At 38.7% G+C, this 72,089-nt stretch overlaps 4 protein-coding genes across 4 annotated transcripts in view; all 4 read right to left on the reverse strand.

The window, feature by feature from the left end:
- Nucleotides 1–6,088: 6,088 nt before the first annotated feature.
- LOC105948120 (extracellular calcium-sensing receptor) lies at nt 6,089–12,934 on the reverse strand. The gene is made up of 5 exons (XM_031891766.1): nt 12,677–12,934; nt 10,857–11,699; nt 8,722–8,949; nt 7,874–7,997; nt 6,089–7,008 (listed from the first exon to the last, which is right to left on the reverse strand). Exons 1-5 carry the CDS (start codon nt 12,932–12,934, stop codon nt 6,089–6,091), a joined length of 2,373 nt encoding a protein of 790 aa, XP_031747626.1.
- Nucleotides 12,935–28,330: 15,396 nt separating this feature from the next.
- LOC100485385 (extracellular calcium-sensing receptor) lies at nt 28,331–42,772 on the reverse strand. Its single transcript, XM_031891767.1, has 7 exons — nt 42,725–42,772; nt 42,524–42,564; nt 38,760–39,051; nt 37,029–37,871; nt 32,366–32,593; nt 30,520–30,643; nt 28,331–29,264 (listed from the first exon to the last, which is right to left on the reverse strand). The coding sequence occupies exons 1-7, from the start codon at nt 42,770–42,772 to the stop codon at nt 28,345–28,347; spliced, it is 2,496 nt and encodes an 831-aa protein (XP_031747627.1). The 3' UTR covers nt 28,331–28,344.
- Nucleotides 42,773–48,012: 5,240 nt separating this feature from the next.
- LOC100485533 (extracellular calcium-sensing receptor) lies at nt 48,013–54,409 on the reverse strand. The gene is made up of 4 exons (XM_031891768.1): nt 53,819–54,409; nt 51,538–51,765; nt 50,312–50,435; nt 48,013–49,068 (listed from the first exon to the last, which is right to left on the reverse strand). The coding sequence occupies exons 1-4, from the start codon at nt 54,407–54,409 to the stop codon at nt 48,149–48,151; spliced, it is 1,863 nt and encodes a 620-aa protein (XP_031747628.1). The 3' UTR covers nt 48,013–48,148.
- Nucleotides 54,410–70,356: 15,947 nt separating this feature from the next.
- LOC100485683 (extracellular calcium-sensing receptor-like) overlaps nt 70,357–72,089 on the reverse strand; it is a 16,381-nt gene continuing 14,648 nt past the window's right edge. The window contains exon 5 of the mRNA XM_031891769.1: nt 70,357–71,378. Coding sequence (XP_031747629.1) covers nt 70,459–71,378 — 920 coding nt within the window. The 3' untranslated portion in view covers nt 70,357–70,458. The remainder of the gene's footprint in view (nt 71,379–72,089) is intronic.

A 72,089-nucleotide genomic window follows, 5' to 3' on the forward strand; every position in this document is an offset into this window, starting at 1 on the left:
TAGACACTGTTTTTTCTGCTATCAGGCCATTTGTCCTCTGGGCACTTGACACATTCACTGTCATCTAGACCAGAGGAAATATATTACAGATAAAATGAGGGAAGTGAAGGGAAGCAGTTATGATATTGTATTCAACATTTTTGCTGCAGCATAAAGGGGTAAAGCCTTTCTTAGTATTTTAAAGGGATAAAGCCTTTCTTAGTAATTTAAACACAAAACAAAAACTGTAGTACCGTGTTAGCCAGTGTCATATAGGTATCATTTCTACAATACTCTTGTAATTGTGTTTTGTTGTTTTTTTTTAATATTATTAGTAATTTGAAGGGATACTATCCTTGAAACCATGACTAAACTCATTTCCAGTAAAATGTCTAGTCATTTATCAATAAATCTGAATTGAAAAAGCAGGAGTGAAAAAAGACGTGAACAAAATGCAAAAACTGCCACTTTTTAGTATTGTTGCACAAATGAAAGCATCAAAAACCCTGAAAACTACTAAAACCACAAAGCAAAGAAAGATCTTCCAGTTAAAAGGACACCGCCTGCCCTTCCAGCAGGTCACTAACTAAAAGCCCACTTTAAAAAGCACCCGGAAAAAGATAAAGTCAAAATGCTGGACTATTCTGCATTGGGCAGCTATGAATCCAGATCTAAATTCCATTGAACACTTGTGGAGAGTCCTGAAAGTTGCAGTTGAGAGAAAGTACTGGGCAGATTTATCAACATTTGGATTTTTTGTGCTTTTTAACCATGACTAAACTAATGTCTACAAAAACCATGAATGTCTAGTCATTTATTAAAAGATCTGAACTGAAAAAGCAAAAACAAAAAAGGATGCAGAAAAAAACAAAAACTGCAACTTTTTTTTTTATATGAAAACCTCAAGAACCACAAAGCAAAGAAAGATCTTCCAGCTGTAAATAGGACACCTGCCATAGACTTCTACATGATCTCAACAGCTTTTAGATGGGGTATTTTTTCTTTTGGATTTATCACAGTTTTGTCATATAATAAAAACATGTTTTTTTCCCAAAAATTGTACAAAATCATATTGTGATGCCAAAAATACTTTGCCCTTGAAAGCATTCTTTGATAAGCACAATCATTTGCCAGTTGGCTTCCTACACAAACAGTGGTGGAAAATCACATTGGAGGGTGTTTACATCAGCTTAAAGCATGTGCAATTGTGTTTTGGACCAGGAAGTGTGTTTTTTAGTACATACTCATGCAGCAGTCTGAAACATACAAAAAAAATTCTTACATGGATGTGCCCTCCGTTCCATAAAATCTTGTCAGCCAAATATTAAGTTCTTGGCCTTTGGGAGAGCCGGCATCAAAACTACCAATGTGGACAAACTGATTAGTTCCATTAGGAAACAATTGCCAGTTCAGGATATCCACATAAACAGGAACATCTCCATTCTCATCAATACATATTTGTTCCCCTGCCTTGTTATTGAAGACAAGACATTTGAATTTGAAGTCAAATAGTTGTCCAGTTGTTCTCCAAATGAAGTTTATAGGATAAGTTGTTTGACTGCAAATCATGTAACAATCTATTAGGCCCTCACGCACTTTAGGTCAGTGATCCCCAACCAGTGGCTCAGGGGCAACATGTTGCTCCCCAACCCCCTGGATGTTGCTCTCAGTGCCCCCAAACCAGGGAGTTATTTTTGAATTCCTGGCTTGGGAGCAAGTTTTGGTTGAATAAACACAAGATTTCCTACCAAATAAAGCCCCCTGTAAGCTGATAGTGTACACAGAGGCCCCTAATAGCCAATCTTAGCCCTTATTTGGAACCTCCATGAGCTTTTATGGTGCTTGTGTTGCTCTCCAAGACTTTTTACATTTGACTGTGGCTCACGTGTAAGAAAGGTTGGGGACCCCTGCTTTAGGTTGTGGAAGACTACACTATACATACCACTTGCCTTAACAGTTATATACTAACTACTTAAACAATCTTGTGTTGAGGTTACCCGCTACTGTAAAAGAATCTTTATTCAGTTGCAATAGGACAGTAAATCTCAAAGCAAAAATCATGTGCACAGGACTCACCCCATTTTACAAGCTACAAAAAAACAATGAAAGTGTGTTTAGTACACTAAATAAAACTAAATAAACTAAAAACCCTAAATAAAACATTCAATTACTGTATTAAAAGTCACACCACTGATCCAATTAAAAAGACTTAAAATTGAAACTGCTGCCAATCTTACAGCTTTAAGGCTACACTCACCAAACTTGAATCATAGTCATGGGGTCTTCCTGAATAAATAGGTGAATTGTGATTGGCAGTTGGTGAGTGTGCTCCCTTTTTCTAACCTTGAGCCAAAGTATCCAGTGACAAACTTCAAAGTTTGGGCACCCTGGCATAAATAATGTGAGAATGACAGCATTTTAAATTTGAACCAATAAAATGCAATGTATGAAATCTGATTGCCTGTCAGTGGCCCAACCCACTTTTCCTATTTTTGAACGGCAGTCCCCCAGTGACCAACTTTGCAAAGTTTAGGGACTGACAGCATTTTACATTTCATCGTCCACTTTTTCTAACTTTGAACTGCAAATACCCAGCGACTAACTCTGCAAAGTTTAACAATCCTAGAGTTGCTATTTGGGCAAAAAAGCACAGAAATTCCATTTGAAATTGCACTTATGTAAATGAGCCCTAATATATAATATAATTAGCTTTAAAATGACTACAGGGCCCATTAATTTTTTCAAAAAAAAAAATCGTATTTTAAGTTATAGAGCTTTTCGTAATGACCACGATAATATTGTTAAAATGACACAATTTTCGCGGTTTGCATTAACTTCCACAAAAATAAGTTGTATTTTTCGCAAAGACTATGACCATTTCGGAATTCATTCAAGCTTTGGTATCGTGACTATCTTTGTCCAGGTTGGAGCTGCAGAGTGCCATTGAGCCCTATGGGAGACTTTCCTTGGGCCAGGTTGGAGCTGCAGAGTGCCATTGAGTCCTATGGGAGGCTTTCCTTGGGCCGGGTTGGCGCTGCAGAGTGCCATTGAGCCCTATGGGAGACTTTCCTTGGGCCGGGTTGGAGCTGCAGAGTGCCATTGAGCCCTATGGGAGACTTTCCTTGGGCCGGGTTGGCGCTGCAGAGTGCCATTGAGCCCTATGGGAGACTTTCCTTGGGCCGGGTTGGAGCTGCAGAGTGCCATTGAGCCCTATGGGAGACTTCCCTTGGGCCTGGTTGGAGCTGCAGAATGCCATTGAGCCCTATGGGAGACTTTCCTTGGGCCGGGTTAGAGCTGCAGAGTGCTATTGAGCCCTATGGGAGACTTTCCTTGGGCCGGGTTGGAGCTGCAGAGTGCCATTGAGCCCTATGGAAGACTTTCCTTGGGCCGGGTTGGAGCTGCAGAGTGCCATTGAGCCCTATGGGAGACTTTCCTTGGGCCGGGTTGGAGCTGCAGAGTGCCATTGAGCCCTATGGGAGACTTTCCTTGGGCCAGGTTGGCACTGCAGAGTGCCATTGAGTCCTATGGGAGACTTTCCTTTGGCCAGGTTGGAGCTGCAGAGTGCCATTGAGCCCTATGGGAGACTTTCCTTGGGCCAGGTTGGATCTGTAGAGTGCCATTGAGTCCTATGGGAGACTTTCCTTGGGCCAGGTTGGAGCTGCAGAGTGCCATTGAGCCCTATGGGTGACTTTCCTTGGACCAGGTTTGATCTGTAGAGTGCCATTGAGTCCTATGGGAGACTTTCCTTGGGCCGGGTTGGAGCTGCAGAGTGCCATTGAGCCCTATGGGAGACTTTCCTTGGACCAGGTTTGATCTGTAGAGTGCCATTGAGTCCTATGGGAGACTTTCCTTGGGCCGGGTTGGAGCTGCAGAGTGCCATTGAGCCCTATGGGAGACTTTACTTGGGCCGGGTTGGAGATGCAGAGTGCCATTGAGCCCTATGGGAGACTTTCCTTGGGCCGGGTTGGAGCTGCAGAGTGCCATTGAGCCCTATGGGAGACTTTCCTTGGGCCGGGTTGGAGCTGCAGAGTGCCATTGAGCCCTATGGGAGACTTTCCTTGGGCCGGGTTGGAGCTGCAGAGTGCCATTGAGCCCTATGGGAGACTTTCCTTGGGCCGGGTTGGAGCTGCAGAGTGCCATTGAGTCCTATGGGAGGCTTCCAAAATCATACATTGAAGCTTCAAAGCCAGAAAGGTTTTCACACCGTTTACGATCATTCAGACGACCAAGAAATGAATTTTCACTCAATTTTCACACAATTATTGTGGTTACTCATAATAAAAAAAACACAAGTACAAGAATATTGTAGAAATGATATTTGGCTAACAAGGTACTACAGTTTTTGTTTTGTGGTTACTCAGAATTTTTTCCAATCATGCTTTTAACTAGCGAAAATTAGTTCTTTAATGAATGGCCCCCTAAGTATCCTTTGACCTAAAACTGTGGTATATGCATTTATTTTTCCTTGAAATGGTGTCCCCTATACAGTATATTGTTTTATACTTTCCCTTGTATTGAATGAATGGGATTTCTGTTTACTTAATTAGTGCTGGATGTTTTTCAGTTACTAAATATATCAGATTCTTAAAAAAACTTCCTAAACTTGTATTTCAAATGCTCTGCTAATTAATCCTGTGAGTAAATCAGCTTTTGGGCATAATTGCATATATATTTCTTGTTTTGTTAGGATGTAGAAAAAAAAAGAACAGAACAGTAACTGGTTTGAACATTTTATTACATTACCTCAGTGTATTCTGTTTTTTGCAAAACACCCCATAGACAATATATAATATTTCATCCTCATGTTTCAGATACATGGTACATTCCAAAGATGAAGCAGGAGAACACTCTAAAGCAGAAGAGTTCAAATTCACAGAATGAATGCCCCAGGAGGTGGCCCCCCTAATTCTGTGGCAGTAAGGCCTTTCCATACACAAACCTGGTGTGAAGCAATTGGATGTGGCTGAGGACGGGAATGCTAAATATTGGTTGGATCAATTAGTATATGTAATTCTAATAGAATGCAGATGAGTTAGTGTCCCACATCACTACAAAGAAAAACACAATGGAGACCCTGCTGGATTTTTAAAGTAGATAGTTTGCAACCAAAAGGGTTTACTATTGATTAGGATCTAGCTGATTTTTAAAACACTTTTAAGATAACTTTAAAACATCCCATTATTTCAACTTGTTCTATGAAACTCTTTGTATCTATTGAATCAGTGGCATATATTTGTAGAGAAGTGTTCTTTTGATTGTCAGGTGTTCCAAATTGTTTTTTTTTTTTTTTTACTGTTTACTAGGGTAATAGAGATATTGTCTACCTTAGAAGATAGTCCAGTTATGGATCGTGCCAAAGCCAATGGAATATGGGATTTTTTTGCTTCACTGGCACTTTAAAATTCGAATGGAAAAGAGGTTTGGAATACAAGGAAATGCAGTGATGTATGTATTTGGCTGCTAGCAATGATGTAACATCAAAGGTCCAATAGAGAATATCCATAGGTGATGATGTCATTTTAGTAAACCATCTTGTTAGTGTATTAAAGAGCATGTGGGACTAAATACATTATTATCTCCTGAGGAAACGTGGCAATCCATGAGAAAAACATGGAGGGCTTTTTATGCTTAGGGTACTACCCTTTGTACAATCCTGTTACTGACATTTGTTTTGTGAGTATCCCCTTTTGTTTTGTTTTTTTTTTTCAAATATTAAAATTATACTAAACTGTTTGGCGTGTCTCTCTATAGCAAATATATTTGCACATGCAGAAGATTGATTGTCATGGCCATTGTGTTTGGCTTTGATTCCTTGGGCATCTGGTGAGGAGGAGATCCTGCTTTTGAAAGGATACCATCACCTGCAGTCTGGCACCTTCATTTTGTATTTTTACGAAAATGAATTTGGCAGTAGCACTTGCACTTTATTTTGTTCTAAATGTGTATATAAAACATTATATAGAACCTGGTATTTTTGCGCTTCCCCACAGATATTTTTCTTGGTCTTTGGATTCAGCAGAGTGAATTTGATAATGGTGGAGCTGCAATCAATTGTCTTATACAACAATTACAGCGCTGAATGAACTTTTCTTCTGATGATTTACGATACCTATTGAATCCATTGCTTTCTAGCATTTCTTCCTGTGATGTACTGTCTGCTGTTCATTTCTGGGTGCAGTAATATTGTATAACATTTTGGGGAAAAGATGCAAAAAAGACACCCAGCACTTGAAGAGAGAATGGCAAAGATTTCTACTGCCACTGTCTGTTTCCCCTTGGTACTGAGATAAGCAGGTATAAATGTCACCCAAACACTGGCAAATACCAACATACTGAATGTAATGAACTTGGTCTCATTAAATGTGTCAGGGAGCTTCCTAGCCATAAAAGCAACAAATAAACTAATTGAAGCTAAGAGACCCATGTACCCCAAGACACAAGCAAATAACTCCCTGGACCCCTCATTGCAATCAATCACTATTATTCCTATTTCTGCTGCCATATTGAACTCTGCAAATGGAGCGTCTGTGGTCAGCCAAATTATGCATAGAATTACCTGAATCATTGTGCACACTGGGACAATATAAATGGGTATTCGTAGTCCCACTAGTTTCTTTAGTTTACTGTCTGGATTTGTAGCACTAAATATCATTATGACAGTGATAGTCTTTGCTAGTATGGTAGAAACGCAAAGTGAAAAGATGACAGCAAACATGACCTGGCGTATCATGCACATTATCCGGTTGGGTCTGCCAATGAATGCCAAGGAACACATGAAGCCAAACATGAGGGAGATGAGAAGTAGGTAACTGAGATCTCTGTTATTTGCCTTCACTATGGGGGTATTTCTTTTGATTATAAACAGGCAGAACACTGAAAATGTAAGGAGACAAAACAAGACTGAAATACAAGCTAAAGCGGAGCCCAGAGCTTCTTCATAAGAAAGGAACTGAATGAGCTTTGGTAGGCACTCTTCTTTTCTGCTATCAGGCCATTTGTCTTCTGGGCACTTGAGACATTTACTGTCATCTAGAATAACAGAAACAATGTGATACAGAGAGAAGAAGGAACCATACAAATGCCCCAGGAGGTGGGCCTCCTCGTTATATGGCAGAAAGGCCTTTCCATACACAAACCTGGTGTGAAGCAATTGGAGCTGTAGACAGGAATGCTTAATATTGGTTGGATTCTGCACCATATGTACATGATTGCAATCTGAATCACACTGTGTGCAATAAGTATAAGTACAATGGATTTTGCACTACATATATGTGACATATATGCTGATCAGATGTTTCTGTCTAAAAGTGACTAAAAGTATTCAATTGCATTCTTCAAATATTGCATTCATTACTGACTTTGTTCAAACTGTTGGCACAACCTATAATGTGGCTTAAATCTGCATTAGAATGTGTGCGAGTTAAGCCTACACACAACAGGGACTACATGCTGCCTCTAGAAGTACTTAAAGACACATTTTGAATCTGCATGTTTTTATTTGCAGCATGTTTGTTTATTGTTAAGTTACAGGGTCTGACATTGCTACCAAGTACAAAGCAAGTGGTAAATTACAGTATCACATAACACATTTGGGCCATCGAGAAAACAACTCCTTCATAAAGTATTTAAGTCGTAGGAGGTAATGGCATCTGTATTATCCATATTTAAACAAAGATTACATTTTTCTTTTAAAAGAAATTATGTCTAAAACTGTAGTTAAAGCTAAGGAAATGAATGTGCCACTGAGGGCATCATTAGTAAGGCACCCTGTTCTGTTTATTTAGACAGAAGAAGAATGGTAGTATTTAGATTAAATAAGAAGAAAGAATTTAACTGCATATTTTTCTCAACCTTAATATCTATTATCCAATAACTAAATGCTAATGTTACAAACCATTTGGGTTGAGAATCTCTCCTTCAGAACATGGCAGACAATCAAAGCAGCAGACCTTTTGCCCTTGAATTGCAGCTCTTCTGTAGCCTTTGGGACATGGATGACTGCAAACCGAAACTGGGATCTATGAAGAAATTTTAATAATGTATTTGACAGCCTGGGTATGATTCCATTCCATTTTTTACAGACTATGAAGTATAACGACTCCTATGAAATGGATTGTCGTTTCATATATAATTGAATGGCTGCTTGGGACTGCTTGATATTGCAGCCTCAATGGGGTTAATGGGTCACAAGCAAGTGTCACATGATCTGTTAAGATATTTAATAACTAAATTGTTCACTTGTGTGTATTGTACCTGAAGAAGGGGTTACCCCCCCCCCCGAAAGCCTGCGCCATTTGTTTCTGCAAATTAATGAGTTAAAGGCATTGCTGGCATATTGGTGTGCTTCTTCCCCTTTGCAAAGATATATGAATCCATTCCAACTAATAAATAAATGGTAAATAAAAAGTTTATGAAAACAAATTAAATCTGCCCAATTCAATTAAATTTCATAATCAGCATTTGGTCTACAGGCAGGATTGGCTTGTGGCCTGATAACACTGCTCTCTGCCATCACTAAGGGGCCCATTTACTAATTTTGTCATTTTTAATTTCCTCAAATTGTATTTTTTACCAATAAAAATCATGTATTGTACTAATTACTGTAAACCACTAAGAAATGTTTTATTTATTAAACATAAAAAACATGATAAAACTAATTCAAAACTTTACAGCTGTGGAGGTTGTGCAGAAGTCAATGGGAGCTGTCTGAGGCAAATTGTATTAGGGTCCAATAAAACTTACTTGGCTGTGTCCTCCATTCCATAAAATCTTGTTTAGCTGAATACTGAGCCCCTCGCCATTTAGAGAGCCGGAATCAAAACTTCCAATAGAGACATACTGATTACTTCCATTAGGGAACAGCTGCCAGTTCAAAATCTCCACAGACTGAGGGACATCCCCATTCTCATCAAAATATATTCTTTTCCCTGCTGTGTTGTTGAAGTCTACCTTTCTGAGGTAATGAAGCAGCTAGGAGAAAAGATGGCACTATTTGTATAATTTGTTTTCAAAGAATAAGAATGCTGGAATACAGAATCATTGCAGAGAGGGCTGTATTAAAGGAAGCTCAAAGCCACATATTTTTGTTATTATTTTTTGCAGTCCTACAAGGTGATGGACTTTGTGTGTCTGCAAGGTTTACAAATATTGAGGGAGGTTTTTAGGAGGGGTCTTGGATTCCTTTTGAGGGGGAGGAGCAACTTATGAGCAGCTGGGGAATTCCTCTGGGTATTAAGGTAGAAGCTAGTCAAGAAGGTAAATTAAAGAAGAATGTCAGGGCCATATGTAACCCTCCCTTCCAAACCTCAGCCCCCCCCCAGGAGTTGTCCCCAAAAATGAAAAAGATACGTTTTGGCTTATTCACCACCTGTCCCATCCACAGGGCAGGTCAGTGGAAGTCAGGATAGACAAGCTTATCTCATGGTTTATCACAAGAAAATTCATGTATAAGATTCAATTCAAAGGAAAAAAAGTTCTCAAAACTAAGTTTCCATTTTTCCCCATAGATTTGCAATAGACTTTCCCCACAATAAGCTTTGAAATACATTTTCTGAATTAAATTGCATTGCAAATTAAATCTTGTCCGTGAGTTTTCACATGATTAATCTTTTTCTCATAAAATTTAATCTGGTTCAATGCATTATAAGGTCCTATCATGAGTGCAGTTGTGGTAGCGAGAACAGGCAAACTGTAGACTTTTACTATGGTCACATTTAAAAACTCTTCGAATTTATAATGCAATTCAAAACCTTTGTTAATTGGTGAGCAACATAAGGCTGATGCCACACGTGGCGTTTTTACGCTGCGTATTTTCTAATTCTCTCGGCGGCTGAAAAACACATGATATCATCATCCATAGAAATAACTTAAAAAGACTCAAAGCAAACCACACAATGCGTAAATAGAAAACACCTTAGCACGGATTTTTCAAGCGTTTGCCGAAATACGCCAGTATTTGCACAGCAAGCTATTCCTATGTATACACAAAGGCAGCTGCCAGACCTAGCGGAAATTCACACTATTTCGCACTATTAGCACCATGGAAATGGGATTTGCTACATCACCAGTACTAGGCTGAAAAACGCCATGGCCAGGGGCTGTGTGGCTTGTGCGGCATTTTTTAGGCTGAGAAAATACTCAATGTATAAACGCCACGTGTGGCATCAGCCTAAAGACTTATGTCAGGTTGGCTAATGGTCACAAAATAAGTAGCCAATGGCACTATTATGTTAAAGCTGACTTTCTCATATACCAGACAAAACTGTTCCTAAGACTATGTATTTAATCTCCTGTGATCTGTTTAAAAACAGTCATTAATATTTATGTAATATAAATGGAACTGGTGTGTTTTACATGATGATGACATCAAATGGACTGTAACTGCAGGCACATTCAACATTACAAAGGGGTTGTGTTGACTTTTAGTATGATGTAGTAATATTCGGAGACAATTTTTTATTATTTGTGGTTTATTAATTATTTAACTTTTTGTTCAGCATCTTTCCAGTTTTTTATTACCAACTGTGCACTGCTATTTAAACATCTCCACTTTCTTGACATCCAAAATATCCCATGCATGTAACAGTTTTATGGGGATAGATGCCTTAAATATACCCAACAACATGGAAAGTTCTGTATTAAGCTACTTCATAATTACATTAAATTGAATGCATTTTCTAGATATTTGCACATAAATAGTAGAACAGTTCCACTACACATACATTGAAGGAAGAGAATAAAGGAACATCTAATGAAGTCATAATATCCTGTAACAATATATACAGGGGCTTTTTGTCACTGGCTTTAATGAAACATTCCTATGAAATGAATGAATGCAGCTCCCTCACACAACTTAATCTGTGCATTATATACAGTACCTGCCAAGGCCGGTGGTTATAAATATCAGCACAAGATCCATTCTTGAAAGGCCCTTTCCCTGGGACACAGTTCTTCATCTGGTGCAAAGCATGAGCTACTGCAAAGACTGCATTATGTGTTCTATATGAATATATAAAGTTATAGACATCATATATATTGGGATCAATACTGTCCAGTCTCTCCTCTCCTGTGCACCAAACAATGTCTTCTTTAAGCAGTGCTGGAGATGTATTATTGACTGCATCATTTCCTGGCCAAATACAGTGAAAAACAGTCTCCCAAAATGACTTCATGTAAGGATCATCTGGGAATCTGGATGGATGGATGCTATAAAGGAACTCCTTAAAGCCTGGAATTTTTCCCTTTTGAGCCGCTAATCCAAGGCTCCCATTTAAGGTTGTTAAAATGTCAGTCCTAGGGAAGTCAGAGGTAATGGACCAGCTTGATGTTCCCACCCACAATTTGTCAGTGATATTGTGAAAAGAAGCCTGTTCCATTAAAGGGACAAGGTTTTCTATGGTACAAAATAAAATGATCACTGTTGCTCTGGATCTCTTGACAACATCAATGATACGGTAGACAGACTCCATGGAGCTGATTATAGGAAGTGTCTCTTGAAATGCAATGCATCCACCATTCTTCTCTATTTCTCTAATTGCAATTTGAGAACCTAATATTCCCAAGTCATTATTTGAGGATATAACACCCACCCAGGTCCAGTTAAAATACTTAACCAACTGAGCAATGGCAAACCATTCACATTCAATATTATTTATTGTCCTGAAGAAGGATGGGAAATGAATTTTATTGCTCAATAAAGGCAGCAAAGAAGCATAGCTAATCTGTTGAAAAATAACAGTAAGAAAAACAGATATAACTCAACTCTATCATTCTGTGGAAAGTTATATATCTGAAATTACTGCATTGGTTACATAATTACACTTGTACTGGGCTGTAAAAAAAGACACTTGCCCTTCCATTTTAGCCCTAAAGGGAATACCCAACACTGCTAATCCAAAGAAAGATTTTGCCAACAATGCCTCTAGTGCAGGAACATAAAGTTATAAGAGGACTCCTTGTTAGCAATCAGGTATTTTTTCTAGATCATCTGATCTGGGTAATATAATAAAAGAGACAATTTTTCCCAGGTGCAGTAACTCTTAGCAACCAAAAGGCATTTGTCTTTAAAGAGATGCTAATGGTATGTGCTGATTGGTTGCAGTAGGTGACAAAAATGTTCTCGAACCAACAAATCTTTTTTTTTAGTTGTAATATTGGTGTGTAGTCGCCATCTCAGTGCATTGTGCCTGAGTCTGAGCTTTCAGAAGGAGCCAGCACTACACATTAGAACTGCTTTCAGGTAACCTATTGTTTCTCCTACTCCCATGTAACTGGCGGAGTCCCAAGTCGGACTTGGATTTCTTACTATTGAGTGCTATTCTGATACCTACTGGGAGCTGCTATTTTGCTCCCTTCCCATTGTTCTGCTGATCGGCTGCTGGGAGGGGTGTGATATCCCTCCATCTTGCAGCTCAGCTGTAAAGTGTGACTGAAGTTTATTAGAGCACAAGTTATGTGACTGTAGCTTCCTGGTAAATGAAGAAAATGGCTAGCTCCATGTGAAATTTAAAAATGAAATATAAAATATCTGTTTACATTTTTGAAAAATGGATTTTGATACAGGATTCTGCTGGAGAAGGTCTATTAACTGATGTGTTCTGAAAAAAAGTTGTTTTCCCATGACAATATTCCTAAATGGTTTTTATTCTAACTATAATCACAGAGAGTGTGTTAACATTACTACATAGGGGTAATGTACCTGCGGATATCTGTACAATCCCAAGATCCTTGCTAGGGGCTCTGAGGCCTTAGAGGGCATGTCGCCAACAATAGCCAGTGCCATAAGATCCTTGTTGCAGTGAAAGTTTGGCACTCCATTTTCTTTCCCTGATAAAATCCATTTTGCTCCTCTTAGTGACCGTATCTCATTATAACAGGAATCATAGAGGTGGAAGCCCAGTGTTATATTGGGTAAAAGATCATTTGATTCATTAATTTCCATGATTGCAAACACCATTGCGAGTAGGAAGCGATAAAATCTGATTTGAAATCTAAAAAAATAAAAGAAAGTACACAGTAATGGTCTATGAAGGGTTTAGAGTTGCACTGTAAAACAAAGCTGCTGCACCCTATCAGAAGCCGGTTGCTAGGCTGCTGTAATGAGGTGGAAGATCGCATAAAACTCACTGATATACTGTGGGAATGATTTTCTGTCAAGAGAAGTGAGCTTCGATCTGGGAAATAGCACTTATACTGTAATGTCACCCACTGTGACCTACAGCACTTATATTTGCCTATTTGTGTCTGTAAGTTACCCTCCCATATAGATTGTAAGCTCTACAGGGCAGGGACCTCCATCCTCTTGTGTCTTTGACTCTTAACTTATTGCAACTGTATCTTGTATTTATTTCTATTTATTGTTATACTTTGTATTTATCTATTATCTTATTAACACCCTGTTTGTATTAATGTATTCTAGTGTACAGCGCTGCATACATAAGTAGCGCTTTATAAATAAAAATATACATACATACATACATACATACATACAATTAAAAGTAAGAACCTGTAACACAGAGCTTTTTGGATACTGGGGTTTGGAGATGGAATGGATTCTATATCTGTATGTATATGTTAAACCAGATATTATACTGAAAACAATGACACAGGTGGACGTACCTGCTGCACTGAAGAGGTTGGGGACGTTCCCTATAGGTTATTACAGGATAAGTCACTTCAACATGAATAGAAAAGAGGCCTCCCAGTGTGATATCTCCAGGGAGAGAATAGCCACTGACTTCTTCAGTAACCAGTCTGCACCCTTCTAATAATGTTTCACATCCGCCATCTTTGTACCATAAAAGTATTAGCAACAGATGGCAAAGCATAATGGTAATTAGAGGCAAATCCATTCTATTTATTGGCCTGTTGTTTGGAAAGGAAAAAAAAACAGAGTCTATATTATAGTGAAAATACACTTGCTGTAAATGCATTCAGTGGAGTGGATATCAGACTGTTCTCCTCTGTGCTGTAAAATACAGTTTCTATTTATGCATTTATATATTTCCTACTGAGTAATAAAGAGTATTTAGGACTTATGGAATTGCACTATATGAACATGGGATGTGGCTGGCTACAAGGTAACTACAAATGCAGCCAACGGGCTGATGTGGGATGTACAGAAGGCAAAGTTAGATGCAGAGTGCTGAATGTAACAACAATTGTAAATGTACCAAAGTTTTCAAGTTTTTCAAATATGCTGGCCTCGAGAAAAAAAACCTCATTATTGTGAAAAAAGTGGAAACAAATTTTAATTTGTGCCTTGTTTTTACATAGGCCATTTCTGCATAAATATCTAATGTACAGTGTAAATATAGGGAGCGGATGGAAACAGATAAACATTTGTGTATGAAGCCTCCAAGCCACTGAAGTGTAAATTGACATACATACTATTATAATAGGATGCAGCACAGCTTTCATATACAGTTATAGGGTTGTTTTCATGGAAATTAATTACGCAGAAAGCTCTGAATTACTGGAAGGTAGAGATAAGCTATTTTTTCTATTTGCTACGAAATTCTGCATTTTGCATTGACGATTTTTTTCTATAAAACTGCTGCACAAATTCACCCCACTGAAAAATTTGCTAAGAAAAAAGTCACGGTCATGTCAAAAATGTCACGGTAATGTTAAAATAAAAATACATTTTGATGCAGTTTAATGAAAAAAAAATTGCAGATAGCAATATATGGAATTTTTCCGCAAATTCATATCTGGTGAAAAAATTTGCTCATTAATAAAAGTATCCTATTTTAAAGAATTTATAGTGTTTTTTTGTAATTAACAATTTTTGTTAATTCAGCGTTGACCATTATTCCTGTAGTTACAGACCTATAGGGAAACATGAGATACATTTGTGTTGCCTTGTAGTGAGCCCGTAGCCCCACACACGGTGCCTGTACATGCCAAGTGGCAACACTATTTTGAACACAGAAAATCTCTTATACAGAAGATACAGTGATTATGATTTATGAACAAATCTGTTGTAAAGATTCTTATGAGACAGAACTTCTTACCTCATGAGAAGGAGGTTTTGCTGCGGCAAAGTTGTCCGGTTATTGATGCATGATAGAAATGCTCAAATACATTGGGCAAATGCAGAGATAAGTTTATATACTCTATGGTTACTGGTCTAGAAAATGATTATTATTAAAATTAATTAGCAGGTATATGGTTTAATTATAAGATAATGCTAGTTACAGGTTAATAAGGAGTATAGCGTGATTGCAACGTTTCTTTGGGAATTAATTTAAATGAACAAGTGGAAAACAGTTGCGGCATGCATTTTATGATTAAGGGGAGGCTGAAGCATAAATGACATCAGCATATTTGAAGTTCATGTTCCATGCTTTTGTTTATTGTTTGTCTTCAGTTCATAATCTTTTAATTACAATCTAATTTCTTTATTACACTTTTTTATTATTCATTAGAGTTTCACTTTTGCCCTACTCATCCAGTAAAATTCTACAGACCTCACTCTTTTATTGGAGTGGGGTAAGGTTTAGCTGTATGTACTTCCACAATATAAGTCCAACAAACAAGTCCATTTTTTAATCCTGAAGTTATCCATCCAATTCAGCAAAAAGTTCCATCCAAAAACCCATGACGTGAGCGACGTCGGATCTTGACCCGCTTTTCTCCCAACCTTAAACCTTTTTCCTCTTTTACTTACCAACCCCAATAAACACACGGACACCAATTCTTGGGATAAAAATGGCCGCAGAACATTTATTAACAACAATCAAAAGTTTTAATTTAAAACATATCATAAAGAACAAATAATATACAAAATATCTCATGAACACAAAACAAATGTTTGTATAACAAACAACCAACTTTGAATAAACATACACCATAACAAGCCAAATAACTGCGCAGCACAACTGGCACTGCCAGCTGCCCTTCCAGCCCGGAACCCCCTACCCAACAAAACTCACCTCCTGATCCACTTACTTACCCCTGAGGTTCCAGGCATGCCAGCTCCAAACAATTATCAAAACTCCCTTCCTAACCCAACCATTGTTTTCCCGCAACTCAATCACTCCGCAAACACCACTCGTTGCCTCCACCTCTATAGGGAGGGAGGGTGGGCGTTTTACCATGCTGCCTAAAATGGATGAGGAGCGGGAACGGTTCCAGTTATTTATACCCCAATACAAAGCAACCAATCACAAATAAAATGTGAGTGGCTATGTCTGCCCTATGGCTACGTCATGCCCCTGCTTCCCTACGTTTCCCTACGGGTCATTGGGCTACTGGAACTACCAGAAGGTCTTCCTAAAGAAAAACATACCTAAATATATAGGCTTCCACCTTATCATATTTAATTAAGTTTATGCTTTGCTTATGTAGCTGCCTTTTAAGAGAGTAGCAAAGAACAATCATACCATATGTAGCCTCATTTCTAACTACGGCAGCAAAAAGTAGAAATTGTCTGCAGAAAACAATAAGTTATGTGCAAGATCATTAGAAGCATTTTACATTCCATGATTCATTAAGTCCATATGGGACCAGGCTATTTAGTTTTTTGATCCAAAATGCCTCCCATTGTAATAACACTTTGTTCACATCCCCCTGCCGGGTATTTAATCACCTCCTGCACTCCATCTCAGTTGAGACTGGTTATGCCTAGCCATATAAAAATGACAAGAGACTGCAGTGTCTGTAGCAGTTTTTTCTTTATAGTTTCTCCCTCTCTCTAGTTTTATTTTCCTGTAGCTGTTGTCTAGGTATAGCCAGCACATCTTTCATTGTTTTTGAAAGGCTTTTGGGGTTATATCCCTTCTCTTTGTACCTTCTTTTGGTGTAAGGTTTAGCTGTATGTTAAGCTACTGTAGGGAACCATAGATTAAATGGCCCCTATAGCTTTAAATCCATACTGGACAGATGGGAATGTACCTAAGTAAGTTCATTAACATATGTGTGCTAATGGATAGCAGGTATAGTGACCACTTCCTGCCTCACTTTGGTATAGTGTTGGGAAAGGAGTGGCACTTCCTCTTTGCTTCCACCTGAGGAACAGGGTGGATGTTGCTGTGAGCCTGTGGCACAGGCCTAGTTATAGTGGGAGAACAGGGCCCCCATGAATGAAGCATTAGATAGTGGCAGGTGTATCTCCCCTTATAGTAGTATAGAGCTAGAAAGAGCAGTTCTGAGCCCCTACATAGGACTGATAGTTTTGGAGGTAACTCTCCCAGGCCATTTTGCCGGTAGTGTAGGGATCCCAGTGAATAGGGAATCAGGAGAGAGATTGCCTGTACAGTGGTACAGGTCCCTGAGAAGCTGTATTGTGAGTGTAACCCTGTGGGTGTTATTTTTTTGTAAAGCAGCAAGAGACATGTAGTTTCACAACACCCTCACCTTCCTCTTTCACTTAGAGAAGGCCCATTCTGGGTGAGAGAGTACAGTGTAACCCATGTTCTACTGATACTAGTCCGGGAAGGCAGCTATTGAGCTGAAATAGAGGTTACACTACTGTAAACCTTTCTTAGCACACTTCTGCATACATTGGATTACACTCACTTTTTTGGACTGTGCTTGTTTCAGTAGGCTGAATTCCCTTTACTTACAGTACATGTGTATTGGGGAACTGGGATTTACAACACAGTGCCTCTAGCTAGTGGGCAATGAGGTGAGAGTAAATATTGTGAAAGTGAGGTTGTTATTTTAGGTAACAAGTTGCCTACAAATAGGCTTATAAGTCAGACTCCAACCATTTACCATTCTTTAATAACACATTTCTTGGTGACATTTGTCCAGCCCGTTAATTGGAAAACCCACATGTATATTCCCAAAATAAACAGATTGGAACTGAATTAGATCCAAAATGTGTGTATATAATGAGATATATAATGAGACGGGGCAGAACAGCCCTATTGGGTTTATTTAATGGTTAAATGATTCCCTTTTCTCTGTAATAATAAAACAGTACCTTGTAATTGATCCCAAATAAGATATAATTACCCCTTATTGGGGGCAGAACAGCCCTATTGGGTTTATTTCATGGTTAAATGATTCCCTTTTCTCTGTAATAATAAAACAGTACCTGTACTTGATCCCAACTAAGATATAATTACCCCTTATTGGGGGCAGAACAGCCCTATTGGGTTTATTTCATGGTTAAATGATTCCCTTTTCTCTGTAATAATAAAACAGTACCTGTACTTGATCCCAAATAAGATATAATTACCCCTTATTGGGGGCAGAACAGCCCTATTGGGTTTATTTCATGGTTAAATGATTCCCTTTTCTCTGTAATAATAAAACAGTACCTGTACTTGATCCCAACTAAGATATAATTACCCCTTATTGGGGGCAGAACAGTCCTATTGGGTTTATTTAATGGTTAAATGATTCCCTTTTCTCTGTAATAATAAAACAGTACCTGTACTTGATCCCAAATAAGATATAATTACCCCTTATTGGGGGCAGAACAGCCCTATTGGGTTTATTTCATGGTTAAATGATTCCCTTTTCTCTGTAATAATAAAACAGTACCTGTACTTGATCCCAACTAAGATATAATTACCCCTTATTGGGGGCAGAACAGTCCTATTGGGTTTATTTAATGGTTAAATGATTCCCTTTTCTCTGTAATAATAAAACAGTACCTGTACTTGATCCCAAATAAGATATAATTACCCCTTATTGGGGGCAGAACAGCCCTATTGGGTTTATTTCATGGTTAAATGATTCCCTTTTCTCTGTAATAATAAAACAGTACCTGTACTTGATCCCAACTAAGATATAATTACCCCTTATTGGAGCCAAAATAATCCTATTGGGTTTGTTTAATGTTTGAATGATTTCTTAGTGGGTTAGGTTATATAAATCCAGATTACAGAAAGATTGCTTATCCAGAAAGCCCCAGGTCCTGAGCATTCTGGATAACAGGTCCCATACCTGTATCACCTTTTCTGGGACCAAGTGTCACCTTTTCCATTCCAAAAAATGTCAGTCTTTATTAAACCTCTAATTTATATTACTCACTTTGCACTGCTATTTAAATATGACCATTAGCCTCATGCAGTCCTGTGCACATGATGTAGGTTTTGGGAGGTACCATTTAAATGCAGTTGTTTCAAATATGAAGGCTAGTGATGAGCAGATTTGTTTTGCAGGCATGGATTTGCAGCAAAATTCCACATTTCGCCTTGGGCAATTTTTTTTCCGTGAAACTGCAGCAAAAATTTGCTGCAAAAAAATTCACTGCAACAAAAAAGTTGGCAAAACAAAAATGTTGCAGAGACATGTTTGTGGCCCCTTCCATGCCCTTTATCAAGTGTACATATACAGGTATAGGACCTGTTATCCAGAATGCTCGGGACCAAGGGTATTCCGGATAAGGGTTCTTTCCGTAATTTGGATCTCCATACCTTAAGTCTACTAAAGAATCAATAAAACATTAATTAAACCCTATGGGATTGTTTTGCATCCAATAAGGATTATTTATATCTTAGTTGGGATCAATTACAAGGTACTGTTTTATTACTACAAAGAAAAAGGAAATCAGTTTTTAAAATTCTGAATTATTTGATTAAAATGGAGTCTATGGGAGATGGGCATTCCGTAATTTTGAGCTTTCTGGATAACGGGTTTCCGGATAAGGGATCCCATACCTGTACAAGCCGTTAGTGAAATTTAAAGAGACAAACCCACCCCCATCTACTGACCAATAGAATAGAAGCTTCAATAGTCCACCTCTTAGCTTTCTGGTGTGTGCAGTATAGATAATTTTAGTTCATAGTCCAACAATTTGCATCTGTATTTCATTCACCAAGGTGATAATATATATAAGTGCACGAATGTTCACGATTTTAAGTTCATGAAAAAAGTCTAAAAAGCTCATTATCCTTGTGTACCAATATTAATCACAATGATTAAAAGCAAATAGTTAGGAACTGCACAACAGTGTGCCTACCTATGAACACCAGGTGGTACAGCAAGCTCAGTTACTACAATTTTCCTGAGGCATACTTACTTCCATAGATAATCTTACAGTATATGCAGCTTCATTATGTTTTATTTTATTCAGTGAGTATTCCCTAGTTTCTACATTTAAATTTATGAATCACCAGGTTAGTACTTTACATCTACATTTACCTTACCAGTAGTATGAAGATCAAGGTGTGTAGCCAGTGTCGGACTGGCCCACCAGGATACCAGGTAAACTCCCGGTGGGCCCAGGTGTCAGTGGGCCCCCGCTCACCCAACCATTTGCTTTGTATGCCTTCCCCATGGCCATTACTCAAATCTATGAGAAGGAACAGAAGAAATGGAGGAAAGGATAGGTAATAGTATGTAAAAAGAAGTAATAAAGAGACTAAAGAAAGTGAGTGAATAGAGAAGGGGAGAGTGGGCCTAAGGTCTAAGGTTTTCTGGTGGGCCCTTGACACTGTGGGGCGTATTTATTATGCTGTGTAAAACTAATTCGCTGAAAAAATGGAGTAAAAAGCTGTGTAAAATAAATGGAAAAAATCGCCTTCTGAACGCCTAATATTACGCTGGATATTACGCCGTTATTTTCCATAAGTTCCGGTGGAATAAAAAACGTGTAAAAAAATTACGCCGATTTTACGCCGGTTTTACACGGCAATGTAAACTACAGCTCTCTGTATACTAAAACTATAGCTCTCTGTATACTCCAACTATAGCTCTCTGTATACTCCAACTATAACTCTCTGTATACTCCAACTATAACTCTCTCTGTATACTCCAACTATAGCTCTCTGTATACTCCAACTATAGCTCTCTGTATACTCCAACTATAGCTCTCTCTGTATACTCCAACTATAACTCTCTCTGTATACTCCAACTATAGCTCTCTGCATACTCCAACTATAGCTCTCTGCATACTCCAACTATAACTCTCTCTGTATACTCCAACTATAGCTCTCTGCATACTCCAACTATAACTCTCTCTGTATACTCCAACTATAACTCTCTCTGTATACTCCAACTATAGCTCTCTGCATACTCCAACTATAACTCTCTCTGTATACTCCAACTATAACTCTCTCTGTATACTCCAACTATAGCTCTCTGCATACTCCAACTATAACTCTCTCTGTATACTCCAACTATAGCTCTCTGTATACTCCAACTATAACTCTCTCTGTATACTCCAACTATAGCTCTCTGTATACTCCAACTATAGCTCTCTGTATACTCCAACTATAACTCTCTCTGTATACTCCAACTATAACTCTCTCTGTATACTCCAACTATAGCTCTCTGTATACTCCAACTATAGCTCTCTGTATACTCCAACTATAACTATACTATATTTTGCGATTTTTTCAGAAATTATCGCGACTTTTTCGTTACCAATGCGATTTTTGCGAAAAAACGCGAGTTTTTCGTAGCCATTCCGAAAGTTGCGCAAAATCTGGCGATTTTTTCGTAGTGTTAAAACTTGCGCGAAAAGTCGCGATTTTTTCATAGAGTTAAAACTTGCGCGAAACATTGCGCCTTTTAAGTTTCAACGCTACGAAAAAGGCGCGACTTTTCGCGCAAGTTTTAACGCTACGAAAAAATCGCCAGATTTTGCGCAACTTTCGGAATGGCTACGAAAAACTCGCGTTTTTTCGCGCAAGTCGTAATGGCTACGAAAAACTCGCGTTTTTTCGCGCAAATCGTATTGGTAACGAAAAAGTCGCGATAATTTCCGAAAAGTCGCAAAGATGCCGAAAAAATCGCAAAAAATACGAAAAAGTCGCAAAATGTTCGTTTTCCAATCGGAATTTTTCTAATTCGGATTCGAATTCGTGTCTTAGTAAATCAGCCCCATAGTGTAGCTAATTCATACTTCTGTACCTACACGTAAACAGATTACATTGTTCCCAGATAGGAAAGCCCTGAAGCTATAAGCACATGGGCTGCAACTGTGATTAGGTGAGAAGGAAAGAGTTAAGGCAGGAACTGGGCTGGGGGCGGAGTAAGAGAGGGAAGTGATGTCAGAAGCACTCACTTCCTTATCTTCTGAGCTGGTAGAAACATGAGGCAGAGCTCTCTCTGTAATATAATGTTATTAGCTGCAGTATATACACACACTAACTCCTCACTATACTGCTGGCTTTGGCTGCTTGTAGTCTCTTGCTGTATATGAGCTGTTTTACAGCATTTAATCCCTCTGTAGTCACTCAGGCAGCATGGAAATCAGCCTGGGCCCAAAGTGTATCCTCTCTATTATATAGGAATCCAGGCTGTGATACTATGAATCAGAGTATACAGAGAGAGTTATAGTTGGAGTATACAGAGAGAGTTATAGTTGGAGTATACAGAGAGAGTTATAGTTGGAGTATACAGAGAGAGCTATAGTTGGAGTATACAGAGAGAGCTATAGTTGGAGTATACAGAGAGAGCTATAGTTGGAGTATACAGAGAGAGCTATAGTTAGAGTATACAGAGCGAGTTATAGTTGGAGTATACAGAGCGAGTTATAGTTGGAGTATACAGAGAGAGCTATAGTTGGAGTATACAGAGCGAGTTATAGTTGGAGTATACAGAGCGAGTTATAGTTGGATATACAGAGAGAGTTATAGTTGGAGTATACAGAGAGGGTTATAGTTGGAGTATACAGAGCTGTAGTTGGAGTATACGGAGAGAGCTATAGTTGGAGTATACAGAGAGCTATAGTTGGAGTATACAGAGAGAGTTATAGTTGGAGTATACAGAGAGAGCTATAGTTGGAGTATACAGAGAGAGTTATAGTTGGAGTATACAGAGAGGGTTATAGTTGGAGTATACAGAGAGTTATAGTTGGAGTATACAGAGAGTTATAGTTGGAGTATACAGAGAGCTGTAGTTGGAGTATACAGAGAGAGTTATAGTTGGAGTATACAGAGCTGTAGTTGGAGTATACAGAGAGAGTTATAGTTGGAGTATACAGAGCTGTAGTTGGAGTATACAGAGAGAGCTATAGTTGGAGTATACAGAGCTGTAGTTGGAGTATACAGAGAGAGCTATAGTTGGAGTATACAGAGAGAGTTATAGTTGGAGTATACAGAGAGAGCTATAGTTGGAGTATACAGAGCTGTAGTTGGAGTATACAGAGAGAGCTATAGTTGGAGTATACAGAGAGAGTTATAGTTGGAGTATACAGAGCTGTAGTTGGAGTATACAGAGAGCTATAGTTGGAGTATACAGAGAGAGTTATAGTTGGAGTATACAGAGAGAGCTATAGTTGGAGTATACAGAGAGAGTTATAGTTGGAGTATACAGAGAGGGTTATAGTTGGAGTATACAGAGAGTTATAGTTGGAGTATACAGAGAGTTATAGTTGGAGTATACAGAGAGCTGTAGTTGGAGTATACAGAGAGAGTTATAGTTGGAGTATACAGAGCTGTAGTTGGAGTATACAGAGAGAGTTATAGTTGGAGTATACAGAGCTGTAGTTGGAGTATACAGAGAGAGCTATAGTTGGAGTATACAGAGCTGTAGTTGGAGTATACAGAGAGAGCTATAGTTGGAGTATACAGAGAGAGTTATAGTTGGAGTATACAGAGAGAGCTATAGTTGGAGTATACAGAGCTGTAGTTGGAGTATACAGAGAGAGCTATAGTTGGAGTATACAGAGAGAGTTATAGTTGGAGTATACAGAGCTGTAGTTGGAGTATACAGAGAGCTATAGTTGGAGTATACAGAGAGAGTTATAGTTGGAGTATACAGAGCTGTAGTTGGAGTATACAGAGAGCTATAGTTGGAGTATACAGAGAGAGTTATAGTTGGAGTATACAGAGAGAGCTATAGTTGGAGTATACAGAGAGAGTTATAGTTGGAGTATACAGAGAGGGTTATAGTTGGAGTATACAGAGAGTTATAGTTGGAGTATACAGAGAGTTATAGTTGGAGTATACAGAGAGCTGTAGTTGGAGTATACAGAGAGAGTTATAGTTGGAGTATACAGAGCTGTAGTTGGAGTATACAGAGAGAGTTATAGTTGGAGTATACAGAGCTGTAGTTGGAGTATACAGAGAGAGCTATAGTTGGAGTATACAGAGCTGTAGTTGGAGTATACAGAGAGAGCTATAGTTGGAGTATACAGAGAGAGTTATAGTTGGAGTATACAGAGAGAGCTATAGTTGGAGTATACAGAGCTGTAGTTGGAGTATACAGAGAGAGCTATAGTTGGAGTATACAGAGAGAGTTATAGTTGGAGTATACAGAGCTGTAGTTGGAGTATACAGAGAGCTATAGTTGGAGTATACAGAGAGAGTTATAGTTGGAGTATACAGAGAGAGCTATAGTTGGAGTATACAGAGAGAGTTATAGTTGGAGTATACAGAGAGGGTTATAGTTGGAGTATACAGAGAGTTATAGTTGGAGTATACAGAGAGTTATAGTTGGAGTATACAGAGAGCGCTGTAGTTGGAGTATACAGAGAGAGCTGTAGTTGGAGTATACAGAGAGAGCTATAGTTGGAGTATGCCGTATGTAGAGAGCTATAGTTGGAGTATGCAGAGAGAGCTGTGAGACTATGCTTGCCTATTGCATAGTATATCCATAGATATACAGTAGTTGCTTGATCAAGCAGCCTGATTCTGACCTCACATTTTAAGTCCCTAAATCTTTATAGATCATTTTGTCCATACAGAGCTTCTAGGCTGGCTATATACAGTATGTACTGGGACAACATTTCAGCTGCAGACTCCTTTTCATTTGTTCAGTGTGCCTAGGGCAGAAGTAGTTTTACTGTGTTTATATATAGGTATATAGAGTGATTACAGTACAGCTGCCCCTGTTATATCCTATAGAGGCTGCAGACTCCTTTTCATTTGTTCAGTGTGCCTAGGGCAGAAGTAGTTTTACTGTGTTTATATATAGGTATATTGAGGGATTACAGTTGCCCCTGTAAGTGTATCAGGGAGAGCTTGCTCACAGTAGCTTCAACTTTAACAGCAGTTTACATGGCTCATATTCTATTTGGGGCAAATGTAGCTTTTCCTTGATTTATCCAGGTGTTTAGGGGGCTGTGCTGCCACTGTGGGTGGAACCTACATACAGTAGGTGCAAGAGCCATATAAGCTAAAATATTGCAGGAGTAATGCCAGCACACACAGGGGTTCATACACATGTATATAAAATTATATTTATTGAGAAAAAAAGGAGCAAAATAAACATAGCAAGCCTGAGGCTACGGACCCTGCATATATAATGTTACCCATAATAGAATAAGGTAACATAGTACGGCTAACACGTTCAGAGACTACATCGAAAGTAAAGCTAATGCATAGCTTAAAGTGTTAAAGTTATCACAAAATGTATATGAATGCTTTTAAACTTAGGGTTAGTGCTTGCCCTTTTTTTAAGTTTACTTAAAAAGCTTGAGTTACATGGGGGGGCAAACAAGGACTATAGGTGCAAACAAGTGAGAAACGAATAGCCCCATTCCAGTCACGACAAGTCTATCAGTTACAATATTTCTTTCTGTGGCTAGTTGTCACTACAGTGGCCATAATATTAAAGCCCAACACTAATGATTTTAACAGGAGCGTGTTAATTAACCTCAAGAAAACTGTAGTATGTTGTTCTGACCCCGAAGTGGGCGGCTGCAGTGTGGTGGTCTAACCCCCAAGATGAGTGGGTGCAGTGTGGTGGTCTAACTCCAAGGAGGGTGGCCGCAGTGTGGTGGTCTAACCCCAAGGTGGTTGGCCGCAGTATGGTGGTCTAACCCCAAGGTGGGTGGCCACAGTGTGGTGGTCTAACCCCAAGGTGGGTGGCCACAGTGTGGTGGTCTAACCCTAAGGTGGTTGGCCACAGTGTGGTGGCCTAACCTTAAGGTGGGTGGTCGCAGTGTGGTGGTATAACCCCAAGGTGGGTTGTCATAGTGTGGTGGTCTAACCCCAAGATGGGTGGCCGCAGTGTGGTGGTCTAACCCCAAGGTGGGTGGCCACAGTATGGTGGTCTAACCCTAAGGTGGTTGGCCACAGTGTGGTGGCCTAACCTTAAGGTGGGTGGTCGCAGTGTGGTGGTCTAACCCCAAGGTGGGTGGCCACAACATTTCCTTAATGGCTACGATGATAGCAGCATGTCAGGCCAGGTAAACTTACCCTCTGAGCTGGGGGGGTTGTGTACAGAGTGCACAAGGAAGCAGCATGGCAAAGCAGCTGGTTGACATTACCCTCTATACGTGGTTTTCTGAGCTAGGCACCTGTGGCTGGAAGCAGCATGGCAAAGTGGTTGGTTGACCTTAGCCTCTATGCTTGGCCCTCTAAACTAGGCACCTGCGGCTGGAGGGAGGTCTCTACATAGTCGATGGACTGCTAAGGAAACAGCATGGAAAAGTGGTTGGTTGACCGCTTGGCCCTCTAAACTAGGCTCCTGTGGCTGGAGGGAGGTTGACCTTACCCACCATGCTTTGCCCTCTGAACTAGGCACCTGCAGCTGGAGGGAGGTTGACCTTACCCTCTTGGCTTTGCCCTGAACTGGGCATGTGCATCTGGAAGGACATCTCTACAAAGTGAATGGGCAGCATGGCAAAATGGTTGGTTGACCTTTTCCTCTATGCTGTGCCATTTGAGCTAGGCACCTGCGGCTGGAGGGAAGTCTCTAAAGAGTGCATGGGCTGCTAAGGAAGCAGCATAACAAGGTGGTTGTCACGTAATACGGTAGTCTGATGAATACTAGCCTCTCCTGCGCTTCCCACTGGACCCAAACACTGGATGTGGAAACAGTAATAGCAGAATGAAGAATAGCAGAAGTGCTGAAGTAGCAATGAGCAAGAAAATAAGTCTCTTGTTCCGAAGAATAGTCAGGAACAAAGCCGAGTCAGATGTCCAAGGATCATCAGAAGTACAGGAATGCTCAGAGTCGATTGCAGGCAACAAACACTTCGCAAAGTGTCTAGGCCAAAAGCGTCCTTAAATCCATAGGCGCATAAGCGCATAGTCAGTGTGCATCTAATTGCGTGCCCGTGTGCAGCGTGCATGTAATCGCATGCTCATACGTGGCGTGCGTAAAGTCACTCGCGGCGTTCTTCTGTCTGCGCGACCGCGCCGCCACATACCTGCGCCGGAACGGCGAACTCGCATAGCACAAGGTGAGTGCGCCTGGAACTGACAGTGGTTGAGTGACTTTACCCTCTGAGCTGGGCATGTCCAGCTGAGGCCCTTCAGAGCAGAAGTTGACTTGCATTCCATTATTAGTAAAAGAACTGTAAGTTTATTATCCAGGATAAAATCAAATGCCTTTAGGGCTCTGGCACACGGGGAGATTAGTTGCCCGCGGCAAAACTCCCTGTTTGCGGGCGACTAATCTCCCCGAGTTGCCTTCCCCTGCCATCCCACCGGCGAACATGTAAGTCGTATAATAAAGTCTGTATAATCACCCTAGTTTACCACATAGGAGTAAATGGTAATTTGTTGCAAGATAATGCTACCATTCTCTAGCAAGAAAATAAGAAAAAAATCCTGACCAATTTAGGATGGTAGTTGCTTAGGTGTTTTTGTACTCATCCAGTTCTCTAACATTGAACTGTTTGGTTTGGTTTGGCATGGCTGGTAACCTAGTGGTAAGTCTGCCTTGCTTTAACTTGTCCAACCAATATACAGCCACAGGAAGGTGGCTGGATTTACTGTCAGTACACATGGTCACTGATTATTTTAGATGTATTTCAATAAAGGAATCTATTTATGTTTTTGCACATAATGTTAAGAATATTTTACCCAAGCTAATGCCTGCATACATATAATGTTAAAAACATTTTATCAGGCTAATGCCCAGTTTTATTCTATCCTGGGGTACAGTATGTTTGTTACATAGAAAACATTTTGGTGTATTTTAATTTGCCTGTGGTATATGTATTTTTTTACATTTAAATGATGTAATATGACCCTTATTTTATACGTTCCTTTGTATTGAATGAATTGGCTTTCTCTTTACTTTTAATTAGTGCTGGGTGTTTTTCATTTACTAAATATATACACTTCTTAATAAAATTTCCTAACCTTGTATCTCAAATGCTCTGCTATTTAATCCTGTGAGTAAATCAGCTTTTGGGCATAATTTCATATATAGTTCTTATTTTTTGTTACAATGTAGTATAAAATAAAAGAACACAAAAGTAATTGGTTTGAACATTTTATTACATTACCCCAGTGTATCCTGTTTTTTGCAAAACATCCCATAGATAATATATAATATTGCATCCTTATGTTTCAGATACATGGTACATTCCAAAGATGAAGCAGGAGAATACTCTAAAGTAGAAGAGTTAAAAACAAATGACTGCTTTTTAAATTTAAACTGAATATGTTGGTATCTGTGCTCATATATAATGTAAAGTGTAAAGTAAATGTTTCAGAATCCATAATTTGGGGTATTAATTAGTATATATGATTCTAATAAATTGCAGATAAGTTCAGATGCCTATTGTATCCCTTGGTTTCTAGCATTTCTCCCTGTGATGTACTGTCTGCTGTTCATTTCTGGGTGCAGTAATATTGTATAACATTTTGGGGAAAAGATGCAGAAGAGACACCCAGTGCTTGAAGAAAGAATGGCAAAGATTTCTACTGCCACTATCTGTTTCCCCTTGGTACTGAGATAAGCAGGTATAAATGTCACCCAAACTGTGGCAAATACCAACATACTGAATGTAATGAACTTGGTCTCATTAAATGTGTCAGGGAGCTTCCTAGCCAGAAAGGCAACAAATAAACTAACGGAAGCTAAGAGACCCATGTACCCCAAGACACAAGCAAATAACACCCTGGACCCCTCATTGCACTCAATCACTATTATTCCTATTTCTGCTGCCATATTGTACTCTGCAAATGGAGCGTCTGTGGTCAGCCAAACTATGCATAGAATTATCTGAACCATGGTACACACTGGGACAATATAAATGGGTATTCTTAGTACCACTAGTTTCTTTAGTTTACTGTCTGGATTTGTAGCACTAAATATCATTATGACAGTGATAGTCTTTGCTAGTATGGTAGAAACGCAAAGTGAAAAAATGACAGCAAACATGACCTGGCGTATCATGCACATTATCCGGTTGGGTCTGCCAATGAATGCCAAGGGACACATAAAGCCAAACATGAGGGAGATGAGAAGTAGGTAACTGAGATCTCTGTTATTTGCCTTCACTATAGGGGTCTCTCTTTTGATTATAAACAGGCAGAACACTGAAAATGTAAGGAGACAAAACAAGACTGAAATACAAGCTAAAGCAGAGCCCAGAGTCTCATCATAAGAAAGGAACTGAATGAGCTTTGGTAGGCACTCTTCTTTTCTGCTATCAGGCCATTTGTCTTCTGGGCACTTGAGACATTCACTGTCATCTAGAACAACAGAAACAATGTTATACAGAGAGAAGAAGGCACAGTACAAATGGTGGAGAAGGTGGGCCCCCTCATTCTGTGGCAGAAAGGCCTTTCCATACATGAACCTGGTGTGAAGCGATTGGATGTGACTGTGGACAGGAATGCTTAATATTCTGCACCATATGTACATGAGGAATCACTGCGTGTGCAATAAGTAAAAGTACAATGGATTTTTCACTGCATATATGTGACTGAAAATTGCAACGCTGATCAGATGTTAGTGTATTCAATTGGGTGCTTTACATATTGCATGTGCTACTGACTTTGTTTAAACTATTGGCACGACCTATAATGTGACTTAAATCTGCATTAGCCTACACACAACAGTGACTACATGCTGCCTCTAGAAGTACTTAAAGACACGCTTTGAATATAGTATGTGCTACTGATCTTTGTTCTGTCCTCTCATTATAACATATGTTCATTTAATTCTTGGATCACAGTAGTATATCATTGAAAGCCTATATTAATTAGGAAGCACAGCAAATCTTAACCACTTGCCTGACCACTTGATGATATTTGGATTACACATATTTGGATCTGCATTCATTCAACCATCACCAGGATCATTGAATTTAACTCCAATAGAATCAAAGCTTGGCCTTACTACTAACTACACTTGATATATTATGATCACATTACTTTATCATGTTATTATGATGATGTCATGCTCATAGAGTGATATTATAATGGTAATATGTTTATAGAGCAGTACGTTTATTACTTAACATATTGTATACACGTTTCAGTAATGAGGGGCCCTCCTTTTGATGGTTGCATTGTTATTTTTATGGGTTAGGGATTTTTAAACATGCTAGCAATATATACATGGAAATATAAATGCTTTTTTTTTTTTGCTTATATCTGGGTGTGATCTATTGTCTTTGGTGGGGTTAAGTTCCTTAAATGTGTTGTTGAAACAGAGAACAGAAGCTACAGTCATACATTGTTCTGTATAATGTATGTAACCTGTCATAGTAGTAGATAGATAAATAACCCAGAGCATATTTCCATTTTTCAGAATGTTTTTATATGGGGATATATTGAGTCGTCTCCATATGGACAAGGCTTTGTGTTTCTGCATTACAGTTCTGTTTATTTAGACAGAAGAATGGTAGTATTTAGATAAAATAAGAAGAATGGATTGAACTGTATATTTTTTTCCTCAACCTTAATATCTATTATCCAATAACTAAATGCTAATGTTACAAACCATTTGGGTTGAGAATCTCTCCTTCAGAACATGGCAGGCAATCAAAGCAGCAGATCTTCTGCCCCTGAATTGCAGCTCTTCTGTAGCCTTTGGGGCATGGGTCACTGCAAACCGAACTCGGGACCTATGAAGAAATTATAATAATTATGTATTTGAGAGCCTCATTTCCAACTGATAAATAAATGGTAAATACAAAATTTATGAAAAAAAATTAAATCTGCCCAATTCAATTAAATTTGAGTCTTTGGCCTACAGGCAGGATTGGCTTGTGGCCTGATAACACTGCTCTCTGCCATCACTAAGGCGCCCATTTACTAACGTTTGTCATTTTTTCATTCCCTCAAATTGTATTTTTTAGCAATAAAAATCATGGATTGTACTAATTAAACCATAAAGAAATTAGTTATTAAATGTAAAAGCCACGACAAAACACTAATACAAAATATTAAAATGAGAAGGTTGATAAATGGGCTGTCTTTAAAGTGATACTGACGGTAAAAACTATTTTTCAACATATTAATGTACATTAAAAGTCACCTATAGGTCTTGTTTTACAAATGTGACTGTCTCTTTACAGCCTGTCATTTATATCTCCTAATGCTAACGGCCTACTGCAGCAGAAATATGGCAGCCCCCTCATAGAGGAACATGAGGGATCAGATAGGTATTATAAAAGCATTGGAAATTCATAAATAAGTCAAAATGGTTGAGGAGACCACCTCATACGCATGCATTTAGACCAAAGGGATTCTGGACAAATTCCTTAAAACTCCTAAAAGAAATCCCATTTACATGGGTTTATCCTATAGGCTAAAGCTCACCCACTGGGTTTTTGAAGCAAAAGCCAGGATAATAGCTGATCAGAGTCCCAACTACAGACCAGTTTCACCTTCTTTGGTGTTCATCAGTGTAGTGCAGGTGTTTCTGATCAGCTTAGGTAGAGCCAGGACTGGTTATTCACGAACAAGTCAAACGGGTTAAGGAGACTGCCTCATACGTATGCAAATAGACCAAAGGGATTCTGGGAACAAATTCCTTAAGGTTCCTAAAAAAACCCATTTACATGGGTTTATCCTATAGGCTAAAGCTCACCCACTGGAATTTGTTCCCAGAATCCCTTTGGTCAAAAAACATTGGACAAATACTTTTAAGGCAAAATAATAAATAGCATGCAAAGACAATGTTATGATAGATGTAAAAATTAAAATGCAATAAACCTGATGCTGATTTCATTCACTTACTTTGGAACTGCCCAGACATCCAGAGATTTTGGCAACAAGTCATGCAGTTCCTAGCAGATGAACTCTCCTTACCTCAAGTTCTAAACCCAATTATATGCCTTTTGGGCCTGGTAGACTCCCTTCTACCAAAGACAGCCTCCAGATCACTATGCAAAAAAAAACTGTGGCCCTACACTGGATGGGTCCCCTGCCACCTACTTTAAATAAATGGATAAAGTTGATTAACTCACAACTGGAAATCTACAGGTTAACATATCTAGCCAGAGGATGCCCACTAAAGTTTGAGAAGATTTGAAACCCATGTTTGGAGTCTCCAGCAACATCTCTCTAAAGCACCATAATACGCTCTCCATTCCCTACTCCCCCATCTTTCCTCCCTCCTTCTTACTTTCCTCTTTCTATCATTTCCCTTGTTTATAAGAAAATTATAAGAAAACATAGTTCTCTACTTCCTTTGCTGTTGCCTAACTACACATCTGACCTTTACCTAATGGATTTTATGCTAAAAGGTTTTTGATGCAGCAAACACTGCCATCCCATAAATGATAATATTGGCAACCCTTTGATGCCACTTGCATGATTTACCAAAGTCCAATAAAACTTACTTGGCTGTGTCCTCCATTCCATAAAATCTTGTTTAGCTGAATACTGAGCCCCTCGCCATTTAGAGAGCCGAAATCAAAACTACCAATAGAGACATACTGATTACTTCCATTAGGGAACAGCTGCCAGTTCAAAATCTCCACAGACTGAGGGACATCCCCATTCTCATCAAAATATATTCTTTTTCCTGCTGTGTTGTTGAAGTCTACCTTTCTGAGGTAATGAAGCAGCTAGGAGAAAAGATGGCACTATTTGCATAATTTGTTTTCAAACAGTAAAAATTATGGAATACAGAATCATTGCAGAGAGAAAGTTGCATTAAAGGAAGCTCAAAGCCACTTTTTTTGTTTGCTCTTATTTATAGCAATCCTACACGGTGATGAACTTTGTGTGTCTGCAAGATTTACAAATGTAGCCACTGTTATACCAATTATCTTAAGAGACCTCAAATATGTTCCTTCCCCTACTGCAATTTATAAGGGTATTGCTAATCAGTGAGAACAGGGCTCTGACTATAGTGAAAACATTAGGACACGGTGCCCCACTACCTTCATTATTTTCCATTTGTAGCAAAGGGAGGCTGGCTGGAATCCAGTGGGGGACATCACAGAGAGGGGTGGTGGTTTTGCAAGTCCAAGATAGACCAAATTGGAATAGAGCAAGTGTCTGTCTGCAAGAGCTGGGTGGCTATTGTTGCCCACTCTAATGTAATTTTTTATAAATAATAGGCCAGCTGTTTTGGTGTTTCACCAGTACAGCTTCCCTAGTGTTATTTTGCTGGTTCAAGTAGGAGAAAATGACCTGGGGAGAATATCGCAGAGATATGGAAAGGCTCAAACACCTCTTCCTTGGCCTATTCATAGTTTTTTTTAGACAATATAGACCAACTGTTTTGGTGGTTTGCAAAAGTTTGGAGGTGATTGATAGGAGCTGAAAGGTAGTTAACAAATAAGTAGTGAAAACGTCTGGGTGGTTTTATAGTTCAGCACCAGGGTTTGGAGCTTGTCTCTCCATTTTATTTTTGGCCGGATGATGTGCACCTAATTGATGTAGGCCTGGTTATGTTTACTTTGAGCATCCTGGAAGGGATCAAAAGAGCTATATATTAGGTTGATAGGGTTGTCCGGCCTGCTTAAGACAACAAGCAGATATAATGCTTGACAAGTAGTCAGGGTTACATTCCCTAGGGTAAAAAGCATATGGTGTTCAGCGGTCTTCTTGGGCATGGGGTCCTGGGAGACAGGGGATATAGTTATCTGCTTTTACTTGCCCACCTTGGTGGCTGTAGAAGGTGATTGGCATGGCAGGTAGCCTGTTTCTGTATATTTTGTCTGTTGAGGTAAAGGTTGAGCAAAAGTTCAGGTCTCAGGAGCAGTATGTTGGTCTGACCTAATTAAGGGTAAGTTAATTTTGAGAGCTGCTGCACATTGATGCTTTGATAGTCATGTTTAAGACAATCTAAAATCACAATTCTACTTACTAAGTGCTTCTTAAAAAGGCAGACAATGCCAAGATTAATTCTAATATCATTACAACAAGGGGTTGGGATTATGTTGTTCTCTTTAAGGAAGTTGGAGATGCTCCTCTGGGTTCAGACTAAGATCCATTTAGGGTCACTTCCATGGTCTCTTAGATTCTGTTGGAAGCCTAGCTTAAAGGCCAAATACAGTAGAACCCCCATTTTACATTTTTCAGGGGACCATGAAAAAAAGATGTAAAATCAGGGAAAATGTAAAATCAGGGAAATGTGTTAAGGACACATAAATGTCAATGATTTAAAGGAAATAAGTACAGGAATAATTCTTTATTTGCAACAAGTTTGAATATCACTATAAATTAATAAGATGCGGAAAAGAATACTGTACAGCACTGAAACAAAAATCTGTACTCTTTTAAAAATCTGCACCTTGTACAGCTGTTCCCCATACTTGTGCAACTCTCGCGGTATTTTGTACGCTCCCGGATAGGTACGCATGCGCAGTATGAGGCGATAGTGGTGCCGCTGACCTTCCTAAGATGGCGCCTGTGATCCCAAGACATGGGGGAAACTTTAATTCCTAAAGTAAGCTGTATTTTTACCTTAAAACTAAGCGATTTGCTAGGGAGAGGCATGATAAAAACAGTGTAAAATGCGGGAAATACAAATATAAAATCCGGGAATAGAGCCCATAGGAATGCATTAAAATTGGTGGGACCACAAAAAAACGGTGTAAAAAGCGGGAAAACTTAAAATCCGGGGATGTAAATTGGGGGTTCTACTGTATAGTGATATTTGGGATGAAAATGCATGTGCTGCCCTTGATATCCTTAGGACTATGGCAGGTATAATGGCTGATATAGATAAATGCTATAAGCTAAGGCCCTGCACAAATGTTGGATATTAAATCAGGCTTGAACTAAAAAACCAACACTCACATGAGAGAAGAATGGTAGCTTAAATATAGCTAATGTATAGCTAAAGTACAATGTGGGACATTTTCACTTTAGTCTTTTGTAAAAGAGATGCACCAAAACTGCTTTCCCTAGTGTAAAATATGACCTTTGCTTCCAGGAGGGCAGAGTTTAGATCCAATTATCTTTTGCTTCACTCAAAAACACATTTTTGTTATATGAATTGGTCAAGTTCAAAAAGACTACAGGGCTCATTGATGAAATTCAGGGGAGGGTGCACAAACAGGGAAAGATGGACACCAACATCATGTTTGTACATTTGCACGCTGCCCTACAGGGTTTTTTTCCCAAGTTTTTCAGCAGTGCTTTATTCATAATAACTTAATGACTTACCTCACATGCAAGTTAGGGAGCACGGTAAGTGCATGGTGCCCGAACCCTGAAATTAGTGCCTGCCAATCTGAACCTAAAAAATCTGGGGCAGGGCGCACAGTTCAGTTCTGTGCAAATAAGCTTTAAAGGGTCCGATTACTCTTGGCATAAGTACTGTAAATGAGCCCTTACAAATCGCATAATGGGCCAGATTCAATTAAAAGAGAAAAAGTTATCCCATGGTTTATCACAAGAAAATTAATGTACAAGATTCAATTCGAGGAGAAAAAAAACTTTTCACCAAATTAACTTCCTGTGTTTCCCCATAGACTTGCAATAGAGTTACACACAATAAGCTTTGAAATACATTTTTCTGAATTGTATTGCATCTCAAACTGAATCTCGTCTATGAGTTTTCACATGGTAAACCTTTTTCTCATGAAATTGGATCTGGCCCAATGCATTATAAGGTCCTCGCATGAGTGCAGTTGTGGCAATTAGAACACTTCAAACTTATGCAATCCAAAACCTTTCTTAACAGGTGAGAAACAATGGAATTTGGAAGATGTAACAATGAGGAATATAAAGGCTTATGTCAGGTTGGCTAATGGTTACAAAATAAGTAGCCAATGGCACTATTACGTTACAGCTGACTTTCCCATATACCAGACAAAACTGTTCCTAAGGCTATGTATTAAATATTAATGACTGTTTTAAAACAGATCACAGGAGGTTAATGTAATATAAATGGAACTGGTGCGTTTTACATGATGATGACATTAAATAGACTGTAACTCAGGCACATTCAACATTAAAGATTTCACGTCTATCCTTAAGTGGAGGTTATTTTCCATTGCAGAATATTTTCTAAAGAACCACTATTTTATTTCTCTTTTTTTTTTACCCACGGTGCACTGCTGTTTAAAATCTCCACATTCTTGATATCCAAATTATCCCATACATGCAACAGTTTTATGGGGATAGATGACTTAAATATACCCAACAACACAGAGAGTTCTATATTAAGCTACTTCATAAATACATTAAATTGAATGCACTTTCTAGATATTTGCACATAAATAGCAGGAGAATAGTTCCACTACACATGATTAGATTGTAAGCTTTACAGGGCAGGGACCTCCTTCTTACTGTGTCTCATACCACATGGCACTTATTCCCTGAGCATTTACTGTATATATATTTATTGTATTTATTTATTATATCACTTGTCCTCCCTGTGTGTAATTTTGTATTTTGTAAGATTGTACAGCGCTAAGTACCCTTGTGGCGCTTTATAAATAAAGTTATACATACATACATACATACATGTCTTGAAAGAAAAGGATAAAGGAACATCTAATGAAGTCATAATATCCTGTAACAATATATACAGGGGCTTTAGCAAAAAAGGAAAAGTTGTGCTCAACCACTAAATTTTAAACAATTAGGCGGGGGTGCAGTGAGGTTGTGACCACAAAATACATATAGACAACAACAAGAGGTCCTCTGCACTCACCCATTATCAATAAATCAAGAAATGCCCTCCCCTTTAAACAAAACAGGGATTGTTTGCCCATATATTGCAATATACTTCAAGCTGCCCAACTACATCAAAGTCATCCCTTCTGGCCAGTCCTACACTGACTTATGCAAATCATTAAGAATATTGCAATATATGGACAAACTAACCCTGTTTTGTTTAAAGGGGAAGGCATTTCTTAGTAGCTTAATGCACAGAATGTCTTAATGTCCTATATATATTGATAATGGGTGAGTGCAGAGGATCTCTTGTTGTTGTCTATTTACAGGCGCTTTTTCGGCACTGGCTTTAATGAAACATTCCCATGAAATGAATGAATGCAGCTCCCTCACACAACTTAATCTGTGCATTATATACAGTACCTGCCAAGGCCGGTGGTTATAAATATCAGCACAAGATCCATTCTTGAAAGGCCCTTTCCCTGGGACACAGTTCTTCATCTGGTGCAAAGCATGAGCTACTGCAAAGACTGCGTTATGTGTTCTATATGAATATATAAAGTTATAGACATCATATATATTGGGATCAATACTGTCCAGTCTCTCCTCTCCTGTGCACCAAACAATGTCTTCTTTAAGCAGTGCTGGAGATGTATTATTGACTGTATCATTTCCTGGCCAAATACAGTGAAAAGCAGTCTCCCAAAATGTCTTCATGTAAGGATCATCTGGGAATCTGGAAGGATGGATGCTATAAAGAAACTCCTTAAAGCCTGGAATTTTCCCCTTTAGAGGTGCTAATCCAAGGCTCCCATTTAAGGTTGTTAAAATGTCAGTCCTAGGGAAGTCAGAGGTAATGGACCAGCCTGACGTTTCCACCCACACTTTGTCAGTGATATTGTGAAAAGAAGCCTGTTCCATTAGAGGGACAATGTTTCCTAAGGTACACAATGAAATGATCATTGTTGCTCTGGATCTCTTGACAAGACCAATGATACGGTAGACAGACTCCATGGAGCTGATTATAGGAAGTGTCTCTTGAAATGCAATGCATCCACCATTCTTCTCTATTTCTCTAGTTACAATTTGAGCACCTAATATCAGCACTTCATTATCTGAGGATATAACACCCACCCAGGTCCAGTTGAAGTACTTAACCATCTGAGCAATGGCAACAAATTCATAGACACCATTATGTATTGTCCTGAAGAAGGATGGAAACTGAATTTTATTGCTCAACAAAGGCAGCCCAGAAGCATAGCTAATCTGTTGAAAAATAACAGCAAGAAAAACAGATATAGCTCAATTCTATCATTCTGTGCATAGTTATATATCACAAATTACTGCATTGGTTATATAATTACACTTGTACTGGGCTGGAAAAAGATATATAATATCTAATAATATATAATAATTTTTTTTTAACCTTGGATACTGTGTTAATGTCACTGTGTATCTTAGTTGTGTAACAATAGGCTCTTTTGCACATGATTCATCAGAAGAAGAAAGACGGACATATTGGTGCTCAACCCAACTATGCAGAAGTGCAAGGAGCATGTGTGGATGGAAATACTAGGGCCAATATGCAAACAACTTTTAGTCCAATTGACAAGCACAGTGGGGTCACAATTAATGTGGATGCAGATATGTCAGGTATTGACACCATTAGTGAAAGTACTTGTGTCCTTGCAGTTCCATATTGGGCAAAGCTCCACTGCAGCTGTCCTGTCTCTTCTGATAAATCATGTGCAAGTGCATCTATTGGCAACTAGGAACCCTGCAGTTACAATCACCCTTAACATGATGGGAATTCCTGGGATCCCACAATGGATTGTGTTAATAGGTTCAGCAAACTGTGTCAAAAGAATCATGCTAATGCAATTTTTAACTCCACTCTAGTTTATGAAGTTGTGTTAGTTTTGACACGTTAGGCGTATTTATTGTAGGCGCAACTCACTGTGTGGCTGGAATTGGGGGGAAAAAAAATCCAATTTGCATTTGAAAATTGCACTTTTAACACTAGACGGCACCTATAAATAACCCTTGAGTGTAAATGAGGCATATAATTCAGTATTAGCATTTATGATCCTGTGGTTTTTATTCTAATTATAATCACAGAGAGTAGTTTAACATTACTACAAAGGGGTAATGTACCTGCGGATATCTGTACAATCCCAAGATCCTTGCTAGGGGCTCTGAGGCCTTAGAGGGCATGTCGCCAACAATAGCCAGTGGCATAAGATCCTTGTTGCAGTGAATGTTTGGCACTCCATTTTTTTTCCCCGATAAAATCCATGTTGCTCCTATTAGTGACTGTATCTCATTATAACAGGAATCATAGAGGTGGAAGCCCAGTGTTATATTGGGTAAAAGATCATTTGATGCATTAATTTCCATGATTGCAAACTCCATTGCGAGTAGGAAGCGATAAAATCTAATTTGAAATCTAAAAAAGAAAAGAAAAAAAGAAAACTGACAAAAGGACAAATTGTTTAAAGGACTATGAACAATGTCCTTAATGTATATGCTCATATATATCATGCACAGTAACACTCTATGAAGGGTTTAGAGTTGCACTGTAAAATAAAGCTGCTGCACCCTATCAGAAGCTGGTTTCATGAGGTGGAACATCGCACATAACTCACAGATATGCTGTGGGAATGGCTTTCTGTCAGCAGAGGTCAATTTCAATCTTATTGGAGAACTTTTTGTTTAGAAGCTCTCCAGTTTCAGCACCTATCTGGAATTTCAGCAGCTACCTGGTTGCTAGGGTCTGATTTACCTTGGCAACCAGGCAGTGGTTTGAGTGAGAGACTGGAATATGAGTTGGAGAGGGACTGAAAAGAAAAATAAGGAATTAAAAACTAACAGCAAGTTTTGGTTGCTGGGGTCAGTGACCCCCATTTCCATGTCATCATGCATCAATGTGAGCATTTTAATAATGTATTGGAATGGCACCTATTATCTGAAGTGCTTAGGGTTTTCCACGGGTGAGGGTTTTTCTGTAACTTGGATTACCATACGTTAAATCTACTAAAAAAAAGTAAATATTAAATAAACCCAAAATGATTGTTTTGCCACCAATGTGGATCAATGTAGCTTATACAGCGAAAAAGAAATAATAAAAATTAACAATTAAAATTAATAACCTGTAATACAGAGCTTTCTGGATACCGGGGATTCCAGATAATAGATTCTATATCTGTATGTACTGTATATGTTAAACCAGATATTATACTGAAAACAATGACACAGTTGGACGTACCTGCTGCACTGAAGAGGTTGGGGACTTTCCCTATAGGTTATTACAGGATAAGTCACTTCTACATGAACAGGAAAGAGGCCTCCCAGTGTGATATCTCCAGGGAGAGAATAGCCACTGACTTCTTCAGTAACCAGTCTGCACCCTTCTAATAATGTTTCACATCCACCATCTTTGTACCATAAAAGTATTAGCAACAGACGGCAAAGTATAATGGTAATTAGAGGCAAGTCCATTCTGTTTATTGGCCTGTTGTTTGGAAAGGAAAGAAAACAGATTCTATATTATAGTGAAAATACACTTGCTGTAAATGCATTCAGTGGAGTGGATATCAGCCATTCTGTTCTGCTCTGTGCTGTAAAATACAGTTTCTATTTATGTATTTATATATTTCCTACTGAGTAATAAAGAGTATTTAGGACTAATGGAATTGCACCATATGAACATGGGATGTCGCTGGCTACAAGGTAACTACAAATGCAGCCAACGGGCTGATGTGGGATGTACAGAAGGCAAAGTTAGATGCAGAGTGCTGAATGTAACAACAATTGTAAATGTACCAAAATACTATAAATCATCAAATGGAATACTTTAATTATATCTGAATTTTGAATCAAACGACAGCTAACTCTGGAACTGGATAATAGCTATGTTCTTAAATGCAATGGCTCAGTAACTGTCATACTTTTTCAAGTTTTTCAAAATATGCTGGCGCTCAAGAAAAAAACCACATGATTGTGAAAAAAGTGAAAACAAACTTTTTCTGTGCCTCATTTTTACATAGGCCGTTGCTGCATAAATATCTAATGTACAGTGTAAATATAGGGAGCGGATGGAAACAGATAAACATTTGTGTATGAAGCCTCCAAGCCACTGAAGTGTAAATTGACATACATACTATTATAATAGGCTGCAGCACAGCTTTCATATACAGGTATAGGGTCATTTACCTGGAAATTAATTATGTAGAAATCTCCGAATTACTGGAAGGTAGAGATTAGCTATTTTTTCGGCAGGCATGGATTCACTGCAAAATTCTGCATTTTGCATTGACAATTTTTTTTTCTGTAAAACTGCTGCACAAATTTGCCTCACTAAAAAATGTTGCTAAGAAAAAATTCACAGTCATGTCAAGAAAGTCATGGTTATGTTAACATAAAAATAAAATTTTTGACACAGTTTCATGCAAAAATTTGCAGATAGCGGTACATGGAATTTTTCCGCAAATCCATGCCTAGTGAAAAAATTTGCTCATCAATAAAAGTACCCATAGTGTTTTTGGTAATGAACATTTTTAGTTAATTCAGCTGTGACCATTATTCCTGTAGTTACAGACCTATAGGGAAACATGAGATACATTTGTGTTGCCTTGTAGTGAGCCCGTAGCCCCACACACGGTGCCTGTACATGCCAAGTGGCAACACTATTTTGAACACAAAAAATCTCTTATACAGAAGATACAGTGATTATGATTTATGAACAAATCTGTTGTAAAGATTCTTATGAGACAGAACTTCTTACCTCATGAGAAGGAGGTTTTGCTTCAACAAAGTTGTTCAGTTATTGAAACTTGATAGAAATGCCCAAATACTTTGGGCAAATGCAGAGATAAGTTTATATACTCTATGGTTACTGGTCTAGAAAATTAATTAGCAGGTATATGCTATAATTATAAGAAAATTGTAGATACAGGTTAATATAGGAGTATAGCGTGATTGCAAAGTTTCATTGGGGATTAATTTCAATGAAGTGGAAAACAGTTGCGGCATTCATTTATAATTTAGGGGAGGCAGAAGCATAAATGACATCAGCATATTTGAAATTCATTTTCCATGATATTGTTTATTGCTTGTCTTTAGTTTACAATCTGTTAATTGCAATCTAATTTCTTTATTAAATTTTTTTATTATTCATTACAGCTTCACTTTTGCCCTACTCATCCAGTAAAATTCTACAGACTTCATTCAGTCTCTGTTATTGGAGTGGGGTAAGGTTTAGCTGTATAAATACAAAGATGATGGAGGAAGCAGGAAGGCAGTACTGTGCAACGACTACATGTTTTGGGCAGACATGCCCTTTATCAAGTGTACACCATGTTTACCCAACACACTTCTTAAATTAAGTCCAATTAACAAAGCACATTTAAACTTCATTAATTCAAACAGGTAAAAAGGTCTCATATCACAGGAGGTTACTGCTCAAGGGCCACTTTTTTTAGGAGCCTAAAGTTCCACAATATAAGTCCAAAAACAAAGTACTTGCAGTCCTCTCTATAGTTTTATTTTCCTGTAGTTGTTGTCTAGGTATCGCCAGCACATCTTTCATTTTTCAAGGCTTTTGGGGTTATATCCCTTCTCTTTGAACCTTCTTTTGGTGTAAGCTGTCAAGCTACTGTAACCATTTCTTGGCACACTTCTACATACATTGGATTACACTCACTTCTGTGGGCTGTGCTTGTTTCAGGAGGCCAAATTCCCTTTGCGTATATTTGTATTGGAGAACCGGGATTTACAGCACAGTTCCTCCACCATCGGGCACTGAGGTGAGAGTGAATATGGTGAGAGTGAAGTTGTTATTTAATGTAACAAGTCGTATGAAAGTGAGTGCCTACAAATAGGCTTATAAGTTAGCCTCTAACCTTTTACCATTCTCTTACACTTTGACACATTTCTTGGTGACATTTGTCCAGCCCGTTAGCTGGAAGAGAAAAGATAAAGACGATAAACATTTTTCCACACTAGATGCCAAGATCCTGTTGCCTTTTAAAGATAGGAGGAAACTAATGTGGAAACCAACCTGCTGCTACGATACCCCATGCCTTTTCCCATTCAGATACCACCAATCAGTCCCACCAAACCAAGGTGTAGGACCTTGCATTGGATGACTTGATGGATTCACCAGCCATATCAGCTAACTTTTCAAAATGAGGGTCGAAAAGTGAGTAGAGACCTTCCTCTATCTCGCTTGTTGGAGCAAGTTGTCTGAGTTCTCCGAAGTGGAAACAGGCAAGACATCAGCAATGCTGATAACCCCTGGAACATGGCGTGCTTTAAACCATATGTTTAAACAGGCAGTGTAGAACTAAATCCCTTAGAATGTTGAGTACTGGGTGGGGTAATGAAGTCTGTGTGTTTATTATGTGGACTAGGCTAGAACTGTTACACCAAAATATTATTCGCTGGTTGGTAAGGTAAGTAACTTCAAACATGTAAGGTTACATATGATTTCACTATTCTTCCAAGAAGGGGGCCATTTTTTAAGTGCCCATGCCTATGATACCTGCATCATCAAAAAATTCAGTGTGCGACAATTTATTTTTGATGCGCAAACTTTCCCCATTTTGCGAATTTTTTGCTGTTTCGCAAATCTTTTGAAAGATTGACTAATTTTTGGTGAAGCAAAACTGGACAGATTCGCTCATCACTACTAGTTACACACAACCACATGCATTTACATTCATTGCCTCTTCACCTCAGTTGTAATACACGTCTCAATATAGAGTCAGTTCTGGAAATGTTGTCAAAGTTTCAAGTTATTAGTTTTCAACTGTTCAATCATATAGGGATCACGCCGGGCCACATAAATAATAGTGTTACAGCACCTGAGCCCCAATTCACTGCCCCACGGCTTACTAAGCCACCCACCTACTATTGTTCCGTATGGCCATGCTTAACCCAGTTCACCTTGAGCAGTGTGCGGGAAAAACCCTCTTTCCCGAGTGAAAATAAGGTTTGCATAAACTTGCAGTTAATCACAAGTGCGATTGGAAACCCCACTATGGGCAATCAGAATGTGAATGTGAAAGTGATGTAGGCGTATATGCGTCGCTCCGCTCTACGCATTTCGTCACCTAGTGTGGCTTCATCAGGGGTATAGACGGTCAGTCGCTTATACGTGGCTACTAAAATAGCCAAATGCTAGTGACATTACCATGGAAATGCTTTACTAATCAACAAGTTTTTCAGAAGGCATCTAAGTTTATTTACAATTGAAAATTTTGCACATTCTCTAAAACAATACAGGCAAATCTTGATGAACATAATCTCAGTGAATAGATAAATAAGCAACAATAGAAACCAACTAGAAAGGGAGGTTTGAGAACAAACTCAATGTTGCTTTGAAAAACTTGAAGCCACTGAAGGAAATCTGATCTGTTGTTGGCCCCGCCCACTTTTTCTACCATTGGCCCACAATTATATAGTAAAAACCACTGTACAAAGTTTGGGGACCCTGGTTTAAATAGTGTCTGAATGGCACCAATTTAAATTTCCCCACTTTTTCTAACCTGGAACTGCAGTTACCCAGTGACTAACTCTGCAGAGTTTAGGGACCCTAGGATTAATAGTTAAAGAATGGCAGCAGTTTAAATTTAAACCAATAAAAGTCAATAGGTAAATTGTGTGGTTGCTAGGTGTGCCCACTTTTTCTAACCTTGAGTCGAAGTCACCCATTGATACACAGTGGGCACCCTGGCATAAATAGTGTGAGAATGACAGCATTTTAAATTTAAACCAATAAAATTCAATGGATGAAATCTGATTGGCTGTTAGTGGCCCAACCCACTTTTCCTATTTTTGAACTGCAGTCCCCCAGTGACCAACTTTGCAATGTTTGGGGCCTCAGGCGTAAAAATTGTGAGGCTGACAGCATTTTACACTTCACCATTGAAAGTAAATATTTAAAGTGTGCTTGGCTGTTGGTGGCTCCACCCACTTTTGAATGGCAAATACTCAGTGACTAACTTTAGAAAGTTAAACAGCCATAGAATTAATACTTAAATAATGGCATCAGTTTAAATATAAAGCAATTAAATTTAATGGGTGGAAAAGGAATGACTGTTGGTGGCTCCACCCACTTTTTCTAACCCTGAATACATAGTCATCCAGTGACTTTGCAAAGTTTGGGAACCCTGACATAAATAGTGTGAGAAACCAAAATTTAAACCAAAAAAAAAAATCAATAGCTGAAGTCTGATTGGCTGTTGGTGGCTACACCCTCTTTTTAAAACCTAAAAATGCAGTCCCCTTGTGACCATGGTGTTAATACTGTGAGAATGGCAGCAGGTTGAATTTTTGCCAAGTCAATAGGTAAAATCTGATTGGCTGTTCACAGCTCCGCCCACTTTTGGGCATCCAACAATCAGCATATTTTCATTCAGGCTGACCCCATGACTGTGTGATTTAAGTTTGGGGGGTGTAGCCTTAAAGCTGTAAGATTGGCAGCAGTTTCAATTTCCCCATTAAAGTCAATGAGTGAAGTTTGATTGGCTGTTGTTGGCCCCTCCCACTTTGGGTCATCCAACAAATGTTTCTGTTTCATTCAGCGTGACCCCATGATTATGTTATTTAAGTTTGGGGGGTGTAGCTGCAAAGCTATAAGAGTGGCAGCAGCTTGAAAATCTTCCCTGTCAAAGTCAATGGGAAAATTGGGGTGTTCGGAGCGGCGCCACAAAAAGATGGAGGGCGGGATCCCTTAGAAAAGCACAAGCAACCTGCTCTGCTATGGGACAAAGAAGAGTGGAGAGTTTTGTTGTTGTACCCCTAAAAATGGAGGAATGTAAGAAGTAGAAGAAAAAGAGGAAGAATAAGTTGAAGACCAGTATGTCGGGTTTTTCAACCCAACATAATTACACACAGATGAAGATGCAGGGTTCAGATTCATATACTCACAGACCATGAGGTATTAGCTGGTATATAGATTATATATAGATTATAGTAGACCATTTCGGCACCACTGTGGAGAGTCTAGGGAAAGTAGTTCTTTGTCCTTAGAATATCACCCTTATTGGACCACATCCCAAATGGCCGATGAAGAATTCACTGACCTGCAACCTGTATCTAAACCATGGTCCCTACAATAAGGCAACAGTGCCTGTAGAGGAGAACTAATCCTCTATCCTCCTGAATGGAGCCAGAAACTGCTCTTACTAAATTAGCTGTCTGTCTCACATGGTTACACATGCTATGACACAAGATAGTCGGTTGCTGGTCTCCCTTGGGGCCTAAACTTCTGGGCTGGTGTGGATCCCAGGCTTCAAGGAGCATCCACACAGAACAAACGCTGCATGCCAAGAAGGCAGAACCACCCCTTCCCAAACACTATATTGAAGTGTGGTAGGGTGTGGTCTTCTCTTGGGCCAATAAGGTGGTACTTGGTAATACAAAGTTGATACATGGGTCTTTGCCCAGTAACAGGAAAAGAACAAGTGTAGGGCTTAAAGCCATAGGGCACATTAACCCTAGGGGGCCCTACATGTATATTCCCAAAATATTCAAATTAGAACTGAATTAAATCCAAAATGTGTGTATATAATGAGATAAATGGGGCTTCTAGTTTTCTACTGTTAAATCTATTTAAACTCTCTATGTAAAAGTAGGGTGTCTATACAGGTATAAAACCTGTTATCAAATCTTAATAAATAAAACAGTACCTGTACTTGATCACAACTAAGATATAATTACCCCTTATTGGGGGCAGAACAGTCCTATTGGGTTTATTTAATGGTTAAATGATTCCCTTTTCTCTGTAATAATAAAACAGTACCTGTACTTGATCCCAACTAAGATATAATTACCCCTTATTGGGGCAGAACAGCCCTATTGGGTTTATTTAATGGTTAAATGATTCCCTTTTCTCTGTAATAATAAAACAGTACCTGTACTTGATCCCAACTAAGATATAATTACCCCTTATTGGGGGCAGAACAGTTCTTTTGGGTTTATTTCATGGTTAAATGATTCCCTTTTCTCTGTAATAATAAAACAGTACCTGTACTTGATCCCAACTAAGATATAATTACCCCTTATTGGGGGCAGAACAGCCCTATTGGGTTTATTTAATGGTTAAATGATTCCCATTTCTCTGTAATAATAAAACAGTACCTGTACTTGATCCCAACTAAGATACAATTACCCCTTATTGGGGGCAGAACAGTCCTATTGGGTTTATTTAATGGTTAAGTGATTCCCTTTTCTCTGTAATAATAAAACAGTACCTGTACTTGATCCCAACTAAGATATAATTACCCCTTATTGGGGGCAGAACAGTCCTATTGGGTTTATTTAATGGTTAAATGATTCCCTTTTCTCTGTAATAATAAAACAGTCTCTGTACTTGATCCCAACTAAGATATAATTACCCCTTATTGGGGGCAGAACAGTCCTATTGGGTTTATTTAATGGTTAAATGATTCCCTTTTCTCTGTAATAATAAAACAGTCTCTGTACTTGATCCCAACTAAGATATAATTACCCCTTATTGGGGGCAGAACAGCCCTATTGGGTTTATTTCATGGTTAAATGATTCCCATTTCTCTGTAATAATAAAACAGTACCTGTACTTGATCCCAACTAAGATATAATTACCCCTTATTGGGGGCAGAACAGTCCTATTGGGTTTATTTAATGGTTAAGTGATTCCTTTTTCACTGTAATAATAAAACAGTACCTGTACTTGATCCCAACTAAGATATAATTACCCCTTATTGGGGGCAGAACAGTCCTATTGGGTTTATTTCATGGTTAAATGATTCCCTTTTCTCTGTAATAATAAAACAGTACCTGTACTTGATCCCAACTAAGATATAATTACCCCTTTTTGGCCTTTTTGGGGGCAGAACAATTCTATTGGTTTTATTCAATATTTAAATGAATTTTAGTAGACTTATGTTATGGAGATACAAATTATGGAAAGATCTCTTATCTGGAAAACCCCAGGTCCCGAGCATTCTTGATAACAGGTACCATAACTGTATATGCATTTTTTTTTACATTTAAATGATGTAATATGACCCTCGTTTCATACGTTCCCTTGCATGGAATGAATTGGAATTGTTTACTTTTAATTAGTGCTGGGTGTTTTTCAATTACTAAATATATACAGTTCGTAAACTTGTATCTCAAATGCTCTGCTATTTAATCCAGCTTTTGGGCATAATTTCATATATATTTCTATTTTTTTGTAGGATGTAGAATAAAATAAAAGAACAGAACAGTAATTTTATTACATTACCTCAGTGTATTCTGTTTTTTGCAAAACACCTCAATATAATAATATTCTATCCTCATGTTTCAGATACATGGTACATTTCGAAGATTAAGCAGGAGAACACTGTAAAGCAAAAGAGTTCAAAACAGATGACTGCTTTTTACTTTTAAACTGAATATGTTGGCATCTGTGCTCATATATAATGTAAAGTGTAAAGATGAATGTTTCAGAATCCATAATGTGGGGAATCAATTAGTATATGTAATTCTAATAAAATGCAGATAAGTTCAGATGCCTATTGTATCCCTTGGTTTCTAGCATTTCTCCCTGTGATGTACTGTCTGCTGTTCATTTCTGGGTGCAGTAATATTATATAACATTTTGGGGAAAAGATGCAAAAAAGACACCCAGCACTTGAAGAGAGAATGGCAAAGATTTCTACTGCCACTGTCTGTTTCCCCTTGGTACTGAGATAAGCAGGTATAAATGTCACCCAAACACTGGCAAATACCAACATACTGAATGCAATGAACTTGGTCTCATTAAATGTGTCAGGGAGCTTCCTAGCCAGAAAGGCAACAAATAAACTAACGGAAGCTAAGAGACCCATGTACCCCAAGACAGAAGCAAATAACACCCTGGACCCCTCATTGCACTCAATCACTATTATTCCTATTTCTGCTGCCATATTGAACTCTGCAAATGGAGCATCTGTGTTCAGCCAAACTATGCATAGAATTATCTGAACCATGGTACACACTGGGACAATATAAATGGGTATTCGTAGTCCCACAAGTTTCTTTAGTTTACTGTCTGGATTTGTAGCACTAAATATCATTACGACAGTGATAGTCTTTGCTAGTATGGTAGAAACACAAAGTGAAAAAATGACAGCAAACATGACCTGGCGTATCATGCACATTATCCGGTTGGGTCTGCCAATGAATGCCAAGGGACACATGAAGCCAAACATGAGGGAGATGAGAAGTAGGTAACTGAGATCTCTGTTATTTGCCTTCACTATGGGGGTCTTTCTTTTGATTATAAACAGGCAGAACACTGAAAATGTAAGGAGACAAAACAAGACTGAAATACAAGCCAAAGTGGAGCCCAGAGTCTCTTCATAAGAAAGGAACTGAATGAGCTTTAGTAGGCACTCTTCTTTTCTGCTATCAGGCCATTTGTCTTCTGGGCACTTGAGACATTTACTGTCATCTAGAATAACAGAAACAATGTTATACAGAGAGAAGAAGGCACAGTACAAATGCCCTATGAGTTGGGCCCCCTCATTCTGTGGCAGAAAGGCCTTTCCATACACAAACCTGGTGTGAAGCAATTGAATGCAGCTGCAGACCGGAATGCTTAATATTGATTGGATTCTGCACCATATGTACACGATTGCAATCTGAATCACTGCGTGTGCGATAAGTATAAGTGCAATGGATTTTTCGCTGGATACTGTATATGTGACTAAAAATTGCAACGCTGATCAGATGTTAGTGTATTCAGTTGGGTGCTTCAAATATTGCATGTGCTACTGACTTTGTTCAAACTATTGGCACAACCTATAATGTGACTTAAATCTGCATTAGAGTGTGTGCGAGTTAAGCCTACACACAACAGTGACTACATGCTGTCTCTAGAAGTACTTAAAGACACACTTTGAATATAGTATGTGCTACTGATCTTTGTTCTGTCCTCTCATTATAACATATGTTCATTTAATTGGATCGCAGAAGTAAATCATTGTCTGCCTATATTAAATAGGAAGCACATCAAATTTTAACCACTTGCCTGACCACTTGATGATATTTGGATTACACATCTTTGGATCTGCATTCATTCAACCATCACTGGGATCATAGAATCAAAGCTTGGCCTTACTAGGAACTTTACTTGATATATTATGATTCACACTACTTTATCATTTAATTATGGTGGTACGTTTATTACTAAACATATTGTATATATGGTTCAGTAATGAGGGGCCCCTCCTTTTGATGGTTTCATTGTTATTTTTATGGATTAGGGATTTTTAAAAATGCTGGCAATATACTGTATACATGGAAATAAAAAAGCTTTTTTTGCTTATATCTGGGTGTGATCTATTGTCTTTGGGGGGATTAAGTTCCTTAAATTTGTTGTTGAAACAGAGAAAATAAGCTACAGTCATTCCTTATTAACATTATTGTCCTGTATCATGTATGTAACCTTTCATAGTAGTAGATACTGTAGATAAATAACCCAGAGCATATTTCCATTTTCCAGAATGTTTTTATATGGGGATATATTGAGTCCTCTCCATATGGACAAGGCTTTGTGTTTCTGCATTACAGTTCTGTTAATTTAGACATAAGAAGAATGGTAGTATTTAGATAAAATAAGATTGAATTGAACTGTATATTTTTCCTCAACCTTAATATCTATTATCCAATAACTAAATGCTAATGTTACAAACCATTTGGGTTGAGAATCTCTCCTTCAGAACATGGCAGGCAATCAAAGCAGCAGATCTTCTGCCCCTGAATTGCAGCTCTTCTGTAGCCTTTGGGGCATGGGTCACTGCAAACCGAACTCGGGACCTATGAAGAAATTATAAAAATTATAAGTTTGTGAAAACAAATTAAATCTGCCCAATTCAATTAAATTTGAGTCAGCATTTGGTCTACAGGCAGGATTGGCTTGTGGCCTGATAACACTGCTCTCTGCCATCACTAAGGGGCCCATTTACTAACTTTTGTAACTTGTTAATTTCCTCAAATTGTGTTTTTTAGCAATAAAAATCATGGATTGTACAAATTACTCTAAACCATAAAGAAATTAGTTATTTATTAAATGTAACAGCCACAACAAACACTAATACAAAACTATACCATCTAAGAGCCGAGGTCATGCAGAAGCCAATGGGAGCTGTCTGAGGCAAATTGTAACGATCTTCCTTTGCTTTGTGGTTTAAGAGGTTTTTTAAGCACAAGAAAATTCTTATGAAAATGAGGATTTTGATCTTTTCTCATTTGATTCACTTTTTTTGTACTTTTTGGAAAAGGCTGTTGATAAATAACTTTATTGTTTCTTTAGTGAAAAATAGTTTTATTTTGTGGTTTCAGAAACCACTAAAATAAGAAGGTTGATAAATGGGCTGTCTTTATAGTGATACTGACACTAAAAAGTACTTTTCAAGATATTAATGTACATTTAAAGTCACCTACAGGTCTTGTTGATCATGTTTCACTATTAGAGCTGCTTCTGTAAGTAATTGTTACTTCCTAAACCTGACTGTTTTGCAAATCTCTTTACAGCCTGTCAGTTATAGCTCCTAATGCTAATGGCCTCCTGCAGCACAAATATGGCCGCCCCCTTATAGAGGAACATAGGGGATCAGATAGGTTTTGAAAAAGCATTGGGAAAATACTTTTAAGGTAAAATAATAAATAGCATGCAAAGACAATGTTATGATAGATGTAAAAAAGGTATAATTGCTGGTGTTAGTATCTATTTAACTCATTATTTGCTAACATAGTTCTCTACTTCCTTTGCTGTTGCCTAACTACATATCTGACCTTTACCTAGTAGATTTCGTGCTAAAAGGTTTTTGATGCAGCAAACACTGCCATCCCATAAATGATAATATTGGCAACCCTTTGATGCCACTTGCATGATTTACCAAAGTCCAATAAAACTTACTTGGCTGTGTCCTCCATTCCATAAAATCTTGTTTAGCTGAATACTGAGCCCCTCGCCATTTAGAGAGCCGGAATCAAAACTACCAATAGAGACATACTGATTACTTCCATTAGGGAACAGCTGCCAGTTCAAAATCTCCACAGACTGAGGGACATCCCCATTCTCATCAAAATATATTCTTTCTCCTGCTGTGTTGTTGAAGTCTACCTTTCTGAGGTAATGAAGCAGCTAGGAGAAAAGATGGCACTATTTGCATAATTTGTTTTCAAAGAGTAAAAATGATGGAATACAGAATCATTGCAGAGAGAGAGTTGCATTAATGGAAGCTCAAAGCCAAGTATTTTTGTTTGCTCTTATTTTTTGCAGTCCTACACAGTGATGAACTTTGTGTGTCTGCAAGATTTACAAATGTAGCCACTGTTATACCAATTATCTTAAGAGACCTCAAATATGTTCTTTCAATGATTGCAGCTTAGCAAATGGCTTCAGAGATAACTATCAGAGATAACTAGACATATCATTGCAGGACATTACAGCAAGACAACTTTGTCATGAGAATGCCTTAAAGGTAAATATTTTTCTATATTTGAGATGTGGATTTTGTGGCCCTCTAGCTGTTTCTAAATCAGGTTTGGATTTTACATTGATGACATTGAAGGGTACAGGTTGGTCATCAATACTGTAGTTTCAATAATAATTGAAGTCATAAATCATTTCATTGTTGTTAAATGTTATAGTTCATAATATGCCCCCTACTGCAATTTAGAAGGGTATTACTAATCAGTGAGAACAGGGCTCTGACTATAGTGAAAACATTAGAAAGGGAACTTTCACTGGGTTAGGATAACCTACTATTTTGATATCTGCTTGCTAGTGGGGTGCTCAGTCTCTTGCACCTACAGTATTTTGAGCCATTCACTTGTTTTATCAAATGAATGGATACATTTGAGGCTGGAGTGGACACGGTGCCCCACTACCTTGATTATTTTCAGTTTGTAGCAGGTAGGCTGGGTAAGAATCCAGTGGGGGGCATCACATAGGGGGGTGGTGGTTTTGCAAGTCCAAGATAGACCAATTTGGAATAGAGCAAGAGTCTGTCTGCAAGAGCTGGGTGGCTATTGTTGCCCACTCTAATGTACTTTTTCATAAATTATTTGTACAGCTTCCCTTTCTGATATTTTGCTGGTTCAGGCAGTAGGAAATGACCTGGGGAGGATATTGCACAGAGAGCTGATAAGAGTTATGCGTCAATATATGGAGAGGCTCAAACACCTCTTCCTTGGCCTATTCCTAGTTTTTCAGACATTATAGGCCAACTGCTTTGGTGTTTCGCAAAGGCTTGGAGGCGATTGATAGGAGCAGGAGGGTAGTTAACAAGCAAGTAGTAAAAACATATGGGTGGTTTTGTAGTTCAGCACCAGGGTTTGGAGCTGGTCTCTCCATTTTATATTTGACCAGATGATGTGCACCTAAATGATGCAGTTGTGGCAGTTAGAACAGGCAAACACTGAAGATGTAGACATTTACTATGGTCACACTTCAAACTTATGATGCAATCCAAAACCTTAGTTAACAGGTGAGCAACAATGGAATTTGGAAGATGTAACAATGAGGAATATTAAGACTTATGTCAGGTTGGCTAATGGTCACAAAATATGTAGCCAATGGCACTATTACATTACAGCTGACTTTCTCATATACCAGACAAAACTGTTTTTAAGGCTATGAATTAAATAGTAATTTCTTTTTGATCACAAGAGATTAATGTAAAATGTATAAATAGAAGTGGTATATTTTACATGATGATGACATTAAATGGACTAAAACTGCAGGCACATTCAACCATCTATCCTCAAGTGGAGGTTATTTTCCCATTGCAGAATATTTTCTAAAGAACCACTTTTTTCTTTCTCTTTTTTTACCCACTGTGCACTGCTATTTAAACATCTCCACATTCTTCATATCCAAAATATCCCATACAGGCAACAGTTTTATGGGGATAGATGACTTAAATATACCCAACAACACAGAGACTTCTATATTAAGCTGCTTCATAATTACATTAAATTGAATGCATTTACTAGATATTTGCACATAAATAGCAGAACAGTTACACTACACATAACTTGAATGAAGAGAATAAAGGAACATCTAATGAAGTCATAATATCCTGTAACAATATATACAGGGGCATTTTGGCACCGGCTTTAATTAAACATTTTTATGAAATGAATGAATGCAGCTCCCTCACACAACTTAATCTGTGCATTATATACAGTACCTGCCAAGGCCGGTGGTTATAAATATCAGCACAAGATCCATTCTTGAAAGGCCCTTTCCCTGGGACACAGTTCTTCATCTGGTGCAAAGCATGAGCTACTGCAAAGACTGCATTATGTGTTCTATATGAATATATAAAGTTATAGACATCATATATATTGGGATCAATACTGTCCGGTCTCTCCTCTCCTGTGCACCAAACAATGTCTTCTTTAAGCAGTGCTGGAGATGTATTATTGACTGCATCATTTCCTGGCCAAATACAGTGAAAAGCATTCTCCCAAAATGTCTTCATGTAAGGATCATCTGGAAATCTAGACTGATGGATGCTATAAAGAAACTCCTTAAACCCTGGAATTTTCCCCTTTTGAGCTGCTAATGCAAGGCTCCCATTTAAGGTTGTTAAGATGTCAGTCCTAGGGAAGTCAGAAGTAATGGACCAGCCTGAGGTTGCCACCCACGCTTTGCCAGTGATATTGTGAAAAGAAGCCTGTTCCATTAAAGGGACAAGGTTTTCTATGGTACAAAATAAAATGATCACTGTTGCTCTGGATCTCTTGACAACACCAATGATACGGTAGACAGACTCCATGGAGCTGATTATAGGAAGTGTCTCTTGAAATGCAATGCATCCACCATTCTTCTCTATTTCTCTATTTACAATGTGAGCACCCAATACCCTCAATTCATTGTTTGAGGATATAACACCCACCCAGGTCCAGTTGAAGTAGTTAACCAACTGAGCAATGGCAAAAAATTCATAGTCACCATTATGTATTGTTCTTAAGAAGGATGGAAACTGAATTTTATTGCTCAATAAAGGCAGCCCAGAAGCATAGCTAATCTGTTGAAAAATAACAGCAAGAAGAACAGATATAACTCAACTCTATCATTCTGTGCATAGTTATATATTCCAAATTACTGCATTGGTAACATAATTACACTTGTACTTGGCTGTAAAAAGACACTTGCCCTTCCATTTTTACCCATAAAGGGAACACCCAACACTGCTAATCCAGAGAAAGGTTTTGCCAACAATGCCTTTAGTGCAGGAACATAAAGTTATAAGTGGACTCCTTGTTAGCAATCAGATATTTTTTCTAGATCAACTGATCTGGGTAATGTAATAGAAGAGACAATTTTTGCCCAGTTGCAGTAACACTTAGAAACCAATAAGACATTTGTCTTTAAAGAGATGTTAATGTTAATGGTACCTGCTTATTGGTTGCTGTAGGTGACTAGATCTGTAGAAATGTTGCACCTTTTATTAGATAACCCCTTTATTTCTTCAATACATATATTTATTTTAACCGTGTATGCTGTGTTAATGTCACTTTGTTTATCATAGTTGTGTAACAATAGGCTTTTTTGCACACAATTTATCTGAAGAGGAAAGACAGACATATTGGTGCTCAGCCCAACTATGCAGAAGCGCAAGGAGCATGTGTGGATGGAAATTGTAGGGTCAATACGGAAACAACTTTGAGTCCAATTGACAAGCACAGTGTGGTTACACTTAATTTGGATGCAGATATGTCAGGTACTGACACCATTAATGAAAGTACTTGTGTCCTTGCAGTTCCATATTGGGCAAAGCTCCACTGCAGCTGTCCTGTCTCTTCTGATAAATCATGTGCAAGTGCATCTATTGGCAACTAGGAGCCCTGTAGTTACAATCACCCTTAACATGATGGGAATTCCTGGGATCCCACAATGGATTGTGTTAATAGGTTCAGCAAACTGTGTCAAAAGAACCATGCGCTAATGCCAGTTTTAATGTTGCATGCCATTAGTGACACATTAGCCACAACTTCACTCTGGTTTATGAAGTTGTGTTAGTTTTGACACATCAGGCGTATTTATTGTAGGTGCAACTCACTGTGTGGCTGGAATTCTGGGAAAAAATGTTCCAATTTGCATTTGAAAATTGCACTTTTAACACTAGACTGAACTTATAAATAACCCTTGCGATTGTAAATGAGGCATATAATAAAGTATTACATTTATGATCCTGTGGTTTTTATTCTAATTATAATCACAGAGAGTAGTTTAACATTACTACAAAGGGGTAATGTACCTGCGGATATCTGTACAATCCCAAGATCCTTGCTAGGGGCTCTGAGGCCTTAGAGGGCAAGTCGCCAACAATAGCCAGTGGCATAAGGTCCTTGTTGCAGTGAAAGTTTGGCACTCCATTTTTTTTCCCAGATAAAATCCATGTTGCTCCTATTAGTGACCGTATCTCATTATAACAGGAATCATAGAGGTGGAAGCCCAGTGTTATATTGGGTAAAAGATCATTTGATTCATTAATTTCCATGATTGCAAACACCATTGCGAGTAGGAAGCGATAAAATCTAATTTGAAAACTTAAAAACAAAAGAAAAGGAACTGTAAAAAGGACAAAGTGTTCAAATGACTATGAATACTGTCCTTACTCTATATTCTCATATATATCATGCGCAGTAACGCTCTATGAAAGGTTTAGAGCTGCACTGTAAAACAGAGTATGGTGCATACGTGGGCGGAGCAAGCTGCTGCACCCTATCAGAAGCTGGTTGCTTGGCTACTGTCATGAGGTAGAAAATCACACATAACTCATGGATATACTGTGGGAATGATTTTCTGTTAACAGAAGTGAGCTTCGATCTGATTGGAGAACAAGTCAGAGAGATGCAATAAGATTTTTGCTCACTTCTAAAGAAAGAAAATCATGCCCACCACTTAGGAAAGAGAAGAATGGAAAGTTTGGGCAGACTGTTTATTGAGTTTAATTACAGGAGTAATCAGAGGAAGAAGGAAGGAAAGGGGGATACTGAAAATGAGCCGGAGGGGAATGGGCATTCATAGCAGTAATTTTGTGGGAAAATATAACAATAAAGGTAAAAAAAGCTAACAAGTTAGAGCATAAAGGCACCATAAGGAGAAGGGGGAGCATAATAGGAAGGAGCAATAAGAGAAGAGAAAAGCCAAAAAGAGTGGTGGGCATTTAACCAGGCATGTATATAGCTCCTGTAACTGCTCTGTGCTGAACATCAGTACAAACACTACAGCATAAATGGATTGAGAAGGAAAAAAGGCAGAATATCTAAGGGAGCAGAAAGAAAGAAACACAAGATGAAAATTTGCAGAGAAGAAAATGAAAGGAAAGAGAAGAGATAGCAGGGTAAAAACAAGTGTTGCCACCTTTCTGGCTTCTTTCCTACCAACTTGGGGGGGGGGGGGCATGTTTGTAAGGGGAAAGGCATGTGATATTGGGGGGTGGGATTGTGACACAATTATGGGTGGAGCCAGACACTATTGAGGACATTGAAGTAAACTTTGTAGAGTGGGCTAGAGGGGTATCTGGATGACCAGAGGTGGATCAGAGGCACACAGTGGCATACATGGTTGATAACATGTGCAGACAAACAAAGTGGATTTTGGGAGGAAATGTAAGAGTATGCATTTTATGTCAAAATCCTCTTTATGGGGACAATTCATCAACATTCTCGTGTTAGTGGTTCCAGTGGTTTTTGAAACCACGAAAAAGCTCATTTTCCACTAAAACCACAAATGCCAAGTTATCTATCGAAACTTCCTTTTCAAAAAATAAAGAACGAATGAAAAATAAATAAATAAGTGTGGATTGAATTTGAATTTGAATCCAAACATAAAATGGCCGGAACTCACATAATACACAGTAGTAAGAGGGCCTGGGTGCAGTTCATCACAAGAAGAGATCGAGCCTGAAGCAGAAATCTGCACATCTCAGGTCTTATGAAGCATGAAGAATCGTTTATTTGAGACTAAGGCTAATGTCACACAGAACGTAGTCTCCACAAGCTGAAAAACGCTTGCCGAGAAGCTGCCCCAATACTGTACAAATCTACTACTTGAATAAAATAACACTAAAGCACAGACCAAACTATCTAAGGAAAGAGTCCTACCAGAAAGGCTCCCTCCAATGAAGCAAATTGGACATGAAAACAAGCACATTGTGGGACCCAACAGGATTAACACAGGAAGAAATCCTGCCACTCAGCCAGGGAACAACAAATCTAACAGTGTTAGCCCTAGAAAAGCCAAGATAAACTGTAAAAACCCTATCATGGCCTTGTCCCCAATAGCGAAGCAGTGCTGCAATGAAACAAGTACTCAGAGTAGGCCTCCATTAGAGTTGTCTAGAATAACCTAGAATTCTAGTACAGTTGATATAGAGAACTGTGTTAAACAGTAAAATCTAAAAATGTAATTGTTTTAAAGGAATTACAATATAATGTACTGTTACGCTGCACTGGTAAAACTGATGGACTTGCTTTATGGCCAGGGTAAAATATGTTGCAAAGTCTATGTTCTTAATAGGGTAGTTCACCTTTAATTTAACTTTTAGTATGATATAGACAGTGGTATTATGAAACAATTCTCTACTGGTCTTCATGTTTTGTTTTTTGTGGTTCTTTAGTTATTTAGCTTTTTGTTTAGCGGATCTCTAGTTTGGAATTTCAGCAGCTATCTGGTTGCTAGGGTCTTGTTTACCTTGGCAACCAGGCAGTGGTTTGAATGAGAGGCTGGAATATGAGTAGGAGAGGGACTGAAAAGAAAGATAAGGAATAAAAAGTAACAATTTTAACAAAGCTGTTGCCTCACAGAGCAATAGTTTTTGGATGCTGGGGTCAGTGACCCCCCCATTTTGAAAGCTGGAAAGATGTAGGAAAGGAAAGCAAATAATTCAAAAACTATATAAAAAAATAAATAATGAAGACCAATTGCAAAGTTGCTAGGAACAGCATATTCTATAGCATACTAAAAAGTAATATGTCATGCCTAAATCATCATAGTAGTACCATGTGCTGCAGTAAAAGCCATCTATCAGTAATGTGGCAGTCATTTATTAGTTAAGAACAGAAGGTAATTACTGATCCTTCATGCTCCATAAGACCTGAGATATGTGGATATTTGTTTATATATTTTTTATATCCTGTATATGAGATGGAGGTTGAGAGAAACTTTAGACAGTTGATGGGAGGGGGAGGGAAGATGACCAGAGAGGGACCATGCATAGGGGAAAGGGAGACAGGAGAGGCATCATACGAGGGGGGGAAAAGACAGAATGGACACGGAGGGGCAGGGAGAGCAAGGCCTGAGAGGGCAGTAAAGAGGGGCTGATATCTGACAGGGAGTGAGACACAGTGCCCTGTGAAGTGAGAAAATGCTGTGCCTGGGATTAATATGGGAGGGGGACAAAGGTACATTATCCACTATATTACCTGCATGTCAGAATATGTCATTTTTAACACAGAGAGAAATGTGCACTGTGTGCTCTCTATCCATGGCCCCTGTGCAGCCCCCACCAGTGTGCATTAGGCTCTGCAAAAAGATAACCTGCCCTTATTTTTAAGTGACAAGGACAGATCACACTGGCTGCTCAGCAATTACTGCTTGCCATAGAAACTGTAGAAGCTGTAAGATCCCATGCATGGTCCATGGGGCTGCAGCTGTATTTCAGGCCCACTCACTATACCAGCTCCATTCTATCTTCCATGTCTTCACATCTCAATGTGGCCATTTTAATAAGGTACTGGAATGGCATCTAATATGTGGGGTGAGGGTTTTTCACCATACCTCGTCTACTAAAAAAGCAAACATTATATAAACCCAAAAAGGGTTGTTTTGCCACCAATGTGGATGAAGGTACTGTTTTATTATTACAGAGAAAAAGTAACAATAATAAAAACATTAAAATTAAGAGCTTGTAATACAGAGCTCTCTGGATACCAGGCTTTCCAGATAATGGATTCCATATCGGTATTTATTTGTTAAACCAGATATTATACTGAAAACAATGACACAGATGGACGTACCTGCTGCACTGAAGAGGTTGAGGACATTCCCTATAGGTTATTACAGGAAGAGTTGCTTCTGCATGAATAGGAAAGAGGCCTCCCAGTGTGATATCTCCAGGGAGAGAATAGCCACTGACTTCTTCAGTAACCAGTCTGCAGCCTTCTAATAATGTTTCACATCCACCATCTTTGTACCATAAAAGTATTAGCAACAGACGGCAAAGCATAATGGTAATTAGAGGCAAATCCATTCTGTTTATTGGCCTGTTGTTTGGAAAGTAAAGTGAAAACTGAGATTCTATATTATAGTGAAAATACACTTGCTGTAAATGCATTCAGTGGAGTGGATATCAGACATTCTGTTCTGCTCTGTGCTGTAAAATACAGTTTCTATTTATGCATTTATATATTTCCTACTGAGTAATAAAGAGTATTTAGGACTAATGGAATTGCACCATATGAACATGGGATGTCGCTGGCTACAAGGTAAGTACAAATGCAGCCAACGGGCTGATGTGGGATGTACAGAAGGCAAAGTTAGATGCAGAGTGCTGAATGTAACAACAATTGTAAATGTACCAAAATACTATAAATCATCAAATGGAATACTTTAATTGTATTTGAGGACAAGGGACAGCTAACTCTGGAACTGGATAATAGCTATGTTCTTAAATGCAATGGCTCCGTCATCCTTTTCAAGTTTTCTAAAATATGTCAAGGAACAAACCTCATGACTGAGAAAAATCTGGAAACAAACTATTTTCTGTGCCTCATTTTTACATAGGCCATTGCTGCATAAATATCTAATGTACAGTGTAAATATAGGGAGCGGATGGAAACAGATAAACATTTGTGTATGAAGCCTCCAAGCCACTGAAGTGTAAATTGACATACATACTATTATAATAGGATGCAGCACAGCTTTCATATACAGGTATAGGGTCATTTAGCTGGAAATTAATTATGCAGCAAGCTCTGAATTACTGGAAGGTAGAGATGAGCACATTTTTTCACCAGGCATGGATTTGCTGCAAAATTCCACATTTTTAATCGGCAGATTTTCTTTTGTGAAACTTCTGCGCAAATTTGCCCGACTAAAACACTTGTGTAACAATACCTGGTGGTCTAGTGGGGTTGCGGGGACGCCCGCCGTCATCATCTAGGCGCGCGTGCCTCGCTCTGCCTCTTATGCGCATGCGCGCTCTTGGTGGCTTCCTGGGTGTGATTATCTGCTGTTCTACCATGTTCCTGACCTTGCCTGTATCTGACCTCTCTTGCTTGCTGCCTGAATTGACCTTTTGCCTGTTCTTGACCTTTCTTGTCTGCTGCCTGAACCGACCTCTGCCTGCCTGACTATTCTCTTGGATTCTGATTCTGTGCTGCGCTGCCTGACTGTTGCTGACCCCTGCCTGTCCTGACTACTCTAAAGTGTTCCCCATCTGCCTGTCATACTATTGGTTCCTGTGCCTGCTCAGAACTCTCCCCTTGGGTCTCTCACAATAAGACCTGGTGGCATCCAAGTAGTGAAGGGCTCCTCCCGACGTGAAAGGCGGTTGTTATAGGTGGAAGCGTGAGCCGAGACCGGACCTTTGGAGCCTGTTCTGAGTTTTGGGATACCGATAATGACAACTTGCTAATAAGAAAAAAGTTCCGGTCGCATCAAAAAAGTTGTGAAAAAAAAAAAAAGAAAATTTAATTTTTGACACATGAAAAAAATTGCAGATGGCGAAATGTGGAATTTTGCTGAGAATCCATGCCTGGTGAAGAAATTCTATTCTAGTATAATTTATAGTATTTTTGGTAATTAACAATTGTTGTTAATTCAGCTGTGACCATTATTCCTGTAGTTACAGACCTATAGGGAAACATGAGATACATTTGTGTTGCCTTGTAGTGAGCCCGTAGCCCCACACACGTTGCCTGTACATGCCAAGTGGCAACACTATTTTGAACACAGAAAATCTCTAATACAGAAGATACAGTGATTATGATTTATGAACAAATCTGTTGTAAAGATTCTTATAGTTACATAGTTACATAGTTACATAGTTACATAGGGTTGAAAAAAGACCATTGTCCATCAAGTTCAACCCATCCAAATAAACCCAGCACACAACCTATACTAACCAATCTATACACTCACATACATAAACTATATATATACAACCAGTAATACTAACTGTAGATATTAGTATCACAATAGCCTTGGATATTCTGCTTGTTCAAAAACTCATCCAGGCCCCTCTTAAAGGCATTAACAGAATCTGCCATTACCACATCACTAGGAAGGGCATTCCCCAACCTCACTGCCCTCACCGTGAAAAACCACCTACGCTGCTTCAAATGGAAGCTCTGTTCCTCTAATCTATAGGGGTGACCTCTGGTGCGCTGATTGTTTTTATGGGAAAAAAGAACATCCCCCAACTGTCTATAATCCCCTCTAATGTACTTGTACAGAGTAATCATGTCCCCTCGCAAGCGCCTCTTTTCCAGAGAAAACAACTTCAACCCTGACAGTCTAACCTCATAGTTTAACCCTTCCATCCCCTTTACCAGTTTAGTTGCAGTCTCTGCACTCTCTCCAGCTCATTAATATCCTTCTTAAGGACTGGAGCCCAAAACTGCACTGCATACTCAAGGTGAGGCCTTACCAGGGACCTATAAAGGGGCAAAAATATGTTTTCATCCCTTGAGTCAATGCCCTTTTTTATACAAGACAGCACTTTATTTGCTTTAGTAGCCACAGAATGACACTGCCTGGAATTAGACAACTTTTGATCTACAAAAACCCCTAGATCCTTCTCCATTAAGGATCCCCCCAACACTCTACCATTCAGTAGATAGTTTGCATTTATATTATTTCTACCAAAGTGCATAACTTTGCACTTATCAACATTGAACCTCATTTTCCAGTTTGCAGCCCAGTTATCTAATTTTGTCAAATCGCTCTGCAAAGCGGCAGCATCCTGCATGGAACTTATAGTTTTGCACAATTTAGTGTCATCAGCAAAAATAGAAACAGTACTGTCTATGCCCACCTCCAGGTCATTAATAAACAAGTTAAAAAGCAAAGGACCAAGGACTGACCCCTGCGGTACTCCACTAACCACACTGGTCCAATTAGAATATGTTCCATTTACCACCACTCTTTGTGATCTATCCTTCAGCCAGTTCTCTATCCAATTACAAATATTATGTTCTAGGCCAATATTCCTCAATTTGATCATTAACCTTCTGTGAGGTACTGTCTCAAACGCTTTAGCAAAATCTAAGTAGATGACATCAACTGCCATTCCAGCATCAAGGTTCCTACTCACCTCCTCATAAAAGGCGACTAAATTAGTCTGGCAAGATCTGTTACGCATAAAACAATGATGGCACAAACTAATAATTTTTAAATAACGGCACCACATTAGCAATTCGCCAGTCTCTCGGCACCATGCCAGACCTCAACGAATCCTGAAAAATTATGTGAAGAGGCTTGGCAATCACAGCGCTCAGCTCATTTAATACCCTGGGATGAATCCCATCCAGTCCTGGACCTTTGTTTACCTTTACATGTTCAAGTCTCTTTTGAATTTCCTCCTGAGTGACCCACGCGTCAGTAGCTAAGTTATGAGACATAACTTCTTACCTCATGAGAAGGAGGTTTTGCTGCAGAAAAGTTGTTCGGTTATTGATGCTTGATAGAAATGCCCAAATAAGTTGTGCAAATGCAGAGATAAGTTTATAAACTCTATGGTTACTGGTCTAGAAAATGATTATTAAAATTAATTAGCAGGTATATGCTATAATTATAAGATAATGGTAGTTACAGGTTAATATAGGAGTATAGCGTGATTGCAAAATTTGTTTGGGGATTAATTTAAAGTAGAAAACTCTCATGGCATTCATTTATAATTAAGGGGAGGCAGAAGCATAAATGACATCAGCATATTTGAAAGCAAAAGTATGTAATGACTGTGGCACAGTTTATCAGACACTGCAGAAGGAACTGTGTTCACTCAGTTTGAAAAGTGAGTACATTAAATTGGTCATCACCTGTGAAAAGGGTTTTTATGTTTTTTATTAAAAACTTCACAAGAAAGAATTAACATAACTCATGAAGCTGAGAGTGTTCTCCATGTCCAAGAAGATACTGAGACTGTCAGCAGACATTCTGCCCTATTATTAGAAGAATGAACATAAACGTGTTGGTTACATGTGCTGTATGAAATGTAAATGTTATTTGGCGAAAAACCTGATGTGAATGAAACATATGTGGGGACCCATAGGGTTAAGTGCCCTATGGCTTCATATCCCTACTTCTTCATATCTGTACAGTTATAGGGTAGAGCCCTCTACACTCAGGTTACAGTTCTTAAGCTATCCTTAATAGGATTAGCCTGGTTGACCACTCCCCTTGGAGACTATATAGTGTCTTGCAAGGAGGAGTGTCTTCCTCTCTGGCTGCCGGTCTGCTACCTGAAGCAGCACTCCATTGAGCCTGGGTACAGATCCGGCCCAGTAGCCACATCCATCTAAATTAAGTCGGGGACAGGGCCCCGTGAATGAGAACAAGCCAGCACAGTCAGAAGTATTTTATAGCACTCTCTAGGAGAAGTGAGCATAGTCAGCTTATTTAGAAAGGGCAGCATTAGCCCCACCAAAGGAGTTGTTAAAGGGTTTAGCCTACCCCGGCTCTGTTTGCCTTTCTGAAGGGACCGGTTTAGAATGAGGATTCAGGAAGGTGCTGTACCCCTGGACCATAGTCAGCTGGAAGCATTCTCTACAGCAAGGGTATTCATCTCAGGTATCCAGCTAATACTCTGCACCTCTCCATACTGGGATTGTACTGTTCCTAAAGGTCACAACTGTTACTCTCTACTGTGATCCTCAATACATGCTGTGTCTGTGAGTATATACCCTGTTGCACTATTTTACCATTGTTTTGGACAATAAAGTATTATCCAGTTATTCTGCAAGAGCTCCTGGCATCCTATTACTTTAATCTACTGCACAACACCAGTGTGAGTTGTAGTTCAACTACCTCCTATAGCCCCTGACATAGCTCCCACTTAGCGGAGGCCCATCCTGGGAAAGGGATTTGCATGTAACACATGCTCTAAGCCCAAACTAGCCTGGTATAATACCCCTATTAAGCCAAACAAGTGTTACACATACAAAATACCAACATACCAAACTAGAAAGAGAAGTAAACAAACTTCATGTTGGTTTGAAAAATGTGAAGTCACTGAATGAAATCTGATTGGCTGTTGTTGGCTCCACCCAGTTTTTCTAACCTTGGACCACAGTTATATAGTAAAAAACCACTGTGCAATGTTTGGGGACTCTGGTTTTAATAGTGTCTGAATGGCAGCAATTAAAATTCAATGAGTGACATCTGATTGACGGTTGGTGGCTCCGCCCCCTTTTTCTAACCTGGAACTGCAGTTACCCACTGACTAACTTCTCAAAGTTTAGGGACCCTACCATTAATAGTTAAAGAATGGCAGATGTTTAAATTTAAACCAATAAAAGTCAATAGGTGAATTGTGATTGGTGGGTGTGCCCACTTTTTCTAACCTTGAGTCAAAGTGCCCCAGTGACCAACTCTGCAAAGTATGGGGACTCAGACTGTGGGACTGACAGCATTTTATATTTCACCATTGAAAGTCAATAGGTGAAATGTGATGGACTGTTGGTGGCTCCGCCCACTTTTTCTAACCTTTAGCTTTTTCCCCCCATTGACCAACTGTGAAAAGTTTGGGGACACTGGTGTTAAACGTGTGAGTATGGCAGCACTTTCAATTTCCCCATTAAAATCAATTAAATAAATCCACCCACTTTTTTTCAAACCTTGAATTATTGTCACCCAGTGACTAACTCTGCAAAGTTTGGGGACCCTGGTGTAAAGAGTATAAGAATGTCAGCACATTAAATTAAAAAAACAAAAAAAATAATGAACAGAGTTCTGTCTTTTGCTCCCACACTACTTCCTGTTACAGTTAGAGCTACATTATTTCCTGTCAGCTGATCTCTGAGGGAGCACACAGCCCATCACTAAATGGCGGCTCAAGGGAAAGGATGTAAAAGGGCAATATTTACTGATATATATATTCCAGTTTGGCGAGATTCTTTAATAGGCCACGTAACATAATATAAACTGTCTGTTGGTTAAGTATTCATTCTGGGGGTATAGTTTTCCTTTAACCCCTGGAACATGGTGTGCTTTAAACCATATGTTTAAACATAGGCAGTGTAGAACTAATGCCCTTAGAATGTTGAGTACTGGGTGGGGGTATGAAGTCTGTGTGTTTATTACTTGGACTACACTAGAACTGTTACACCAAATATTACTCACTGGATGGTAAGGTACTCACCTTACCATCCAGAGAGTAATATTTGGTGTAACAGTTCTAGCCTAGTCCAAGTAATAAACACACAGACTTCATACCCCCACCCAGTACTCAATATCCTAAGTTCTACACTCCAAACATGTAAGGTTACATATGATTCCACTATTCTTCCAAGAAGGGGGCCACTTTTTAAGTGCCCATGCCTATGCTACCTGCAACATCAAAAAAATTCAGTGCGCGACAATTTATTTTTGACATGCAACATTTTCCCCGCAAATTTTCTGCTGTTTCGCAAATCTTTTGAAAGATTCACTCATTTTCGGCAAACCGGGACAGATTCGCTCATCACTACTAATTACACACCACAGCATGCATCTACATTCATTGCTTCTTCACCTGCTTATCCAGAAAGCCCCAGGTCCCAAGTATTCTGGGTAACAGGTCCCATACCTGTATCACCTTTTCTGGGACTAAGTGTCACCTTTTCAATTCCAAAAAATTTCATTCTTTATTCAATCTCTAATTTATATCACAAATTACTCACTTTGCACTGCTATTTAAATATGTCCATTATCCACATGCAGTCCTATGCACATGATGTAGGTTTTGGGAGGCACCGTTTAAATGCAGTTGTTTCAAATATGAAGGCTAGTGATGAGCAGATTTTTTTCGCCAGGTATGGATTTGTAGCCAAATTTCACATTTCGCCTTGGGCAATTTGCCAGTCGGGGGGAACTCAAAGAACGCATTTATAATGCAAAAAAGCTTTATTTTTAGGCCATACAAGACATGTTTCAGGCCCCCTCCATGCCCTTTATCAATTGTACATATACAAGAAGTTTACAAGAGACAAACCCACCCCCATCTAGTGACCAATAGAATCGAAGCTTTGTAAATCCTTCAATAGTCCACCTCTTAGCTTTCTGGTGTGTGCAGTATAGATAATTTAAGTCCATAGTCCAACAATTTGCATCTGTTTATACATTTAATTTTATGAAGCACGAGGTTAGTACTTAACGTCTACATTTAGCTTATCTAGTAGTATTAAGATCAAGGTGTGTAGCTAATTCATCCTTCTGTACCAGATTACATTATTCACAGATAGGGTTGAATAATCATTTATACCATTTGGTATCATGGTAGACAATCTATTAATCCATCTTTCTTCCTGCTGCAATAATTTAGTTTTCCTATAACCCCCTCTCATGTTACGTGGTACTCCTTCCAAAACGCACCATCGTATGCTTATATTTCCCCTATGCTCCTGTATCCTAAGTTTTACCTTCCTCATGGTCTGTCCTACATAACCCAGACCACATGGGCACTTTAAAAAGCACACCGCAAGTGAGGATTTGCAGGTAGCATAACTCGTAGTGGGACCATATGCCCTTTAGGTGGATGATTTATTGAGGGCCCTTTTATGAATTACAGCAATTAAATCCAAAACAAGGGAATGTACCTTTTGTTTGGATTCCTAAGAACCTTCCCCTTTGTTTTATACATCCGACATCAGAAGGGTAAAGCATATCTTTAAGCATACGCCATCTCTTATAGCTGAATAGAGGGCGCTCCTTAAATAAGGTCCCAAATTGTTTATCATTCTGCATTAAGGGCCAATATCTTAACACTGTTTTCTCCACTTTAGGACTCAAGGCACAGGGCCGCTGCTCCCTATAAGCGGAGTATGCAGTCTGCATAGGGCACCAACTCCCAGGGGGGCACCATCCCAGCTGCTCAAAAAAATCATTTTTATATAATATAACATACCCCCCAACACTGTCCCGCTGGTTTTTATAGTGCATCCCGCTGTCCCAGATAGTTGTCTATGGGGGATATTGGGGGCTCTGTGTGTGGGGCCCCTATAGTAGGTGTTTTTTTTATAATTTTATTTTTACTTCTGTAAAATTTGGGGGAGGGGCACAAAAGTAAATTTCTGCTTAGGGCACCCATTTGGCCAGCAGTGGCCCTGTCAAGGCATTATATTGGGACACAAAAGGTTGTCTTAAAACTGCTGACTGGGTTATCTTTTTTGAGAGTAAATCATCCCTAGACATCTCGATTGTATATGAAGCCTTAAGCTGGCCATACATGGACCGATATTATCGTACAAAACCTTGTTTCATACGATATTTGGTGCGTGTATGACAGATCGACAAGGCAAAGGCTACGGATATCAATCTCATCGATCGGGCGGGTTAAAAGATTTTGAACGCACGCCATTGAAGGCTCCCGAGCAAAATCTACATTTAGGGCTGACTCGGCAGGTGGAGGTAGAATCCCTATTGTTTCTGCCTCCATATCTGATGATTCAGCCCTGAATGTCAAATAGGGAAACTAACGATCTTTCCTGCAAATAATGGTCACAGGAAAGATCGTAATTGCTATGTGTATGGTCAGTTTTAACTATATCTCTAGCTTTATAACCCCGGTTTAAAAATCTGCTAACCAATTTGTTGTTAGCATGCTGAAAACTTTCTGGTGTTGATGCAATCCTTTTTGCATGCATAAATTGTCCCTTAGGGCCATTCAGGACCTTTTTACTATGGAAGCTCTTAGGGTGCAACAGATTGTTACGATCAACAGTCTTTCTATACGTCTGTATTCAGTTACCCAGTTTTCAATGTTACCTTTACATCCAAAAAACAAAGTTCCTTACCTGACCATACATATGTAAACTTTATTGTTAAATGGCTCACATTGGCCTTCTGCATCATTAGATGCAAAAGTTCTAAATTACCTTGCCAAAACATGAGGATACAAAACGAAAATATGAATGAACATATTGGCAAAACGGCTCATCATGTAGACAAATTTCTTTCTCTAATTTGTGTACAAATATATTATCAAAAGAGGGAGGGGCGACAGTAGCCCCCCATTGAAGTGCTTTGTGTCTGCCAGTAAAAGGCCTCAGCAAACAAAAAAATAGTTCTTACACAACACTATGTTAAGACAATGCAACAGGAAATAGATTTTGGCATTACTCATATTTGTTTCTAAGAGGGCCTCCTCTATGCTTAGCATTCCCTCATTACGTAGAATTGAGGTATATAAGCTTTGGATATCAATGCCACACAAAATAGTACCTTATGGTATCTCACCCAAGGTCTTCAGCCTATTCAGTAGATCAGTGACGTCATGCAGGCGTACCCCTATCTCACGCACTCAAGGGTTGTAAATGATAATCAACAAATTTGAAAGTGGTTCTAGAACAGACCCATTACCAGACACGATAAGTCGCCCTGGTGGATTTTGTAGGGTCTTATGGACCTTTGGTTGTACATACAATACTGGGACACGTGGATGTGGTGTATTCAGAAAGTCTTTTTCAACCTAATCAATAATAGAATTTAAATAAGCTTTCCAAGAAGGGTCATAGCCTATTAAGGCATAATGGCCAGGTACTGATAATTGCCTACGCACTTCAGACACATTTGTCCCTATCCAAGACCATAATACCTCCACCCTTATCACCTTTATGAATGACAATTTAACTATTAGCCATGAGGGACTGTAATGCAGCTTTTTCATCCTTATATAAATTATTAGGGAGTACGTCATGGTTATTCTCCCATAGCTTCCTAGCGTCACTTAAACAACCCTTTCAAAAGTATCTACTGCATTATTGGATAGGTCAGGTATATATTTGCGGCATATATTTACTGGGTTGTTTAAAGGTGTGTGATACAGTCTGTTCATTAAAGTCAGAGAAGTACATTTTTTCAAATGTATCAAAAAAGTCATGTGGTAGCCGCGTTATGAGATTTTTTTGGCGAAGCGAAATGGGACAGATTTGCTCATCACTAGAGCGCACATTTAACTTGTGACATCACACTAGGCAGATGGTGAACATATAATATATGAACCCTAAAAAAATGATCCCTAAAATATATGATTTGCAAAAATCCTTTGGCCTAAAACCTTTAAATGATGTAATATGACTCTTATTTCATACGTTCACTTGTATTGAATGAATGGGATTTCTGTTTACTTTTAATCAGTGCTGGGTGTTTTTCAATTACAGTACTAAATATATACACTTCTTAATAAAACTTCCTAAACTTGTATTTCAAATGCTCTGCTATTTAATCCTGTGAGCAAATCTGATTTTGGGCATAATTTCATATATATTCTTATTTTTTTTAGGATGTAAAATAAAATAAAAGAACAGAACAGTAATTGGTTTGAACATTTTGTTACATTACCCCAGTGTATTCTGTTTTTTGCAAAACACCTCATAGACAATATATAATATTCTATCCTCATGTTTCAGATACATGGTACATTCCAAAGATGAAGCAGGAGAACACTCTAAAGTAGAAGAGTTCAAAACAAATGACTGCTTTTTACATTTAAACTCAATATGTTGGCATCTGTGCTCATATATAATGTAGAGTGTAAAGATGAATGTTTCAGATCCCATAATGTGGGGAATCAATTAGTATATGTAATTCTAATAAAATGCAGATAAGTTCAGATGCCTATTGTATCCCTTGGTTTCTAGCATTTCTCCCTGTGATGTACTGTCTGCTGTTCATTTTTGGGTGCAGTAATATTATATAACATTTTGGGGAAAAGATGCAAAAAAAACACCCAGCATTTGAAGAGAGAATGGCAAAGATTTCTACTGCCACTGTCTGTTTCCCCTTGGTACTGAAATAAGCAGGTATAAATGTCACCCAAACACTGGCAAATACCAACATACTGAATGTAATGAACTTGGTCTCATTAAATGTGTCAGGGAGCTTCCTAGCCAGAAAGGCAACAAATAAACTAACGGAAGCTAAGAGACCCATGTACCCCAAGACACAAGCAAATAACACCCTGGACCCCTCATTGCACTCAATCACTATTATTCCTATTTCTGCTGCCATATTGAACTCTGAAAATGGAGCGTCTGTGGTCAGCCAAACTATGCATAGAATTACCTGAACCATGGTACACACTGGGACAATATAAATGGGTATTCGTAGTCCCACTAGTTTCTTTAGTTTACTGTCTGGATTTGTAGCACTAAATATCATTATGACAGTGATAGTCTTTGCTAGTATGGTAGAAACGCAAAGTGAAAAAATGACAGCAAACATGACCTGGCGTATCATGCACATTATCCGGTTGGGTCTGCCAATGAATGCCAAGGAACACATGAAGCCAAACATGAGGGAGATGAGAAGTAGGTAACTGAGATCTCTGTTATTTGCCTTCACTATGGGGGTCTTTCTTTTGATTATAAACAGGCAGAACACTGAAAATGTAAGGAGACAAAACAAGACTGAAATACAAGCTAAAGCGGAGCCCAGTGTCTCTTCATAAGAAAGGAACTGAATGAGCTTTGGTAGGCACTCTTCTTTTCTGCTATCAGGCCATTTGTCTTCTGGGCACTTGAGACATTCACTGTCATCTAGAATAAAATAAACAATGTTATACAGAGAGAAGAAGGCACAGTACGAATGCCCCAGGAGGTGGGCCCCCTCATTCTGTGGCAGTAAGGCCTTTCCATACACAAACTTGGTGTGAAGTAATTGGATGCGACTGTGGACAGGAATGCTTAATATTGGTTGGATTCTTCACCATACATTATACACATAATTGCAATCTGTATCACTGCATGTGCAATAAGTACAATGGATTTTTCACTGCATATATGTGACTGAAAATTGCAACGCTGATCAGAAGTTAGTGTATTCAGTTGGGTGCTTCACATATTGCATGTGCTACTGACTTTGTTTAAACTATTGACTCAACCTATAATGTGACTTAAATCTGCATTAGAGTGTGTGTGAGTTAAGCCTACACACAACAGTGACTACATGCTGCCTCTAGAAGTACTTAAAGACACACTTTGAATATAGTATGTGCTACTGATCTTTGTTCTGTCCTCTCATTATAACATATGTTCATTTAATTATTGGATCACAGAAGTATATCATTGTCTGTCTATATTAAATAGGAGGCCCAGCAAATTTTAACCACTTGCCTGACCACTTGATGATATTTGGATTACACATCTTTGGATCTGCATTCATTCAACCATCACCGGGATCACTGAATTTAACTCAAATAGAATCAAAGCTTGGCCTTACTACTAACTATACTTGGTACGTTTATTACT

Source organism: Xenopus tropicalis, chromosome 8, assembly GCF_000004195.4.
Source record: "Xenopus tropicalis strain Nigerian chromosome 8, UCB_Xtro_10.0, whole genome shotgun sequence".
NCBI lineage: Eukaryota > Metazoa > Chordata > Amphibia > Anura > Pipidae > Xenopus > Xenopus tropicalis.

What these genes read in the sequence shown, in the direction of transcription:
- LOC100485385 (XM_031891767.1), bottom strand. Translation starts at nt 42,772, where the DNA reads ATGGCTGGTGAATCCATCAAGTCATCCAATGCAAGGTCCTACACCTTG. An exon ending in ATAACCACCGGCCTTGGCAG is followed by an intron (nt 32,594 to 37,028) that starts GTACTGTATATA and finishes CTTTTCTCCTAG; the next exon opens with CTGCTTCATTACCTCAGAAA. An exon ending in AGAGATTCTCAACCCAAATG is followed by an intron (nt 29,265 to 30,519) that starts GTTTGTAACATT and finishes CTGTTGTTCTAG; the next exon opens with ATGACAGTGAATGTCTCAAG.
- LOC105948120 (XM_031891766.1), bottom strand. Translation starts at nt 12,934, where the DNA reads ATGGTGTTTGCAATCATGGAAATTAATGAATCAAATGATCTTTTACCC. An exon ending in GATTGTACAGATATCCGCAG is followed by an intron (nt 11,700 to 12,676) that starts GTACATTACCCC and finishes ATTTTTCAACAG; the next exon opens with ATTAGCTATGCTTCTTTGCT. An exon ending in AGAGATTCTCAACCCAAATG is followed by an intron (nt 7,009 to 7,873) that starts GTTTGTAACATT and finishes CTGTTATTCTAG; the next exon opens with ATGACAGTAAATGTCTCAAG.
- LOC100485533 (XM_031891768.1), bottom strand. Translation starts at nt 54,409, where the DNA reads ATGGAGTCTGTCTACCGTATCATTGGTGTTGTCAAGAGATCCAGAGCA. An exon ending in GGAATGGAGGACACAGCCAA is followed by an intron (nt 50,436 to 51,537) that starts GTAAGTTTTATT and finishes ATTTCTTCATAG; the next exon opens with GTCCCGAGTTCGGTTTGCAG. An exon ending in AGAGATTCTCAACCCAAATG is followed by an intron (nt 49,069 to 50,311) that starts GTTTGTAACATT and finishes CTGTTATTCTAG; the next exon opens with ATGACAGTAAATGTCTCAAG.